The sequence below is a fragment of the Helianthus annuus genome, chromosome 9 (assembly GCF_002127325.2).
Source record: "Helianthus annuus cultivar XRQ/B chromosome 9, HanXRQr2.0-SUNRISE, whole genome shotgun sequence".
Classification (NCBI taxonomy): Eukaryota; Viridiplantae; Streptophyta; class Magnoliopsida; order Asterales; family Asteraceae; genus Helianthus; species Helianthus annuus.
The window spans coordinates 9,600,696-9,667,298 of record NC_035441.2 but is presented as its reverse complement, the minus strand read 5'-3'; the positions used below and the strand labels follow the sequence as shown (position 1 = coordinate 9,667,298).

General features: G+C 40.6%; 3 protein-coding genes, 1 long non-coding RNA gene and 2 other non-coding genes across 6 annotated transcripts in view; all 6 read right to left on the bottom strand.

Moving 5' to 3' along the window:
* Positions 1-21,048: 21,048 nt before the first annotated feature.
* LOC118481653 lies at positions 21,049-22,982 on the bottom strand. The gene is made up of 3 exons (XM_035976822.1): positions 22,586-22,982; positions 22,063-22,503; positions 21,049-21,980 (listed from the first exon to the last, which is right to left on the bottom strand). Exons 1-3 carry the CDS (start codon positions 22,980-22,982, stop codon positions 21,049-21,051), a joined length of 1,770 nt encoding a protein of 589 aa, XP_035832715.1.
* Positions 22,983-24,450: 1,468 nt separating this feature from the next.
* Positions 24,451-25,053, bottom strand: LOC118481652 (RNA-binding protein FUS-like). The gene has a single exon (XM_035976821.1). It carries the CDS (start codon positions 25,051-25,053, stop codon positions 24,451-24,453), a length of 603 nt encoding a protein of 200 aa, XP_035832714.1.
* Positions 25,054-25,536: 483 nt separating this feature from the next.
* Positions 25,537-30,356, bottom strand: LOC110934038 (TMV resistance protein N). Its single transcript, XM_035976820.1, has 6 exons — positions 30,291-30,356; positions 28,018-28,244; positions 27,397-27,572; positions 26,469-27,334; positions 26,097-26,381; positions 25,537-26,004 (listed from the first exon to the last, which is right to left on the bottom strand). The coding sequence occupies exons 1-6, from the start codon at positions 30,354-30,356 to the stop codon at positions 25,537-25,539; spliced, it is 2,088 nt and encodes a 695-aa protein (XP_035832713.1).
* A 533-nt stretch (positions 30,357-30,889) lies between these two features.
* LOC110939333 lies at positions 30,890-32,392 on the bottom strand. Its single transcript, XR_002592175.2, has 3 exons — positions 32,255-32,392; positions 31,543-31,630; positions 30,890-31,072 (listed from the first exon to the last, which is right to left on the bottom strand). It is a non-coding gene; the product is annotated as an uncharacterized LOC110939333 (long non-coding RNA).
* A 28,203-nt stretch (positions 32,393-60,595) lies between these two features.
* LOC118482516 lies at positions 60,596-60,702 on the bottom strand. Its single transcript, XR_004868550.1, has one exon. It is a non-coding gene; the product is annotated as a small nucleolar RNA R71 (small nucleolar RNA).
* Positions 60,703-66,552: 5,850 nt separating this feature from the next.
* LOC118482416 overlaps positions 66,553-66,603 on the bottom strand; it is a 107-nt gene continuing 56 nt past the window's right edge. The window contains exon 1 of the small nucleolar RNA XR_004868456.1: positions 66,553-66,603. This exon is cut by the window's right edge and continues 56 nt beyond it. This is a non-coding gene — a small nucleolar RNA (small nucleolar RNA R71).

The window sequence follows — 66,603 nt, the reverse complement described above, 5'->3', positions numbered from 1 at the left end:
ACGTCAAAGTAGGTGGAAAAGTGTCACTTAAGGTATCGCCCTGAAAAGGGGCAATGCGATTTGGTAAGAAAGGCAAGCTAAGCCCGAGATACAAAGGACTTTTCGAGATTGTCGAACGTGTCGGGTCAGTCGCTTATAAGTTGAACTTGCCTGAAGAACTTAGCGCTATTCATAATGTGTTCCACATCTGTAATTTGAAGAAGTGTTTCGCGGACGAATCACTGGTTATACCGCATACAGATATACACATAGATGAGAGTTTGAAGTTCGTGGAAAAACCATTGTCGATTGAGGATCGACAGGTGAAGAAGCTTCGAAGGAAGCATGTGCCTATTGTTAAAGTTAAATGGGATGCCCGTAGAGGTCCCGAATATACGTGGGAAGTGGAATCCACGATGAAAGAAAAATATCCCCATTTGTTTCAGTAAATCTCGAGGTCGAGATTTATTTTAAGGGGGTGAGGATGTAACACCTCGAAAATTTACGTCCAATAATGTATTGACACGTGTCATAGACTTTGCATATGCAAAAACAAACTTTAGAGGGACTAAAGTTGACAAACGGTGAAAACTATGGAACGTAAGGGTCCAAAGTGTCAACAATGGATAAATAGACTCCATAATAACCCTACATAATGTTTATAACCTTAAACGGATGGATCATGGATCATACGAAGCGGAAATTGCACAAAAGTGAGGAATTACAAACTATAGGGGCTAAAAGTGTCAACATGTTGAATTTATACCTCTTAGTGAACTTTTGGCAGACCCGAAGCTTTGTAATGCTAAAATATACTCACTAGAATATGTGGTAAAAATTTCATGAAGTTTCGTTATCGTATGAGAAAGTTATGGCCAAAACCGTACTTGAGGGGTTAAAAGCGTCAACGTCTAATTTCATGGCTTTTCGGGTGAGCGCAAAGTTATCCGAGGACATTACCATGTTGGTAAATGTCCCAAGGTTCTTAAAAACCAAGTTTGGGGGTTTACGAGTCAAAATAAATAGCCGAAACCTCGCGTGCAAAGACAGGGACCAAAGCTGCCATTTTTAATCAAAGTTTGGCAGCCCCAGGTGCAGAATTCGCGATCACCTGCTGTTAAGTCCGAATTTTTGAGTGTTTGACAGCTAATACCACCTCCCTTATGCACCAATGGATGGACATGCAAGTATAGACACATGTAGACTCCTTACAACATCTGATTTCCTTTATAATTCAGATCAAATCTCACATTTTGGGCACTTGGGTTAGAGAAACAAGAACACCCACAACTTGCAAGAACTCTCAAGGCTTCCCAGAAGCAATCTGATCGACAAGGCAGCCTCCAAGTGTTTTCTAGGCTTAATTAGGACCTTTGTAAGCATTCATATCATCCTCTAATTCGTTATAGCTTTGATTATTAGCAAAAAGTCAATCCGTTGTTCATATAGTTTGACTTTTCGATTAAACGAGTTTGGCTCTGTCATTTCTCAAATTGAAACCACTTATAAGCTGGTATTTATGTGGGAAACAAACCCTCAAAAGGGCATTCTCTGATTCCCACTCTAAGCATGCTATTTGTCGAGTCAAAGATGTTCTTAAAAAGTCAACATAAATCGTTTTTGCGAAATATGGCATAAATGGTAATGTAGATGACATGCAATCAGTTTGATCATCAAAAATAACTTATAATGAATATAAGAATGTGTTTTATCATAATCAACTCGACAATCTTTAGTATAAACTCGGATCGGAACCGAAAGTCTTATAAAACGACTTTTTCGTTGACTCTCGATTCGGATCCGTGCAGGCATGTTTGAGATCTGTATTAGAGTTTATTTTTAACCATTTTTATTTATGTATAACTCTCTGGAATTTTTACAACTTGAGTCTATGCTTAGCCGATTCATATGCACGTTTCCGATTATGCTTAAAAGTTGACTATTTTGCCCTTTTTGATATAAAACATGATTTTTGGAAAAGTGAAAGAGTAGAAATCTTTATTATTAATTTACAAACTTGCACCGAAAATTTGAGACCAGTTGGAGGTCCAGATTTTGAGTTATGGCCGATAGCGTAAAACTATATCTTTATGTTAAATAAACGGCGCATTTAGCGTATAACCTATTTAAGGCCACTTTTCGATATAAAACTTTTTACCCACTGATGTTATATAATATTCTGGGATTTTTGAAGATTTTTATTTAATTTTTGGCTGATCGGATCATACGTCGCTAAGTCGATTCGGTTAATGCCGGTTTTGACCGTTTAAGCCATAAAATGAGTTTTATAAATCCTTTTGACCCCAAACCTTTTTCTACTGATTTTATTTGTTAAATAAATTATTTTAAGCATTCTGGAAATATAAAAATCTTAGCTTTCTTATAAAAACCCGGAAACGGCTCTAAATCGCATTTTTAGCGTTTTTAGCGCATAGTAAGCGTTATACTCATATTAAACATATAAAGATGATACCTACTGATGTATTTAGCATATTTTCATATAATAACAGTAAGTATAAGATTTTGAACTCAGATTTCCAGTTTTGACATTTTTAGCCCTTGTGAAATTACTAAAATACCCCTACGGTGCATAGTTTGATTGTAAATGATAAGTTTTGTATACGGGTCATACCCTACTGTTATAACATGACAAATTAAGTATATTTACTGTATAATTCAGACCCGTAACTCAGATTTCCAAATTGACTCTTTTATAATCTTTTAAATGACCAAAATGCCCTTATGAGGCGTAAATTGAGTTTAAATACATTCGGGGCATAATAGAACATAACTTACTGATATTATATCATATTTAAAGCATATTATCTCAGGGAACTTGCATTTGACTCTTTTGGCTACCCGTAACGCCCTTTTTGCGTTCGATTCGGTTTACGTAACTAGTTTGCGTAAATTGACCGAAACGGGTCAAACGTTATCATTTTTATCTCAAAATCCAGAATGTATTTAGTATACCCATATTATACAAGTATTCAAACTTGTCGGGTCTAAATCACATTCTATCCGGTCTTTCGCTTAATCGTGCGCTTGTACCGTATCGTCCTTAAAACTAACCGGTCTAAGCTAAAGCTTAAATAAAGACCCGTTAGGAATCTAATAGGTTATTATAAACCTTTGTTCCAGAATAGGAGGCCCAGTAAAAGCTATCTACACTTACCAATTGTGATTCATACTTACTCAGGTAAATACATTTTGACTTATTTTCCCTATACGGGCTTGGGGTACGGTATATAGAATACCGCTTGATCGAGCGTTCAAATCTTGCACCCTTGGGTATGCAATTGGAATAGTTTGTCTGACTCGTTTAAACAGTCTTGTTTTACTTTAAGCATTTGGGGGGTTATTGACCGTGTCCCGGATATCCTTGGCATTATCTTACGAGATGGCCACGACCAGAGCACGGGGTGTAGGCGTACACCCGTCGTGTATAACTCTTTAATGTGGTGTGTCTACTAATCTTTAACCCGGACAGAAGATCCCGGGCTACCAAACGTACGAGTAGCATGTAATTCGTTCACAAGTTTATACTGCATAATTATCCCAAGTTATAAAAATGTTTTATGCCATGTGCATTTAAATCAATTTTCAATCATTTTCAAAATGAGTCAGTTAACTTGTATTTACCAGTGTAAACTGACGTATTTTCCCAAAAGGTTAAGTGCAGGTACTACACGTACTAGGCTGGCTGTCTCCTAGAGCGTCCACAATAGTCTCGCAAGCTCGGACGACAATAACTGTTGAACAATTATCTTATTTTATTTGATCCGCCTGTGGATCCGTTTCAACTACATATGATATTTATTATTACATTTTATTTAAAGTTGAAATGAATCTATTCTGCTTCCGCTGTGCATTATTATATTGTGTTGTTTGTCTATGATGACGCCAACCACGTCACCTTACCCCACACCGGGCCCACCGGTGACACGTGGAGATCGGGGTGTGACAAGTGGAGGTAACCCGTCATGCTGTCGCTGCTGCTGCAGCGCCGCAGCCACCCACTCCAACAGATAATTGTTTCTTTCAGATAACCGAAGCTGCCGCTGATATGATGGGTCAGCACCGGGCCAAACATGGCGTGGGAACTGAGGCGCCCCTGCTGGTCCACGCGGCGGTGGTGGCTGCGGAATGATGACGGCCGGCTCATACGGCTCCGGCTGCTCCGGATCGCGTGGGGGATTATACAAAGGGAACTCCGCCGGCAGCTGTTGAAGCTGATATTGCGTGCCGTCCTTGTTCTTAAACCGCATCCCGTCTGGGAAGTCTTTGGTAACGTGCATTCCGGATATAACGTTCTTCCCCATCCGCTTCGGCTGTGCCGGCGGGCCTACATTGTCGCGGTCAGTATCGGGATGATAGCCCAACGAAAGGGCTATCCTAGTCACGTAGGCTCCGCCGAATAACTGTCCGCGCTCCTGTCGATGAAGCGCGGAGGCGAAGTATTGCGCTAACCCGTAAGCGAGAGCGCACGGCCTCTTGTATAATAGGCAATATAAGAAAAATAAATCGCCACTGGTGCACCACTCCCGGCTTTTGTTTCGAGCAGTGATCGAAGTGGAAATCATTTTGTGTAAATACCTGCACAAAAGGAAACCAGTCAGTAAATAATAATCAGACGACATCGACTAAGATCGACGTTAAATAATATTTTTTTATTATTTAGTCGACGTCGTCCGTAAGGCGCGTACGGGCCTAACGAGCGTCGAAACTAAGTCCGTCGTTAAAATATATTTTTTTTATTATTTAGTCGAAGTCGAACCGTAAGGCGCGTAGGTTCCTAATGAGCTCGAAACTAAGATCGAAGTTTTTATACTTTAACGACGATCTCAGTTTCGACGCTCGTTAGCGACCTACGCGCCTTACGGTTCGACTTCGACTAAATAATAAAAAATATATATTTTAACGACGGGCTTAGTTTCGACGCTCGTTAGGCCCGTACGCGCCTTACGGACGACGTCGACTAAATAATAACGTAAGGCGCCTACGGGCCTAACGAGCGTCGAAACTAAGCCCGTCGTTAAAATATTTAACGACGGGCTTAGTTTCGACGCTCGTTAGGCCTGTACGCGCCTTTCGTACGACGTCGACTAAATAATAAAAAAAATATTATTTAGTCGACGTTGTCCGTAAGGCGCGTACGGGCCTAACGAGCGTCGAAACTAAGTCCGTCGTTAAAATAAACGACGGACTTAGTTTCGACGCTCGTTAGGCCCGTACGCGCCTTACGGACGACGTCGACTAAATAATAAAAAAAATATTATGTAGTCGACGCTCGTTAGGCCCGTACGCGCCTTACGGACGACGTCGACTAAATAATATTTTTTTATTATTTAGTCGACGTCGTCCGTAAGGCACGTAGCCCGTCGTTTAACGACGGGCTTAGTTTCGACGCTCGTTAGGCCCGTACGCGCCTTACGGACGACGTCGACTAAATAATAAAAAAATATTATTTAGTCGACGTCGTCCGTAAGGCGCGTACGGGCCTAACGAGCGTCGAAAGTAAGTCCGTCGTTAAAATAAACGACGGACTTAGTTTCGATGCTCGTTAGGCCCGTACGCGCCTTACGGACGGCGTCGACTAAATAATAAAAAAATATTATTTAGTCGACGCTCGTTAGGCCCGTACGCGCCTTACGGACGACGTCGACTAAATAATATTTTTTTATTATTTTATATTATTTAGTCGACGTCGTCCGTAAGGCGCGTACGGGCCGAACGAGCGTCGAAACTAAGCCCGTCGTTAAAATATTTATAGTTTAACGACGGACTTAGTTTCGATGCTCGCTAGGCACGTACGCGCCTTACAGACGACGTCGACTAAATAATTAAAAAAATTATGTTTAAAAAAATAAATCTGTTTAAAAAAAATCTGTTAAAAAAATTCTGTTAAAAAAAAGCAGTTTTCTGTTAAAAACAATTTAAGTTTTAAAAAAAATATATTAAAAAAAAACAGTTTTCTGTCGACGCTCGTTAGGGACCTGCGCGCCTTACGGTTCGACTTCGACTAAATAATAAAAAATATGTATATTTTAACGACGGGCTTAGTTTCGACGCTCGTTAGGCCCGTACGCGCCTTACGGACGACGTCGACTAAATAATAAAAAAATATTATTTAGTTAACGTCGTCCGTATGGCGCGTACGGGCCTAACGAGCATCGAAACTAAGCCCGTCGTTATTTTAACGACGGACTTAGTTTCGACGCTCGTTAGGCCCGTACGCGCCTTACGGACGACGTCGACTAAATAATAAGAAAAATATTATTTAGTCGACGTCGTCCGTAAGGCGCGTACGGGCCTAACGAGCGTCGAAACTAAGTCCGTCGTTAAAAAACCACGGACTTAGTTTCGCCGCTCGTTAGGCCCGTACGCGCCTTACGGACGACGTCGACTAAATAATATTTTTTTATTATTTAGTCGACGTCGTCCGTAAGGCGCGTACGGGCCTAACGAGCGTCGAAACTAAGCCCGTCGTTAAAATATATATTTTAACGACGGGCTTAGTTTCGACGCTCGTTAGGCCCGTACGCGCCTTACGGACGACGTCGACTAAATATTTAAAAAAATTATGTTTAAAAAAATAAATCTGTTTAAAAAAATCTGTTAAAAAAATTCTGTTAAAAAAGCAGTTTTCTGTTAAAAACAATTTAAGTTTAAAAAAAATCTATTAAAAAAAACAGTTTTCTGTCGACGCTCGTTAGGGACCTACGCGCCTTACGAGCGTCAAAACTAAGATCGTCAAAAAAAATCTGTTTAAAAAAATATTCTGTTTAAAACTAAGTCCGTCGTTAAAATATTTTAACGACTTTTAACGACGGGCTTAGTTTCGACGCTCGTTAGGCCCGTACGCGCCATACGGACGACGTCGACTAAATAATAAATTATTTATTATTTAGTCGACGTCGTCCGTATGGCGCATACGGACCTAACGAGCGTCGAAACTAAGTCCGTCGTTAAACTAAAAATATTTTAATGACGGACTTAGTTTCGACGCTCGTTAGGCCCGTACGCACCGTACGGACGACGTCGACTAAATAATAAAAAAAATATTATTTAGTCGACGTCGTCCGTAAGGCGCGTACGGGCCTAACGAGCGTCGAAACTAAGTCCGTCGTTGCTCGTTAGGCCCGTACGCGTCTTACGGACGACGTTGACTAAATAATAAAAAAATATTATTTAGTCGACGTCGTCCGTAAGGCGCGTACGGGCCTAACGAGCGTCGAAACTAAGTCCGTCGTTTTTTTAACGATGGACTTAGTTTCGATGCTCGTTAGGCCCGTACGCGCCTTACGGACGACGTCGACTAAATAATGTTTTTTTTATTATTTAGTCGACGTCGTCCGTAAGGCGCGTAGGGGCCTAACGAGCATCGAAACTAAGCCCGTCGTTAAAATATAAAATAGTTTAACGACGGGAATAGTTTAACGACGGGCTTAGTTTCGACGCTCGTTAGGCCCGTACGCGCCTTACGGACGACGTCGACTAAATAATAAATATTATTATTTAGTCGACGTCGTCCGTAAGGCGCGTACGGGCCTAACGAGCGTCGAAACTAAGCCCGTCGTTAAACTATAAATATTTTAACGACGGACTTAGTTTCGACGCTCGTTAGGCCCGTACGCGCCTTACGGACAATGACACACCCCAACCGATGGCGGAATCATCGGGTCGCGACACTGAGCGAAACAGATTGTCCAGAAGTTTCCACAACAACTATCATACTAATTCAGTTTAAATGATACGTCCCATACCGTATCCAAAATTAAATAACAAGTTATTACAGAAAAACATCCAAACAAACATCACTGTTTCGACAACTCAGCTTCAAATATTATTACAGAAGTTGTTTATCTGCTTCTAGACCCCTATTCTGTTGACTCCCCTGGCTATAGTGCCAGTGGACAAGATCTACAGCAACTATGGCCCAGGAGCTTGTTCAGGGCCGAGAACTATTTGTTGGGGACTCCTAGAATCTTATTTATGCCTCGCTTTCCTAGCAAGCTAACACTTTAAACACCTGTCACATACGTTAAAATAAAGTCAATACATATAATGTAAAGGTGAGCACACAAGTTTGATAATAACATATAGAGTTTGAATAGTTTACGCATAACCAGGCACGTACACAGGGGAAAACGATGCATGTTAATTATCGACATGGGACCATCGGTACAAACGACTGCGGGTTGACTGTCCGAGACAGTTCGCAATACATGATTACCACCGTAATCCATGCAAGTAATTGTCCTTAGCAACCCCCGTGTGAACGGGTGCTGAGTCCAAACTATAGTACTATGTTGCTAAAGCAGGTAGATAGCACTCCACGTGTAAACATAATAAACAGCAATCATTTAGTCAAGTAGCACATGCGATTAGGTTAGCGTTCAAATAGTTTGTGTTTGATTGTGATTTTGATAGATAACGTATGTAACACCCAAAAGTGCTAAAAGCAAAAAGGGATCGAGTATACTCACAGTGATTTGGTATGGATTGAAGGGAGCGCTGAGTGTAAGTTAGCCTGAATAGTTCGATAGTATAACGATGAGTAACGCGGAAATGCAAACAGGTGATAATGGATCGATTGGGCCGGTCGATCGGACAGCTGGTTCGATCGGACGGGCTGTTCGTTCGGTCTTGAAAGTCCGTTTGAACATTCCCATTCGATCGGCCGGCAGGCGTGATCGGCTGGTCCTTTCGAGTGGATTGTTTCTTCCTTTAGGAAAGGATGTGTTTGTGTATGATGGTTTGAACTTTTGAAGTTTTAGTTGCAGTATTTGAAAACATCGAAGTGTTCTTACCTTTCAAGTCGGTCGATCGAACGGACCGTTCGATCGGTTAGCCCAACCGATCGGTTAGTCACCTAAGTGTAATCAATTTTGGCAATGTGTCACTCGATCGGGTGGCATGCTCGATCGGGTGACATTCCAATGTTTCCGAAAAGGCTAAGTATAGTATCTCATTATTCGATGAGTAACGTTACAATCGAATGGCGTAGTCGATCGAACATCACTTCGTCAATACTACACTTAATGAAATTGTGGGTCCATGTGTTAGCCGATCGGCTGGCCCGGTCGATCGGCTGGGTAATCCGTTCGGTTGGGTTGTCCGTTCGGACAGCCTAACCGTTCGGCCAGCATTTCTGACCTGGTTAGCCTATCTTCTAACACTTGGCTGTTTGATTAACTTTGGTATGATTTTGAGGTAGTTTGATAACGAGTTGAACCACAAAACATAAGTCCTTACTTGGTTCTTTGGTTCGGGCTGGAATCACCCAAGTCCGGCCAGTGAACTGTTCGGAACTTCAGTTTAACGTTTAACCCGAAATCGGTGAACCTCGTGGTAGAATCCGAATCTTGAACCATGTGTTTGTTTAGGACGATTTGTGAGTTGGTTCAAGCTCCGTTTTCACCGGTTGAGTGTAAAAGAGTTGAAAGATAGCTGAAAATCCGTCTTTCAATCCTTTTCCACTGTGAAATGTTAAGATCTTTGGTAGATTTTAGGTTATTTATGTGGAAATCAGTTAGATCTAAGCTAATCATAGTGGAATGATGCCAAAACTTGATGTTCTTTGAAGAACACCATGATGACATCACCCAAGAACACCTAGATCTTGGTGATTTCACGGTTGAAATCCAAGTTTTGAAAGATAGGAAGGTGTAGAATCATTAAATGAACAAGATCGTACAAGAGTTTGAGGTAAAACTTACCGAATCGGAGAGAAATCTGAGAAATAGTGGAGAACAAGGGCTGGTCGGTCAGAGCTTTCCAAAAGTGGTAAAGATGATAATGACAGTCCTATTTATAGGCTTCCAAAAGAGGAAAGGCTCAACCGATCGACCAGGATTCCTGGTCGAATGGGCTGCTCGATCGAACAGCATGTTCGATCGGCTAGCCTGTTCGATCGGTGGTCCTGTTCGATTAGGAAGTTCCTTTTGAGAGTTTCGCGACGATTTTTGATATTTGGATTTCGATGAACGATGAGTTGAGTATGATAGAGTTCCTAATCACATTACTTTCAGTCCTAATCACTATATCTAACATATAAGCATCCTTACTTCACAATTCGGGTTCGATTTCCATTGGGTTCGGTTATCCTTCGAGTTTCGATTTGATTTGATTGATTCACCACACATAACAACGTAAAATAAACATGCACAAGTAACACGTAAGGCACACACACACGTATAAAGTACCAAAATTTCCGTGTTCGAGCTCGATGATTGATCTGATTAGCTTGATTATTAATTGATTAGCTTTATTGCATTGTTACTTCCTATTATTCAAAGTCGGTTATCGGTTCACGTTCGATTAACGATCGATTAGTTTTGATTATATAACACTTACTCCACATAATACAAAAATAAAATTTAAAATAACTTTAATTCCAATAACAGTCAACATTTGACTTTGACTTTGACATTTGGAAAAATACGGGGTGTTACAGCCTCCCCTTGTTTAGGGAATTTCGTCCCGAAATTAGGCCGAGAGCCGTACATCGCCGTGATTTTACCAATTTGATGCTTCAGATCTATCTGAACAACTGCGGGTACTTGGCCTTCATGTCGCTTTCGAGTTCCCAAGTGAACTCCGCGCCTCGTTTGCCTTCCCATCGGACTTTCACGATTGGAATGCGAGAGCGTCTGAGTTGCTTGGTCTGGCGATCCATGATTTCGACAGGCTTTTCCACGAAGTGTAATGTTTCGTTGACCTGAAGATCGTCAAGTGGTATGACTGTATCGGGATCAGCTATGCACTTCCGAAGGTTTGACACATGGAAAGTCGGGTGGACGTTACTGAGTTCCTCCGGTAAATAAAGTCTGTAGGCGACTTTTCCAATCCTTTCCAGAATCCTAAAAGGTCCAACATATCGAGGCGCGAGTTTCCCTTTCTTGCCGAATCGGACTACACCCTTCCAAGGTGATACCTTTAGGAGTATGTAGTCACCAACTTCAAATTCAAGGGGCTTGCGTCTGTTATCGGCGTAACTTTTCTGTCTTTCCCGAGCTTTCACCAAGTTGTCTCTTATCTGGTGGATTTTGTCAGTCGTTTCTTGCAGAATCTCGGGACCGGTTAACTGGGAATGACCGATCTCGTGCCATACGATAGGCGAACGACATCTCCTACCATATAAGGCTTCGAATGGTGCCATCTGGATGCTGGAATGGTATCTATTGTTATACGAGAATTCGACCAATGGCAGGTGTTTGCTCCAACTGCCGCCAAAATCAATAACACACGCACGGAGCATGTCTTCAAGAGTACGGATCGTTCTTTCAGTCTGTCCGTCAGTTTGTGGATGGAATGCAGTACTCAAGTTCAGCGACGTACCAAGGGCCACTTGAAATGTTTCCCACAATCTCGAAGTAAACCGAGCATCTCGGTCAGAGATGATGTCTCGAGGCGTACCATGATTCCGAATGATCTTGTCGGTGTAGATTTGGGCTAGTTTGGCCACCTTATAGTCTTCTCGTATTGGCAGGAAGTGGGCTGATTTGGTTAGACGGTCGACTATAACCCAAATACTGTCGTGACCTGATGGAGTGGTCGGAAGCTTAGTTATGAAATCCATAGGTATGCTCTCCCACTTCCATATAGGTATCGGCGGTTGTTCGAGTAAGCCGGAAGGTCTTTGGTATTCAGCCTTAACTCTTGCACAGGTTAAGCAGCTACCAACATAAAGAGCGATATCACGTTTCATCCCCGGCCACCAGTACTTGTAGCGAAGATCCTGGTACATCTTGTCCGCACCGGGATGAATGGAGTATCGGGATTTTGTGGGTTTCATTCATGATAATCTTTCGCAAATCGGTCCTCTTCGGGATCCAGATTCAGTCTAGATAGTAGAATATCCCATCGGATTTGCTTACAAGATGAGCTCCATCATGATGAATCCTCTCTTTCTTCAATGTACGCTCATTAAAACAAGCATGTTGGGCTTCACGGATGAGAGTTTCGAGGTTGTACTGCGCTTGGATGTTTCGGACACCGAGCACATAATTCTTTCTGCTGAGCGCGTCGGCAACGACATTCGCCTGCCTGGGTGATAACGAATCTCGCAGTCGTAATCGTTGAGGAGTTCTACCCATCGGTGTTGACGCATATTGAGTTCCCTCTGATCAAAGATATGTTGTAAACTCCTGTGATCGGTGAAGATCGTACACTTGGTGCCATACAGGTAGTGTCGCCAAATCTTTAATGCAAAGACAACTGCGCCTAGCTCGAGGTCATGGTTTGTATAGTTCTTCTCGTGGATCTTGAGCTGTCGAGATGCGTAGGCTATAACCTTGTCTCGTTGCATGAGGACACAACCAAGACCAAGGTTTGAAGCATCACAATAGACAACGAAGTCATTGCTTCCGTCGGGCAGCGTAAGAATTGGTGCATTGCACAGCATATGTTTGAGGGTTTGAAAGGCAGTCTCCTGTGCGGTTCCCCACACAAAAGGCTTGTCCTTAAGAGTAAGAGCGGTAAGCGGCACAGCGATTTTGGAGAATCCTTCGATAAATCGTCGGTAATAACCCGCTAGTCCGAGAAAAGAGCGAACTTCGGACGGGTTCTTAGGCGTAATCCAACCTTTAACTGCTTCAATCTTCACGGGATCGACGTGTATACCCTTACTATTCACGATGTGACGCAGAAATTGAACCTCTTCTAACCAAAATTCACACTTGGAGAACTTGGCGTAGAGTTGATTCCCCTGAAGTAACTCGAGAACCAAACGTAGATGTTGCGCGTGTTCGGTCTTCGACTTGGAGTAGATCAAGACATCGTCGATGAACACAATGACGAAACGGTCTAGGAAGGGCTTACACACGCGATTCATCAGATCCATGAACACCGCGGGTGCGTTCGTCAAACCAAAAGGCATAACAACGAATTCGTAATGGCCATAACGGGTTCGAAAAGCGGTTTTAGGGATGTCTTCCTCTTGAATCCGCAACTGATGATATCCTGAGCGTAGATCGATCTTTGAAAAACATTGAGCACCTTGTAACTGGTCGAATAAATCTTCGATTCGGGGCAAGGGGTATCGGTTCTTGATGGTTAGCTTATTCAGCTCCCGATAGTCGATGCACATCCGGAACGACCCATCCTTCTTTTTAACGAAAAGGACTGGCGCACCCCAAGGAGAAGTGCTCGGGCGAATAAAGCCTTTTTCAAGTAGTTCCTGGAGTTGGTTTGAAAGCTCACGCATTTCGGATGGAGGGTTGCTCCAGGAATAAGGTCGATTCGAAAATCGATATCACGACTAGGAGGTAATCCAGGGAGATCATCAGGGAACACCTGAGGAAACTCACGGACCACTGGGACATCTTTGACTTCAGCTTTCTTTTTCTTTCCCTCCTCCGCTACCACAAAATTGGCCAAGAAGGCTCGATATTCCTTGCGGAGATACTTGCTGGCTTGAATACACGACATGAGCTTGAGACCTTTTGTAGCAGTTTCACCATAAACACATAAAATATCACCATTGGCGAGAACGAATCGAATCATCTTATCGAAGCACACAACTTCAGCATGGTTTTCGCGAAGAAAGTCCATGCCTACTATGACGTCGAAACTTCCGAGTTGCATCGGAATGAGGTTGATGGGGAAGATGTGATTATTGAGTTCAAAAGTACAATCACGGAGTACGGAATTAACAGCGATGGTTCTTCCAGTAGCGACTTCGACTTCGAACGACGACGAAAGATAAGAGCGCTTACGACCAAGAAGCTTCTCGAATTCAAACGATACAAAGCAGTTATCGGCTCCAGTATCAAACAAACATGATGCATATATACCATTCACAAGGAACGTACCATTGACCACATTGTTGTCAGCTTGAGCCTGACGGGCGTTGATGTTGAAGGTTCTGGCATGGGCTGCTTGCTGTTGTTGATGAGGTTGCGGTTGTTGTTGCTGCTGGGGCTGTTGGGGCTCTTGCTTGACTACCCTGTTCGGGCACCGGTTTGCAAAGTGGTTAGGGTCACCACATGGAAAGCAGGCTCGAGCATTGACCGTTGGTGCTTGAGCTGCTGGTTGGCCTTGTGGGGCAGGGAGTAGAGCCTGATTGACAACGGCTTGGGCTTGAGCTTGGCGGGGACCATAGCGACAGTTCGTAGTGAAATGCCCGTAGAGATTGCAGTGAGCGCAGAATCGGCAAGCCACACCCACTGGATGGTGGTAAGAACACGTTGGGTAGAGTGGATGGGGGCCGGTATATGCACGCTTCGCTGGCGGTGCATTGATCACTGGAGCTGAGCGCTGTGGTTGCTGCTGCTGAACTGGTACAGACTGGAGAGGAGCAGCAGTGGTTGCGGCAGCGCAACTCTTGTTCTTCTTCCTCCTTCTTGAAGACTTGGAGGTTTGAGCAGTGGTGTTGTCGGTTGATGCTGTTGTGACTTGATGCAGAGACTTGGCTTGCTTATCCCAAAACCCAGACTTCACCCGCTTGTCGTTAATCTCAGCGGCAAGAAGGTAAGTCTCCTCGATTGATGCTGGCTTAGAGGCTTGAACAAAATCCGCTACACAGTCGGGAAGAGCGCGGATGTACTTCTTGATGGTCATTTCTGGAGTCTTGACCTGACCGGGACAGATGATGCTCAACTGCTTGAAGCGAGCGGTGAGACCAGCATTGTCTCCTTCCTTCTGCTTGATAACCCAAAATTCATCCTCCAGCTTTTGGCGTTCGTGGGGAGGACAGAACTCATCGATCATGATTGCCTTCAGTTCCTCCCAGGTCAGCTCGTAGGCTGCGTCGTTCCCACGCTTGTTTCGCTCTGCGGTCCACTAGTCCAAAGCACGAGACTGGAAGACGCCAGTAGCATTGAGAGTACGGAGATTTTCAGGGCATCCGCTTTGTCGGAGGGTGACTTCCACCGAGTCGAACCAATGAAACATGGCTGTAGGGCCATCCTCACCGGTGAACTCCTTTGGCCCACACGCTTTGAATTGCTTAAAGCTAAAAGCAGTCTTGTTGGAATCTTTGGGAACATCAGCTCGAGATTCCTCGGATGATTTGCTCGCGTTCTCATACACCTCGCTTACTGCTTTTGCTACAGTTTTGGAGATGATCGCAGCAAGACGTCGGTCTCTCTTCTCCTGACGGGTAAGGCGTTGGCGAGACATAGATGATGACGACATGGTCTGCAATAGACATCGCCACAGGGCTCAACACAACGAAATCGAATCTCACCTCACACGTCTAGATTACTAAAGCTTAGAATCACGCCGAGGCATATAACACATAACAAATAGGCACAAAACACAGAATGCACATAATCACAGAAGCACGTAAGCAAGTAGAGCATAGAACACCTAAACACATACGCATTTAGCACAGAGGTAGTCAGAAAACAGAAACCTATCTTTCCAAGTCGAGTGTCGTTCGTATAGTATATCGAGTAACATCATATCGTATCGTCTAACTTAGTCGTATAGCGTAACATAACATAATATTGTCGTTTAGATTGCTTTAGCTGGGAATCGATTTCAAGATGAGATAGCAATATGAGTCGTGCGGATTTGATGACAAAATCGAATGACCAACGGAAATATAAGCACGTAAACAGGCAAAACGCATAAAATCAGCGAGGTAACACATAAAAATCAGGAGATAGATTGTCTGTGGCTACTAGACATTGACTAACCACGGAAATTCAACTATTCACAGTGGACTTATCGTCACTTTCGACTCTAGGTGTCGTGTTTCTGCCTCAGTTCTTGGGCATTACGCACGCGTTTCCTAGGTCATACTTGTGAGTTCAGGTCGTTGGAGTCCGTCAAATGTCTTGGCGAGATGAAATAAAGTTCGGAACAATTGCCAAGGTTAAGGTTTCACCCCTAGCTTAGTAATTTCTTCCTTGTTTTAAGAAAATTCTGGGGGAAATTTACGTCGAAATGCGGGTTTCACCCCTAATTTGGTATAATTCTCCCCGTTTGTTGGTGTAAATAATGAGATATACATAAATAATCGGCATAAATCAAACAACTTAGCCAGGAGTTTACGGTTTTCACACCTAATCCTGTCTAAATTGTTGACCTTAATTGGAACTCGAGTGCAGTGATAGCAAAGAATAATGCGAATAAGCACGTAAACTTGGTCTATTGGTTCTTAGCTATAGTCTAGGTCTCTAAGACAACGACCCGGACTAGGTCATGTCTAACCTAAATCCCTATAGTTATGGCTCTAATACCAATCTGTCACACCCCAACCGATGGCGGAATCATCGGGGCGCGACACTGAGCGAAACAGATTGTCCAGAAGTTTCCACAACAACTATCATACTAATTCAGTTTAAATGATACATCCCATACCGTATCCTAAATTAAATAACAAGTTATTACAGAAAAACATCCAAACAAACATCACTGTTTCGACAACTCAGCTTCAAATATTATTACAGAAGTTGTTTATCTGCTTCTAGACCCCTATTCTGTTGACTCCCCTGGCTATAGTGCCAGTGGACAAGATCTACAGACAACTATGGCCCAGGAGCTTGTTTAGGGCCGAGAACTATTTGTTGGGGACTCCTAGAAGCTTATTTATGCCTCGCTTTCCTAGCAAGCTAACACTTTAAACACCTGTCACATACGTTAAAATAAAGTCAATACATATAATGTAAAGGTGAGCACACATGTTTGATAATAACATATAGAGTTCGAATAGTTTACGCATAACCAGGCACGTACACAGGGGAAAACAATGCATGTTAATTATCGACATGGGACCATCGGTACCAACGACTGCGGGTTGACTGTCCGAGACAGTTCGCAATACATGATTACCACCGTAATCCATGCAAGTAATTGTCCTTAGCAACCCCCGTGTGAACGGGTGCTGAGTCCAAACTATAGTACTATGTTGCTAAAGCAGGTAGATAGCACTCCACGTGTAAACATAATAAACAGCAATCATTTAGTCAAGTAGCACATGTGATTAGGTTAGCGTTCAAATAGTTTGTGTTTGATTGTGATTTTGATAGATAACGTATGTAACACCCAAAAGTGCTAAAAGCAAAAAGGGATCGAGTATACTCACAGTGATTTGGTATGGATTGAAGGGAGCGCTGAGAGTAAGTTAGCCTGAATAGTTCGATAGTATAACGATGAGTAAAGCGGAAAAATGCAAACAGGTGATAATGGATCGATTGGGCCGGTCGATCGGACAGCTGGTTCGATCGGACGGGCTGTTCGTTCGGTCTTGAAAGTCCGTTTGAACATTCCCATTCGATCGGCCGGCAGGCGCGATCGGCTGGTCCTTTCGAGTGGATTGTTTCTTCCTTTAGGAAAGGATGTGTTTGTGTATGATGGTTTGAACTTTTGAAGTTTTAGTTGCAGTATTTGAAAACATCGAAGTGTTCTTACCTTTCAAGTCGGTCGATCGAACGGACCGTTCGATCGGTTAGCCCAACCGATCGGTTAGTCACCTCAGTGTAATCAATTTTGGCAATGTGTCACTCGATCGGGTGGCATGCTCGATCGGGTGACATTCCAATGTTTCGGAAAAGGTTAAGTATAGTATCTCATGATTCGATGAGTAACGTTACAATCGAATGGCGTAGTCGATCGAACATCACTTCGTCAATACTACACTTAATGAAATTGTGGGTCCATGTGTTAGCCGATCGGCTGGCCCGGTCGATCGGCTGGGTAATCCGTTCGGTTGGGCTGTCCGTTCGGACAGCCTAATCGTTCGGCCAGCATTTCTGACCTGGTTAGCCTATCTTCTAACACTTGGCTGTTTGATTAACTTGGTATGATTTTGAGTAGTTTGATAACGAGTTGAACCACAAAACATAAGTCCTTACTTGGTTCTCTGGTTCGGGCTGGAATCACCCAAGTCCGGCCAGTGAACTGTTCGGAACTTCAGTTTAACGTTTAACCCGAAATCGGTGAACCTCGTGGTAGAATTCGAATCTTGAACCATGTGTTTGTTTAGGACGATTTGTGAGTTGGTTTAAGCTCCGTTTTCACCGGTTGAGTGTAAAAGAGTTGAAAGATAGCTGAAAATCCGTCTTTCAATCCTTTTCCACTGTGAAATGTTAAGATCTTTGGTAGATTTTAGGTTATTTATGTGGAAATCGGTTAGATCTAAGCTAATCATAGTGGAATGATGCCAAAACTTGATGTTCTTTGAAGAACACCATGATGACATCACCCAAGAACACCTAGATCTTGGTGATTTCACAGTTGAAATCCAAGTTTTGAAAGATAGGAAGGTGTAGAATCATTAAATGAACAAGATCGTACAAGAGTTTGAGCGAAAACTTACCGGATCGGAGAGAAATCTGAGAAATAGTGGAGAACAAGGGCTGGTCGGTCAGAGCTTTCCAAAAGTGGTAAAGATGACAATGACAGCCCTATTTATAGGCTTCCAAAAGAGGAAAGGCTCAACCGATCGACCAGGATTCCGGGTCGAATGGGCTGCTCGATCAAACAGCATGTTCGATCGGCTAGCCTGTTCGATCGGTGGTCCTATTCGATCAGGAAGTTCCTTTTTGAGAGTTTCGCGACGATTTTTGATATTTGGATTTCGATGAACGATGAGTTGAGTATGATAGAGTTCCTAATCACATTACTTTCAGTCCTAATCACTATATCTAACATATAAGCATCCTTACTTCACAATTCGGGTTCGATTTCGATTGGGTTCGGTTATCCTTCGAGTTTCGATTTGATTTGATTGATTCACCACACATAACAACGTAAAATAAACATGCACAAGTAACACGTAAGGCACACACACACGTATAAAGTACCAAAATTTCCGTGTTCGAGCTCAATGATTGATCTGATTAGCTTGATTATTGATTGATTAGCTTTATTGCATTGTTACTTCCTATTATTCAAAGTCGGTTATCGGTTCACGATCGATTAACGATCGATTAGTTTTGATTATATAACACTTACTCCACATAATACAAAAATAAAATTTAAAATAACTTTAATTCCAATAACAGTCAACATTTGACTTTGACTTTGATATTTGGAAAAATACGGGGTGTTACAGACGACATCGACTAAATAATAAAAAAAATATTATTTAGTCGACGTCGTCCGTAAGGCGCGTACGGGCCTAACGAGCGTCGAAACTAAGTCCGTCGTTGCTCGTTAGGCCCGTACGCACCTTACGGACGACGACGACTAAATAATAAAAAAATATTATTTAGTAGACGTCGTCCGTAAGGCGCGTACGGGCCTAATGAGTGTCCAAACTAAGTCCGTCGTTTATTTTAACGATGGACTTAGTTTCGACGCTCGTTAGGCCCGTACGCGCCTTACGGACGACGTCGACTAAATAATATTTTTTTATTATTTAGTCGACGTCGTCCGTAAGGCGCGTACGGGCCTAACGAGCGTCGAAACTAAGCCCGTCGTTAAAATATTTATAGTTTAACGACGGGCTTAGTTTCGACGCTCGTTAGGCCCGTACGCGCCTTACGGACGACGTCGACTAAATAATAAATTATAATTCAAGAATAAAACTATAAAAGCAAAACTTATCTATCAGATGGTTCTTAGATATGCAGTTTTCACGGTTTTATACGGTTGGTCCGATTTTAAATTCATACGGTCTGGTCTGATTTTATACGGTTGGTTTTCGGTATAATCCATAAACCAAACCGTTCACTACGGTTTGAAAATAATGAAATCGACCGATCTCAGTGGAGTAAAAAAACCGACCATGAAACAAATCGATGACTGGTTTGAGCAGTTTTCACGGTTTGAAACCGAACCGTGAACACCCCTACCATATACAAACCCTCCAATTGGCATCAACACCCAGCAGATTCATAATACAAACCCCTACCATATACAAACCCTCTATTTAACTCTATACCATTACAAATCATACATACAGAATCTTAACCAAACCCTAATCACTAACCAAACCCTAACTTACCTAAAAAAACTTCTAATTTACGGATAAAATACAAAAAAAAATCATAATTACTTGAATAGGTTGACCAAATACCTGTTTTATACTTCGAATTCGGGTCGTATACGGTCGAATAAGCCTGGTCGCCTCTTTTCTTTGTGCGTTTTTGTGTGTATTAAGATTTGGGGAAGAACAAAGCTGCTTAGGTATTTCCCTGATTTAAATCAGTACCTCTACGCAGCGTAGAGATCCCTACGAAGCATATAAGAATAACCAGTTGACCATTTTACCCTTCTGTTTTGGGGCAATACGAGGCTGACAATAAGGGTAAAAAAGTCATTTACGAAGGCCAAGAAGCTAAGTATGGATCTCTACGCTGCCATGTGCTATTATTATTATTATTATTATTATTATTATTATTATTATTATTATTATTATTGTTATTATTATTATTATTATTATTATTATTATTATTATTATTATTATTATTATTATTATTATTATTATTATTATTATCCTGAAACTTACAGAGGCTGCGTAGAGATCCATACGCAGCATAGACAATGTTGTAAAATGACATTTTTACCCTTACAGCTAGCCTCGTATTGCCCCAAACACAAGGGCAAAATAGTAGTTTAACATGTAAAGGTTTTGAAATTTTGGTCTGGGGGGAAATTGTCCGCCTTTTACATACGCTGCTTCTGACAATTCTCATTTTACTGTTTTGCCCTTATGTTGAGGCAATACGGAGCCAAAAACAGGGGCTTTATTGTCCTTTGCACTACATACGCTGCGTAGGGATCCCTACGCAGCGTATATAAAGTTCCATTTTTTTTGTGTTTTCCTTTGATAAATAATACAAAAATTATTAATAAATTATAAAAAATTAAAAATGATACAAACTTTATAAATTAAAAAATTTCTACAATTTACAAAAATGATACAAAAGTTTCCGGTTAATCTTCGATTTCATTTATACTCGGTTCTCTGTCTTTGTCTCGGTCTGATTTAGGATGCATTAACTCGTAGTAGTGCTCTAACCGCGGTCTATACATTTCTTCCCACCGTTTCGCAGCTATTGATCGATGTGCCGACCACAACGGGTTCACTAAAGGCATGGGGTAGTCTCCTTCCAACTTAGCATGTATGAAGTGTCCCCCGTGAACATGTACAAGCGTTATCGCTTGAGGTCATGGATCTAGTGGGGCATCCGTTAATGGGAAGATGGTAGAGCTCCATTCAATGTTTAGCACGTGGAGGACAATATTATACCTTTGCGCTACTAGAAACCCTACCTGGGCCATTTCCATCCAGTGACTTTCATCGCACCCTTTCACTGAATGCCATTCGATGCTGTTACGTATTCGTTTAAAGTCTCCTTCGTTATATGTTTCGAATACATGCTTCCAACGCGGTTTGTTATGGTCAATCTCCAGTAGTAAATCTCTTCGAATATTGGGCCATGCGTGTTCCGTAAAACCTAACCCGACAGCCACAGACCTATACCCACAATGACCGTCTGGGGTCACATCTTGTATACGCGATATGTAAGAGTGAAACTCTGATGGAATTTGATTCTTAAACCTCTTAATGCATAACAAGTGCTCGTCCCCCTTTATTAATGGAAAAACCTTATCATCCCGCGTCTCCTTCTTTTTAGAACTTATTGAACTGTTTGGTTGCATTTTAGGTTTTTCAGACTTCACAAACGAACCAGTTCCACGAGAGCCCTCTGATGGTACGTATGAGCTGTGTCGGGGTAAATCGTACCTATGTTTGGGGGAAGCGGTATATACGTTGCTGTCCTTGCCATAGGAGCTGTATCTCGCAGCTTCGTCTAACCTCGCAGCTTCATCTAGCCTTTCTTGTACTTTCTTTGATGTAGGCCGACCGCGAGTATTTTGCTGGACGATCGGTGGTTTCTTGGTTGACGATTTCGGGGTGAAGACCGCTTTTATCTTTGAAAGCATACTCTTTTGCTGAACGGGGGACTGCGCCTCTAAATGTTGCCGCACATTATTTAGCTCTGCTACAATATCGACCTCCTCGTCTACCAGTTTACATGGGAGCAAGTCAAGCTTACGCCAGAATACATCTATGTCGTCGAGTTGTATTATACGCCCTGCACAGTTAAGTTAATACGGTGTGAGAAACAGCTAAATCGTACAAAATAACAAAAGGTTTGTTGTTTTAATATTTTTTACCTGTACGTTTGTAGTTTTCTAGCCTACAAGCACACGGCAATCCTTTGCTAAGCCACATATGGCAACCACATGATGCGTTAAGTTTCCGCAACACATCCATCTTCCTCAGTAGCTCTTTTTCCAGCAAATCAAGTGCTTCATGGGAAACCTTTCCACGTAGGTTGTCCAACATTCGGTGTCTGTGGTGGTTCATCGTTTTTTCGATGCTCTTAGTGAAACTTTTTTGTATTTCATCGTACTGAGTTTCAACTATATCAATGATGCATCTTGCTATTCGCTCCAATGAACTCCCGCGCGTAATGTATCTTTTTAAATTTGCGTGCTGGCTCTCAACTCTGTTGGTGGTGCGCTGACCAAAGTTGCGACACTTATCGGTCCACGCATAAACGAACATTTCTTTATAGTCTTTGAGCCAGTTTTCGTAGACGTAATCATAGACACCTGCAAAAATAAAATAATGAAATGTAAAAGCGTGTGTAAAATATAATAGATTGGGTGAGTCGTTTGTTGAAGGAACACTTACTTTCTCGGTTGGCAACCACGAGTCGGTTATACATTTTCTCCAAGTTGTACTTGTACATGGGCTCTGATGAAGATTCGCACAATGTCCGCCAGTACGACATAAATTTCCCCCAATCTTCTTTATCGAACCCTTTCTTGCACTTTCTAGCTATATTTTGTTGGATGTGAAAGTGGCATAGAAGCCTGGTTGCGTTCGGGAATACTTTAGAACACGCGTTAATTAGGGCAAGCTCCCTATCCGTGACTATCACACGCGGCATCATACATTCATGCAATATTGACTTGATCCGCTCAAGCACCCACACGTAGTTACCCCTTCGTTCTTTACAAATAACGGCATGTGCGATACAAAAAGACTTCCCAGTCGACATCATACCCACAACCTGGACAAATGGCATGTTGTAGAGGTTTGTTTTGTAGGTCGCGTCGATCAACATCACGTGCGGGAATGCACGCCACATAGTGATTGAATAAGGATGAACAAAGAAAATCTCTGTTACGACATCTGTTTTGGGATCCTGTCGGGTGTCGTAAATGAATCAGCGGTCATGCAGCAGGCTTTCCAGTGCCTGAATAGGATTCTTTCCGTCCATTATTGTCGCTCTAATTTTTTGTACCGCATTTTGCACGTCTTTCTGAACGTGCAGGCTGTCGGAGAACTGCTTTCTTAGGGTTTGAAATATGATACGTGGCTCCATGTTTTGAGCAGTTAGTTGCTCCACTAGCTTGTATTCGGCTTTAGTAAATCTTCGCACAAAAGCGTGGCCCAACAGACTCGTCGTAGGTTCGTGGTTATGGTTCGCACAGTCCACTTTTAACTCCCACGTGTCATTCTTCACGTCCCGGATGGCGAGTAATGAAAATGGGCAGCCGATTTTTTTGCTACCAGGTTTCCTAACTGTTGCTTTACTACGGTGTTCACCACTACGGTCGCACACAAGCCATACCATCCCAGTAGTACCGCCAATATTTTTTGATCGGCGGGTAACAATTACGTAACTAACTCAGTTAGCATAATTAACTGAACAGTACAATGACCATTTGTGTCAATTTTTGAAACTTCAGGGACCATTTGTGTCAATTTTCGAAACTTCAGGGACCATTTTTGTCAATTTTCGAAACTTCAGGGACCATTTTTGTCAATTTTTGAAACTTCAGGGACCATTTTTGTCATTTTTCGAAAATTCAGGGACTATTTTTGTCAATTTTCAAAACTTCAGGGACTGTTTTTGTCAATTTTCGAAACTTCAGGGACTGTTTTTGTAAAATTTGAAACTTCAGGGACCAAAGTGTAATAATAATTATAGAGCATAAATGGAAGGATGCGAAATCGAGCATAAATTGTAATTGTTTCCATGAATAAACGAATGTGGCATTCCCGCCTAGTGGTTAGTGCGTTGCTTTGTGTACGAGAGGTCGTGAGTTCAAAACCGGTTAGGTGCCGGTTCCTTAAAGAGGAACCCCCCTTTTTTCTGTTTTTGGCACTTAACTGGACTAACTGAGTTCTCTAACTCAGTTAGTGGTCCCTTGTATTAAATGCTAACCTAGTTAGGATATAACTATGATTTAACTAACTAAGTTAGGTTTAAACTAACTATTTTAACTAAAAATCAATTTCATGATTCTTTTATTTATTTACAATACTAATTTATTTAAATTTTTTTTATTAATTTAATTATTTAGAAAAGAAAAATAAATAGTTTATTAACTTAACTTTCTTAACAATTATTTGTTTTAACTAGACTAACTAGTATTTTAACAATAATAACAATAATAATAATTATTATAATTATATTATTTTTAACAATAATAATAATAATTATAATTATAATTACAATATTTTTAACAATAATAATAATTATTATTTTAATGTGATACCTCATTTACTTGAAATGGATTGCCCGGTGTAGATGGTTCATAAAGTGATGTGTTACGGGGCTCATAACCATATCCACCATATTCTTCGTATCCACCGTAGCCTCCGTATCCACCGTATCCACCTTCACCCCCAGATCTATCGTATCCACTGCATCCACCTTCACCCCCATATCCACTGTAACCACCTTCACCCCCATATCTATCGTATCCAATGTATCCACCTTCACCCCCGTATCCACTGCAACCATCTTCACCCCCGTATCCACCTTCACCGCCGTATCCACTGTAACCCGGATACGATTGATGCGTCAGGTAATATGGTACATCAACAGGTGCATTCTCAGCACCGTATCCACTTTGCTGCACGTACAGAGATTCATACCCGTATCCGTAATCTTGATACACTTGATGTGTCGGGTAATTTGGTTCATCAATAGGTGGAGTGGGAGTCTTGTTCAAGTCTGGCAACTGTGGTTTTTGATCAACAGGGACTTCAGACACAACCTCCTCCTCCTCATTAGCAGCATTTGATCCCCATGTGTCGTTAGAATAGCGATTACCAAAATAATTATCGTTCCAAAATGATGACATTTTAACAAGATTGAACAAAAAACAGAACAAATGATTTTGGTTTGGGGTGTAAATTCTCTATTGAAGAATACTATGAAACACAGAAGAAGAAGAAACAACTGTGGCTTGTTCAAATGATGAAAAGAAAGCAGAGCTAAATAGACTTTGAAATTTACTCAAATAGGCAGCGTATTGATCTCTACTCCCCGTATCGCTTTATTCACGTGCCTGGACAACATCGTATCATTGTCAAATCAGTCTGACATACGCTGCGTAGAGACCTCTACGCAGCGTATAGGGTTAGCAGGATACATTGCGTATAGGTCAATACGCACCCTATGTAAGACTGATTTGACATGGTACTAGGTTTGACTGTCTGGTCATGTACCTACCCCTTACATACGCTGCGTAGAGGTCAATACGCAGCGTATTGTGGTAACCCTATATGCTGCGTATTGGTCAATACGCAGCGTATGCAAACCCTAAGTGTGCAGATAGGCAAACTCAGTGTGCAAATAGTGAGAGCCTATAGGGGAGATGTAAGTATTTCAAACTTTTCATCATACAGATGTTGTTCGGGAGATCTTGTAAGACTGAACAATCCGTTAGGTGTAACTCCTCTAAACACTCTAATCTACATAGATCCTCTGGTAACTGCTCAAGAAGCCAACAAGATTTAAGTTTCAGATATTTAAGATGTTTCAACATACAAATGCCATTCGGAAGATGCCTTATATCTTTTATCGACAAAGTTAGCTTCTCAAGATGTGGAGTCAGCGCGAGATTAAGGGTACTCACGTTAGAACCACTTAGGTTGAGGAATTTGAGCTTTTGAAGAGTGACGGGCATGTGGAGTTCAAGAAAGTCATTACATTCTCTAAGATCTAACATCTCGAGCTGTAGAGTCATCCCAAGGTCAAAGGTTCTCAAGTTTGAATATTTGAGGTCAAGGAATCTCAGCTTATTAAGTACCTATTATAGGCAGGAAAGATAAATATCAGTGTAATGACAAAATGTAGCATACTAACGAAACATGCACAAAAACTAACTAGCCATTATTCTACCTTATATTCTCCCCATTTCCAGAGTTGACAGATTTTGCTTCGAACCATTGCAAGGTCAATGAGTCTATATGCGTGAAATGTGTTAGGTAAACACTCAAGCGGGTATCCAGGCCAATGTAGTGATCGTAGAGTATTTGGTAAATATCGGTCAACTTCATCAACTTCACCAAAATGGGTATTGACGTGAATAAATCTAAGATCATTCATCTTTCTAAGGCCTTTCATAATTACAGCTGGATGCAAATTCGAATCAACCAGCTTTATACATCTTGTTGCTTCGGTACCCTGCGAATAAAAGGCTGACATGAATTTTTTTTCATAACAAATATCATTGTGTTAGTGTTCCATCATAAAAATAAACTTGAAAATTACCAAGTCATTAACCAATACATCTTCAATCTCTTGTTTAATCCATAACCGATTATGTCTCTCAGGCTCATAAGGGTGCAAACGACGAACAATATATCTACCCATTTCTTGTATATGGTCATGCATGAGCAAATGACCATCACTAGATATAGTTATCAAAGATCTCTGCTCAAGAATTCTTAAACCTATTTCGGCACAAAATCCACAACTTTCAAGACTCTGATTGTCTTTCCTTTCACCTTTCAGTATGCATGCAACATCTAGGAATATTTGTTGTTGATCATGCTCTAGACCGTCGTAGCTTAGCTCCAATTTTTCCAAAGTTTCCTTCAACGGAATTGTGTCCAGTCTTTCTATTGTATTTTCCCATTCACGTTTTGTTCTACCAGAAAGAAATGAACCCAAGACTTTGATTGTTAAGGGAAGGCCAGCAGCATAACGTACAACTTCTCCTGATAGCTCTTCATACATTTGAATTGGTATCTCTCTCTTAAATGCATGCATATTAAAGAGGCAAAGTGCTTCCTCGTCTAATAACAAATTGACATTATGAATATTGTCAACATGAACTCCGTGTGCAACCAACACTTGTTCATCTCTTGTTGTGATGATAATTATACTTCCCGGCTTAAACCAATTAGGATTACCAGCTAACGCCTCAAGTTGTTCAATATGATCCACATCATCTAGAACAACAAGAACCTTTCTACTACACATCATCTTTTTCATCATATTTTTCCCATCAGAGACATTTCTTATATCAATGTATGGATCATTTAACACGTCTGAAAGGACATGTTTTTGCAATTCCTTCAAACCGGAGAGAGAGCCTTTTGAAACTTCTCTAACATTTTCCACAAAGCTTTTACCTTCAAAGAAAATGGATATATGATAAAAAAAATAGCCCGGGCCAAAGTGGTCTTCCCACCACCTCCCATCCCCTTGATCCCTATCATCTGAACACCCTCATAGCCAGTTTCTAAAGATGAAACTATATCATTTACCCGAGTCTCCATGCCTACTAAGTTCTCGTCAACACTAAAATTGATGGAATGTAGCTTTAGCGAAATGTCTTCAACAATTTTTTTAATGAACTTAGCTTCATGCCTGTATGTTATAGAAGATTCAATTAGATTACTCAATGATATATAGCATATTCATGTTCCATGACCAGTTACTTCCGAATCAATATGATACAATAACAAATGAAGTAAGAGCATGAGATGACAAGAATTGTTGAAAGTTAAAAATAAATATGATCTGTATTATTAGGTATAGGGCTCTTAGAGTCTTTGTTGTAAATTAGATTGACAGGTTAAAGTGTCATTGTAAATACTTATGGGTCTAGATTGTAAACGTTATTAGTTTGTAACCGGTTATTCACCAATTGACGTATCGATTGGATGTGCCGGTTCAAAACGTATAAACGCGTCGATGGATGTAAACAAGAGTCTGGTTGAACGATTTGTATGTCCTGATTATGAACAAAAATTTCCTTACCAAACACTAATTAGAAAGAGAAGAACTAAAGAATATAAGATAAATGGATTACCCATCAAAAGTGGTCTTCAACTCCCACCCAGCCAGACCGGCTGCTTCTGACAAAGCATTTCTCCATCTCTCAGCAGCCTCTTCCTTTTCATGTTTGGCAAACGCTTTTCCAACTGCCCCACTTTGTTTGCGGACCTCGGTGGGTTCCACATCATAGAAGAGGGGGTAAGAACAAAATGAATGGATGCTTGAACGATTGAACAAAATGAAATCTTGATCGGAGGAGATCTATATGAACTAATAAGAGATTATAATAATCCAGAATTGTTGGGAGGACCATTATGAATGAGATGGGGACAAAAGATTTTTGTTTTACATAGAGATAAATATATGTAACCCCCAACTCCTCTTCGATATTATCGATTAATAATAACGCGTAATTTGACCTTTTCACACTTGTTCTTAATGGAAAACGACATTTTATTCATCACCAAATAAATGCAATGTTTGGGAAGCAAGATACTAAACTGAAACATTATACAAGGACACCCATACATCGATCGATAACGCGTAATTTGACCTTTTCACAGTTGTTTTTAACGAGAAAACGACATTTTATTCATCACCAAATAAATACAATGTTTGGGAAGCAAGACACTAAACTGCAACGGCGTAGCTTAAGAGGGGCCGGGCGGGGCGCCCGACCCTCCGAACTTTTCGCTCAGTAGTGTTATATATGTAGTTTTCGTATAGAAATTTTTGGGTATATACGTTTTTGACCCCCGGTTCTATAGAAATTTTTGGGTATATATGTTTTCGACCCCCCCCGTTTTCATGGTCAAGCGTCACCACTGCTAAACTGAAACATTATACAAGGACACCCATAAGATCGATCCTAACGGCTAGATCTCATGCGACTAAATTAAAAGACTTCCAATTTTGTCTCTCCAAATTACTTAGATTCGCCCCATGCTTCGCTTAAAGAATACTACAAATGGGGTATTGGCGAAATTCATCACATCGGGATACACTCGTCTCCGAATCGAGGAAAACCCTCACCTAAGGCAGAAACCCATGAACACTCGCCTAAAGGCACGACAGTGTGGTGAGGTAAAACACATTCAGTACTAGCGAGCTCGCCTAAAGGCACGACAGTGTGGTGAGGTAAAACACATTCAATTCAAGGGTCGAACTAGCGATCGCCGCCTACTTGTCTAGTCTCACATCATCACCAGGTGCAACTGAAAACTAATGGGGAGAAGCAGGAATTGAACTTGAGTCTCTAGAAAACCCAAGTCTCACCCTTATCACTCCACCACAAGTTCATCGGCTTCGATACGAGTACTGTAAGAGAATTTAAAATACAGATAACAATATGTTGAATCCAAGTCTGTGATGCGTGTATACACGTATTTAGTTGTATATCGGTCAGCGCTGACCCGATCCAACATCTAGCAACCAATCAGATTTATCAATTATAAACCTTGTTTTTAATATTATAAAGTTGCTTCATTTATTTGTTTTGTTGTGTATTAACTATTAACCTACTTATTATTATAATATAAGTTTCTTTATGAGTCTATTTATTCATGGTTGAATTATTTATTTATAAATACAACGTACATCGGTCACAACATTTATATTAGGCTTTTACAACGTACGTTTTCGTCTTCCATCGGTCCCGACAAATCTAACGAACGAATATTCGTTTAAACCTAACTGACACGATTGAAGCAGGGTCTGCACTGTGTTCGTCCTCACCGTACAGTAACATAAGCCCGCAACGGATTGTGGATCGCTTACCACGTGATAATGTTCGATGAGAAATAGCATTTCATGATTCATGTACTGGCAGTGTTACGACCATGGATCGAGAAAGGAGTGACCATACACGACTTCCTGAGGAAGAGAGATTTGATGGATCATCTTCGTGAGGAGATGTGGTCTTGCCGGCGGGATGAAGGTGGGAAAGGAACGTGATGCTTGGTTTAATTTAAGTTGTTTATTTTTTTTAGAGTAAACTTCCGTTTTGCTCCCTGTGGTTTGATCACTTTAACGGTTTTGCCCCAAACCTTTAAAAACGGCCATTTTACTCCCTGATCTATGAAACTTATATCTATTTCACTCCCTGCCCCTAACGCCATCCAAATCAGCTATTAAATCCTTATCACATGCCCCTCACATGATGGGCATATTAGTCTTTTCCCATCCTCCCTTATGTTATTATTAATTATATGTATATAAAAAAAGAAATCATTCCCTTCCATTCCATCCTCTATCTCTCCCTATACTGTACCAACCTACACCCACACCATCAGACATCACCCAACCCACCGAACAAAAACCACCACCCCCTTCCACCATCTCCACCCGACAACTACCACCACCACCCTCCACCATTTCCACCGACCACCATTACCATGACGTTGTATCAGCCCCATCCGAGAGCCACCTTGCAACAGCCCCACACGACCAACACCTCCACTTGACCGCCACTATCTTGCACCACCCTCATACGCTCCGGCGGCCTCCTTAACTGCTCGAAAATCCTTTAAATGCAGATCTAAAACCAGATTTTAACGCACTTCACCGTCACCATCATCAACAGACTCCACTGTCACCACCGTTCCATGTTCCTCTCTCTATCTCTTATATTTCTCTCTCATTCGGTCCCTTTATCTCTTTCTGTATACACATTTTGTTGGTATTTTCTGAATTAAACAAAGAATGAGAGAGAAATAAGAGTGTGAAATATGGGGATTTTGAAATTTGGGGGTTTTGATGATACAAGTTAGGGTTTGATTCTAGGGTTTGTTTTAAAAGGTGAAACCTTTTGATAAAAAGGTGGTTGACTTAGAGAGAGAGAGGGAGAGAGAGCAGGTGTAGTGGTGTAACGCCCTAACACGTTTTAACCTAAGATTTGCAGCGGAAAATACATACCTAAAATCTCCTTCATGATTTCATTAAAATACATTAATCTCTTTTTATAAATTAATCCAAAAACTAACATACATGTCTCAATTTAAGTGACTACGTACACACCCACATACAATCCATGTCTTGACTCGATCTTCAACCGCGTACACTTCATGATGAAACATCCAAACATGTATAACCTGCAGTCACCACATTCAATCACATTATTAGCAACCGATGACATAATGCAAAATCTTAACATGTGCATAATAGCGCGTCAACATATCATGCTTTCTCTTATACTAGCCCCTTCATCCATCCATTCGATTACTCGCATCGGATTATGGAGTCAACCTTCGCTTCCTTTGTTAACATGCCTATACTTCACATTAATTCTCAATAGAAAACGATTAGTACATTAGCTTCCATTTATATGAACATGTCCTCAAATACAAATAACTCATCCTATTCATTCAATCATAATTTCATTATGTAAGTTCCATTTCTTACCCAAACTTAACCGAATCTCTTTCTTAACCACTTCCAACCCATTCCATTAAAACTTAAATTAGTAATAGAATTGACCCATATCTTCTTACATTACATTCAACAATTAACATATATCATAAATACATTACCAAACAAAAGGGTAAGTTCGGAGTTCACTTACCTTGCGCGCCCTTATTTGCGTTCGCTTATTTGATTGAGTATTCGTAGCCCGTTAGCCTTCAACGCTCCCATCCATCTTGACATGATTCCTATACACTCATGTCATTACATTCACATTCTTATTAGCATATATGCTTATATTTATGAACAACCATACCAAATTCACATCTAACATATGACCTACATAAAGCATACTCAACATCATTAATCCATTTAAACAAGCATAAAGCATACTCGACATCATCCCTACATAATCTTCACATGAACTATATATGTTTACCCATTACTTGCATACAATTTCACTTATTATTGTCTTTTAGACATTTTATCAAACACTTGGCGTGCGTACTACTTCCTAAGCATAATGTACAAGTTCTTTAAGCATGTTCTTCCTTATTTCATCTTATGAACTATCACATTCAAACAAAATCTCATAATCATAAATTTCACTTCAAGTTTAACTATCTTAGTCTATCATGCAACACCTTATACAACACAAGATTACACTATAGCATCTTCAAGTTCATCATGATCATCATCTTCACACTCATGCAATGGGTTTCATTCTAAATCACCCAATTACTTGAAATTATTCATAACACAAGTTCTATTTGGTGTTTCTAACACCTCTACATGCTTAATTTCATACAATTTCATGGATTGATTATAACCCACTTCAAACAAGGTCACCAAATCTAAGTTTTAAGACATACCTTATGATCCCCTTGTGAAGGTGATCGTTAATTCACGTTCGGTTGTGAATTTGGGCTTCGTTTAGCCTTTCAATTTGGAGATTTTTATGAAGTTTAGGGTTTTGGCTCCATGGGAGCTTTCCCTGCTCGTTCATGAACACACACGATGTGTGTGTATGTGTGTGTGTTGTTTTCTTTTAACACAACAACTTTCAAGTTATCCCACTTTGGTCCCTCATGTTTCATTTTAATTAATTAAGGCTTCAACTCTTCGCTTACTACTAACGAGACCAATAATCAACAAGGTTAATTATTCCTAGTAAATCCTCATTTCTCAGGTTAACTTTTCTCATTAACGGTACCTTACCCGTTTCTTAATAGTAACTGGGTCTAAATTACCAAACCCGTTTTTGGGGTGTTACAAGTGGGTGGGGTGGTGATGGTGATGGCGGTAGATGTAGGTGGTGTGGTGATGATGATTCCAGTGTTTTGGGGCTAGGGAAGTGATTCTTGGCGATGGTGATGATTGGCGGCGGCAGAAGAAGAGTTGGCGGCGGTGATGATTGCCGACGAGGCACTTGTAGGAGAAGAAGATGATGAATACAGTATACAGGATGAAGTGGGTGAAGAAGATGGTGAATAGATGATAATTATTTCTCTTTTAGTTTTATTTTTCTTATAAATATAAAAGATGTTAAAATTACCTGGGAATGGAAAAGACTAAAATGCCCCTCACGTGAGTGGCACGTGACCAGGATTTAACAGTTGATTTGGATGGCGTTAGAGACGGAGTGAAATAGAGAAAAGCTTCATAGATCAGGGAGTAAAATGGCTATTTTTAAAGGTTTGGGGCAAAACCGTTAAAGTGACCAAACCACAGGGAGCAAAACGGAACTTTACTCTTTTTTTTATTTTGTTATTTAAACAGGAGGGTGTTTTGGTAATTTAACATTACTTAAAATAATGGCCATTGCTATGTGTCACGCGACATTAACATAAACAAAAGAAAGTAATTATCTGTTTGAGTGGGATTGTTTTGGTTAACAAAGTTGAAAGTTAGAAGTAATTAGCTTGTTGGTATAGATTAATATCCGCAAAAGAAAGTAATTATCTGTTTGAGTAAGATTGTTTTTAATTGTTAACATAGTTGAAATTTAGAAGTGTACGTGATTAGCTTGTTGGTATAGATTAATATCGGCAAGAAATTATCTTATTTCTGATTATAAAAATCCAGTTTTCCTATTTTATTGTATCTTATTTTAGTTACAAAATTTTAGATATATATTTCGGTTCATGACTGTTGAGACAACAAAATATAGACCGAGGATAGTAGTAAGGGTGGTTAGGCAGAAGGGTTAAAGGGTTTAACCTTACCTAAGGTAGGTCGTGGGGTCCCCCCACGTTTGCAAGACGTGGAAGGAGGTTCACTAGTTTATGTTTCTTGTTTGAATATCCAATTCTTAAATATCATTCAGAAAAGGATTGAGGAACAGAAAGAATAAGAGTATTGTCAATGTGAATGAGGGACACTTTGAGTGAAGTGAATGTACGATGTGTAGGACCAGAGTTTGAGAGAACAAATCTGATCCGATATGTCTTTGTTAATGAATGAAGTGTCATTATATAGGCAAAGACATGTCCCAAAGGAGTATTCATTTGACTAGTGAACCAGCTTGCAGTGAGGGGCTTACCCTTTCGGGGGTTGAAGCCTTTTGACCCCCGGATAATAGCGTGTATTCTGTGGACCTGCATTGCTTTTACGGCTGTGGTTGGTGAGACTGTTTGGGGATGTGACTTGTTCACTGTTTCCGTGTTACTTTACTCCATCTCCTCAGCTTTTTCAAGCGTTGAACCTTTTAACCTTTTAGGTGTTTACATACTTGGTCATTTTATTTGGTCTCGGGCTACCCCCATCATCAGCCCCCCAAGTCAGAGGTTTTTGGGAGTAGATCAAAGACTTCTGACTTTCTTAAGCATCTGTTTTATTCCCTGAAGGTTTCAAGGGTTCAAAGTTTGAAGGATTGGAAGGTTGTCGGCAGTTAATGTTTGAATTTTGAAAATCTGACAACTGATTTGATTGACGTGTAGCAGCTCCTAGGGTGGCGGTTTTGCAGGGTGTATTGTTTACATTATTGCCCCTATATTAACTTTTTATATTTTTCTTATTTGTCGTTTCATTATTCCATCCAAGTATTCTCTGCAAGTCTTCCCCTTTTCTTTCAAGGTTAGTGTTGGTTTCTTTTGCTTTACTTTTTCATAGTTTCTTTGCAAAAATGGGTGCCCTTAAGGATTTAGCAAAATCCTTTTCCCGGTTAACCCAAGAGGAAGTAGAGTTATTTTGTAAGGAATATAGCATTGGGATTGAGTTTACACCTACTGCTCTTGCGTGTGATGCTTCGATTGATAAATGCCCAACTGGTTTCATCGCCCTTTATTGTCGTCACTTTGAGTTTTCAAACCTTCGCTATCCATTTTCTCTGTTTGTTTTGAATTTGTTGGAGTATTACCGGGTCTCTTTTGGTCAGATTCATCCGAAGGGCATGGCTAGGGTTTTACATTTCGAGGTTTTGTGCCGTGCCCTCGGATATGATCCTTCCTTATTGCTATTTCGTCGTTTTTTCCGCTTGGCCAAAAATGGCGATTGGTTTACTTTTGAAGCATCTAAAGTTGATTCCGGCCTTATTTCATCTATGGTTACCACACTTGGAACTTGGAAGAATCGTTTTTTCTGGGTTTCCGACACTATTGTTCCGTTTAAAACTGTGTGGCGACACCCGGATGCTGTTCTCAATGAACCGGAACCCCTTGCATCTGATTTGAATGATGCTTTTCTGAAATCTATTCGTGAATGCCCTGCGAGGGTTCGTCCCTTTCCTGAGCATTTGCTGGTTTTATTAGGGGTTAGTAAGTTATGGGAAAAAGCTGACCGGGATCCGGTTCTGATAAGAGATGGCACGGGTATGCATTTTTGTTTTCTCCTTTCTTGTATCTTTCTAATTTTTGTCTCATGTTCTGTCTGCTTGTTGCTTGCAGTTATGTCTGCCTTGGATTTCATCAAAAGTGATGACACTTCGGATGTGGTTTTTGGGGATGTTCCTGTTGTTCCTGATGAAAATGTTGTGGTTAAAGGTGTCGAACAAAGGTTTGAAGGTGTTGGGTATGTTAGTGTCTCGAACGTTAAGAGTTTTTCTAAACCTCTTGCCCCCAAGACTTCGACCCGGCGATCTACTCGTCGTCTGAAAGCTGCTCCTCAATCCACTTCTACTGAACCGGTGGAGTTGAGTGATGATGTTGAAGAGTCTAGGGATCAAGGTGTTGAGGCGGGTTCTGAAAGGGAGAAGAAGTTAGTTGTTCATGTCAAAAAGGGTTCAGCCAAGAAGATTGCTGCTACACCTGTTCAAGGTTCTTCGAGTATGGACGTTGAAGGGTTGGATCCTGATGCGGTTTATGTGCCATGTTGGTCGGTAAAGGTTGATGATAGCTTTAAAGATGCTGCTGTTTGTGAAGAGGCCTTGAGTCATATTGCTCCTCTTTCGGTTCACAAGACTATTTCTGAAATGGATGATGATGTGATGTTGTCCCGGATGATTCTTAGTACTTGCAACCTTGCTGCCATGCTTCCTCAGGGCGTTGCTCGTTTTCGCCAAAGGATGCGAGAGTATGAAGAATTTTCCAAGAAGAAAGATAAGATGAAGTCTTCGATGGCATCAATGAGAAAGGAGATAAGCAGCTTTTCTGAGAAGGAGGAAACTTGGTCGAAGAAGGTTGAAGGCTTGTCCAAGCAGCATGAGATTGAGATGGTCGATTTTAAGAAGAGCTTTGAGGCTGATCGGTTGAAGCTAAAGGCAGACAGGGAGGCTTTGTCTGTTGCCCAGAAAGCCTTTGATGAAGAGAAGGAGAGCCTGAAGGCTTCAGTTTCTCGTGCAACTAGTGATAACCAGTGGTTGATTGAGCAGGGCTTTCAATAGGTTGTCACTTACCTGCTTAATTCTACCGAGTTTAATTCTGCTCTTGGTGATGTGTATACAAAGTTGCTAAACTTGGGAAAACACCAAGGTCTCATTGCTGGTTACAAGTTGCATGAAGCTGGGCATGCTCTGGAAAAGTCCCCCTTATTTCGTCCCGATGCTTCTGATGTTTTCAAAAGCTCAGTTGAACAGATGGAGAGGGTAACCTATCCTTATGTTCATTAGGTTTCCTCTTGCTTTGGTAAGCCTTTGTCTGTTTTACAGGATTTGAAACCGGAGGGTCTAAATGAAAAGGTTTGCACTGAGGTCTTGGGCTCCCTTTCAAAGAAAAGATCTTATTCCGGAGATAGTGATGATACCCTCTCGAGTCTGTCGGATGTTTCGAAGGATGTTGGTTTAGAGACCTCAGCGGTTGGTGGTGATGATGGTGCTAAGGCTAAGAAGTCCAAGAAAGCCAAGAAGGTCAAAGGTGAAGGTTCTGGTGTCTCCAAGCCTTCTGCCATCTGATGATTATTCGTAGCTTTCTTAGCAAAACACTTTATGGTTTGTAATGTTATTTTGAACAATATTAGGTTTCCAGGAACCCTTAAGGTTCCTGTTGGTGGTGTGTTGGGCCTGTATGGCCATTTGAACAGTAGTTTAACTTGCAAGTTACTAGAACTTGCTTTAACTTTTATTTGAAAGTCGTTCATGACTTTCTTTGATATGGTATGATGGTTATTACTTGCGTTGTTGTTTGGTAGGTTTTAACCCTTCAAGCCTTTTGGCTAGTTGTAGTTGGGTTAGAGCCTTCAACGTTTCAAGCTTGTCGTGTGGGTGGCTTGAAGCCTTGATAGCTTTTGATTTGGTTTGTATGCTTTGCCGATGAATTTTTACGTGTATTTTTCCTTGGATAATTTTTTTCTTTTTAACATTGTCTTTGTTGAATTTGTGCTATCTTTATGTTTTTTCACCTTAAAGGGATCAGTGCTGCAGACACTTAGCCTTGATATTTTTAACAAAAAGACATAACACCTATCCTCTTTATCATTTCTTTGTGATTTGTTTTACTTCGTAAGCCTGTTTGTTGGTTATGTTTCTAAGGCTTAAGGAACGATTGGCGTAGGCTGTTCAGACCTGTCTATGAGACAATTTTATTTTCGCTCAATGAGTCTCATGGAGTTGTATTGATTTAGGAACTCACCCCGTATATAGGTTCATTCAACCCTTGAACCTATTGAGCGATGTGGCCTGGGAGCTCATCCCCTTACATGGCCCTTGCCATGGAGTTTTTTGCTAGGTTCTCAACCTGATATTAGGATAGAAAGACAAGTTTGATAAAACAACTTCATTCATTCAAGCAATACTTGCTTTTTTACAAAAGGTTTTCATAGTGTTGTTCGAGGTACATTTTGATACAAACCAAACTTTTCTGTCTAAACATGGAATCTTCTCAGGGTTTTGCCGTTCCAATGTCTTGGAAGCCTTTTGCCTTCTGAATCTGCTAGCTTGTAGGATCCACCCTTGTGTGCTTCGAGGATGGTGTATGGACCTTCCCATTTTGGGCCCAACTTTCCTTGATTTTCCTTTTTGCTAGCTTCATTGTTTCTGAGGACTAAGTCCCCTGGCTTAAATCGTTCATTCTTAACCTTCTTGTTGTAGTAGGCTTCCATTTTTTGCTTGTATTTGGCTTCCTGGATTGCAGCTTGATCTCGGGCTTCCTCTAGGAGTTGTAAATTCAACATGGTCTCTTGTTGGTTTGTTTCGTGATCCATGTTGACGATTCGTTGGGTTACAACTCCTATTTCAGTAGGGATTACATCATCGGATCCAAATACCAAGCTATAAGGTGTTTTCTTGTGGCTTGTTTTTTCGGTTGTTCTAATTGCCCATAGGACACTAGGCAATTCTTCGAGCCAATTGCTTTCGTATCTTCCTAATCTTGTCTTGATGCCTTCCACTATGCTTCGGTTAGCCCTTTCAACCTGGCCATTTGATTGTGGATAAGCCACTGAGCTGAAGATCTGGTTGATTTTGTACTCTTTACACCAAAGGCTGAAAGGCTTTTCTACAAATTGCTTCCCATTGTCGGTGACAATCACTCCTGGTGGCCCATAGCGGCAGATGATGTTTTCCCAAACGAAGTCGATAACCTGTTTCCCTGTGATCTTTGCAAGAGGTTTAACCTCGGGCCATTTGGTGAAATAGTCTATTACTACTAGCAAGAATTTTACTCCTCCTTTGCTTGGAGGGAGTGGCCCAACAATGTCCATTCCCCACTTATGGAATGGCCATGCCGAGGTTATTGGAACAAGATCATGTTTGGGACTTCTTGGGATTGGAGCATGGATTTGACAAGCATCACATTTCTTCAATTGTTCAGTGGTGTCACGATGCATCGAGGGCCAGAAATATCCAAGGTTCATGAGTTTTGCAACCACCGACCTAGCTCCAAAATGGGCTCCACATACTCCTTCGTGAATTTCTTTGAGCAAATACTTACTTTGCTCGGGACCAACACATCTTAGCAAGGGGGCAAGGTAACCCTTTTTGTAGAGGGTTTCTCCTTGTAACACATATTGTCTTGCTTTGATTTTAACCCTTTCGGCTTCTACTTGATCATTGGGTAGTTCAGCATTTTGAAGGAATTTTTTGATGGGAGTCATCCAGTTTGGATCTTCCTCGGTGACTACATCTTGACCTCCAATTCATCAATCGATGGAGTCTTCAACACTTCAACCAACACCTTTTTGGTGAGGTGGGCAAAGGTGAGGGATGCTAGTTTACTTAAGGCATCAACCTTTTTGTTTTGGGACCTTGGAATTTGCTTGATGCTGCATGCTTGGAAGGTGTTCATAAATTCCTTGGATTTTTCTTTATATCTTCTCATATTGGGTTCTTTAGCAACGTAGATATCGTTGACTTGGCTTGAGACTAGCAATGAATCTGTGAACACTTCAAGCTTTTGAACTTTCATTTCTTTGGCCAGTCTTAAGCCGGCGATCATTGCCTCGTATTCAGCCTCATTTTTGGTGGTCTGAAAATCAAAACGGAGAGCATATGTGAATTCTAACCCTTCAGGGTTGATTAGAACTAAACCAGCCCCTGACCCTTCAACGCTTGAAGCCCCATCGGTGAATAGCTTCCAGGCCTCAGGGTTGGAGGGTTCCGTGGTTGTGGTGTTTACTTCGTTAATTGTTTGGCTTGGGATTTCCACAAGGAAGTCGGCCAGAACTTGGGCTTTAATGGCAAGTTTTTCAAGGGGAGGATATTTAATTTCAGCTAATTTTAAAGTTTTGCTGAAGAAGTAAACGGGTACCTGAGCCGTGTTTCGTTCGATTGTGAGGACTGCACTTATGCCTTCTTCAGCAACTGATAGATAAACTGATATCAACTCTCCCGTTTCTTGGGCTGCAATGTCTGGCAAGGAGGCCAGGTGTTGTTTCATCTGGTTGAATGCTTCCTCGGCCTCATTGGTCCATTTGAAATCCTTCTTATCAGAACAATTTTTAAGTGTTTTATAGAAGGGTAGGGACCTTTCAGCCAGCTTGGAAGTGAAATGCTTCAAGGCAGCGAGTTTCCCGTTTAAGCTTTCAACCTCTTTTTTGGTTTTTGGTGGCTTGGCTTCAAGGACAGCCTTTACTTTATTTGGGTTGGCTTTGCTGCTTTGTTTTCCGACAATGTGACCAAGGAATTTTCCTTCTTCGAACCCAAACGAGCACTTTTCAGGGTTAAGTTTCATGTTAACCTTTCTGAGATTTTTGAAAGTTTCTTGGATGTCGTCAAGCATTTGATTCTCCGTCTTGCTTTTGATTACCAAGTCATCAACATAGGCTTCCATGTTTTTGCCAATTTGGCTTGCAAAAGCTTTGTCCACCAGACGTTGGTAGGTTGCACCGGCATTCTTTAGCCCAAAAGGCATCTTCTTGTAACAGAAGATTCCTTTATCAGTGTGGAATGCCGTCTTTTCTTCATCTTCTTCTTTCATGAGTATTTGGTGATACCCTTTGTAAGCATCAAGAAAGCATTTGAAAGGGTAACCGGTGAGCGAGTCAACCTTGAGGTCAATTTCTGGTAGTGGGTAGCAGTCCTTAGGACAAGCTTTGTTGAGATCCTTGAAGTCTATGCACATTCTCCAGGAGTTATCAGGTTTTTTGACCATGACCGGGTTTGCAACCCATGATTGGTACTTGACTTCTCGGAGAATGCCAGCTGAGACGAGCTTCTCAACCTCCTGACAAGCAGCCAGGCTTCTTTCTGGTGCTAAGCTTCTTTTCTTTTGTACAACGGGTTTGACATCAGGAGGTATCCTCAACTCATGTTCAGCAATGCTTCGAGGGATTCCTGTCATATCTTCCGGACACCAAGCGAAGACATCGCTGTAATGTGTCAACAACTTTTCCAAATAGGAGAGAGTTTCTTGTGAAAGGATTGGGTTGACCCTTATTCTTTGTTTAGGGTACTCAGGGTTTATGATAAGCCTTTGCTTGTCTTCTTCACTTCTGGGACTTTCACCTTCGATCATGTAGGCCTCTTGGGAGGGTTGAAGGGTTGCTACCCCCCTTTCGGTTGGGAATTTTGCCGTGCCATGCCCAACGGACACTGCCATAAAGAAGGCACATTGCCCTGGCCTTCCTATGATTACATCATCGTTCGAAGGTATGTTGAGGACTACGAAGGTAAGTGGGTGGATTCTTTTCTTCTGACCTTCACTGAAGCAAACATCTAGTGTCAGTTGCCCTAAAGGCTTGAGGGGTATATCGGCGATACCTTTTATGGAGGTTCCAGAGGGTTGAAGCCTTGAACGTTCTTCATTGCTTAAGCGGTTGAAAAAATTCTCGAACATGATCTCAGTGGCTACCCTAGTGTCTGTGTATGCCCTATGTGTTTCCAACGTTCCAATGGTAGATTCTACGACGAGAGGGCTTGAAAGGGGCCCTTTTTCAGTTGGGGGAAAGAAAACACATTGAAGCTCCCAAGCTTCCAACCGCTGCCTCTTATGAGGAACCTTTTCATCAGAGTTTACCATATTGACTTCCTTTCCCTTGCCTTCAGCCATCTTGTCTCGAACCCCTTTTACCAAATGGGCGAGTTCACCTGACTTAACAGCCTCTTCAATTCTTTTCTTCAGTTGGAAACAATTGTTGGTGTGATGACCCTTTTCTTCATGAAATTCACCGAACTGCGTGGAGTTCTCTTTTTTTCTACTTTTGGGGAGAGGCCTGGGAGGTCTAAAGTTCTGTTTGACTTCTTCGGTTGCCAGGATTTCTTGAGGGGTCTTTGTGAGGGGTGTGAAACTCATGCCTTTTTCCCTGGTTGGAGGGTTCAGACCTTCGATGGTCTGAACCCTTTTGCCATCTGTCATAGGAGTTGTAATTCCCTCTTTTTCTGACTGGGCTATTACTTCGCCAGCTAGACCCTCTCTTCCTCTGTTCCTTGATGTCAACTGCTTCCTCTCCCCGAATGTGGGCTTCTGCTCTTTCAAGGGCCTCCTCCAAGGTCTTAGGCAGGGACTTGTTGAAATCTCTTGTGAGGTATTTTGAGGTGATAGCGTTCATGAAACCGGCTACCCTCTTTTTTTCATCTGCCCCTACGTAGGTTAGACCTTCCTTCTTGTATCGTTCAATAAACTGACGAAGACTTTCATTGTCTCGCTGTTTTATTTGAAAAATAACGGTTGCATCTTTGACATATCATCTTTGCTGGGAGAAGTTGGTCAAAAAACCCTTGCTAAGGTCATCAAAGCTTCGAATGCTTCGAGCAGGTAAATCGTTGAACCAGATCCTGGCAGATCCGATAAGGGTTTGCATGAACATTAAACAACATTCAGCGTTTGACCATTTTTCTATCCTTGCTGCACTGGTAAAGATCTGAAGATGATCCTCTGGGTCTTCAGACCCATCGTACGTTCTGATGAGGGACGGCATCTTGATCTTTGTTTGAAAATCATAATCGGCTATTTGCTGTGAGAAGCATGAAAGGTTACTCGGCTTGTAGGGTTTAGCCAAGTCTTCTTCGACCCTTGTACCCATATTATTATTGCCATTGTTGTTCCCTTGAGTGGCTAGCACTTGATTGATGAAGTGTTGCCATGGGAAACTGGCCATTATCTGGGTCATCATCTGGGACATAGGTTTGAAGCCTTGGAGGCTTCCGGACGTGATCGGACAGCTAACTCCAAGGGGGGTGCTCATTATCGCACTTCGTGCCAATGGAAGCACTGATAGGGCTTGTTCCCAAGAAGTGGAGGTTGAAGCTGGAAAGCTTGATACTGGGGAATGTAGGAGCTGATCCAAAGTCAGCTCATGGCCCAGAGGAGCACCACTTGTAACTGGTTGGGATGAAAAGAGGGGATATGCTGTAGGATTTGTCATGGTGGATAAATATGGAATGGGGTTTGAAGGGTTATTGGGGCCAGCCTCGTTCCTGGTTGCAAAAGGTGGAATGGGAGGTCCGGGAGACAGTGTTGGTTCAGGTTCGTCGTAGTCTAGACGAATCCTCACTCCCTTGTCTTTTTCCTTGTTCACATACTGGTTTAGGAGGGTCCTCAACTCAAGAAAATTATTAGCAACTCCCTCGGGGATGAGTTCAATATGTGTGGGGGTATCTGTGATACCGACGTTAGGGGAAGGAACTCCAGATCTAGAAGGAGTTGGAGTGTTAAAGGTAAGAAGCTCGGGTGTGCTCCCCGGAGTTGAAAAAGAAGTTGGGATAGCCACATGGGCTTGACTACTGCCCGGAGTTGAAGTGTTTGGTATCTGGTTCACTTCACCTGGGGATCCACTTTCAGACATGACAACTTTGAGAGAGAAGAGCTACACTACTAGGTCTTTTTGAGGAGAAATAGCGGCGTAGCCCCACGGTGGGCGCCAACTTGTTGAGACAACAAAATATAGACCGAGGATAGTAGCAAGGGTGGTTAGGCAGAAGGGTTAAAGGGTTTAACCTTACCTAACGCAGGTCGTGGGGTCCCCCGACGTTTGCAAGACGTGGAAGGAGGTTCACTAGTTTATGTTTCTTGTTTGAAGATCCAATTCTTAAATATCATTCAGAAAAGGATTGAGGAACAGAAAGAATAAGAGTAATGTCAATGTGAATGAGGGACACTTTGAGTGAAGTGAATGTACGATGTGTAGGACCAGAGTTTGAGAGAACAAATCTGATCCGAGATGTCTTTGTTAATGAATGAAGTGTCATTATATAGGCAAAGACATGTCCCAAAGGAGTATTCATTTGACTAGTGAACCAGCTTGCAGTGAGGGGCTTACCCTTTGACCCACGAATAATAGCGTGTATTCTGTGGACCTGCATTGCTTTTACGGCTGTGGTTGGTGAGACTGTTTGGGGATGTGACTTGTTCACTGTTCCCGTGTTACTTTACTCCATCTCCTCAACTTTTTCAAGCGTTGAACCTTTTAACCTTTTAGGTGTTTACATACTTGGTCATTTTATTTGGTCTCGGGCTACCCCCGTCATCAATGACCAAGTGCAACAAAAGGTTTTCAAATAAAGGATGTTAATAAGGTGATAAAGAGTATAAGGAAAGATACCTCAACAATAGGTCACCCGGTGTGGGGTGGGGTGTGGAGAGAGGGAGATGAAGCCTTTACACATTATCAGCACCGCCCCGTGTGTGGCATGGTCCGGCATTTACCCTATGAGGCTTGGAGATTCTCACAGGCGTGAGGGGATTTTGCTATGGATGTGGTTTATGATGATTGGTTGTTATGTACATAGGTATGGATGATTGGTAAAAAAAATAATAACAAACCAAAAACGCACCCTCATTTTCACAACCACTCCATGGTTGTTGGTAGGGTTGTAGGCGATCCGAACAAACACGAATAAGGTCTTGTTCGTGTTCGCTCGTTAAGGAAATAAAATGTGTTTACCAACACTTATCAAACGAGATTTTATGTTCGTGTTCGTTTATTAAGAAAATATGCATGTTCACAAACATAAACGAATACAAATCAATTTTCCGAACGCGACAACACTAAAGGTGGATGAGCCTTAATCGAGAGGAGGCTGATTGTAATGTGAATAATGAGAAAGGGTAGGGGAACAGTGCATAAGCAAGGTGAAAATGAGGTTTCCTAGTTTAATATTTAGGGTAATAAAATAAATAAAAATTAAAGAATTTAAAAAATTTAGATATACATTTTGTTTTAAATTAAACACAAATAAACGAACATGAACAGACATAAACGAACCTAAATGAACGAATGTTCATGAACATGTTCACGAACACGTTACCGAACGTTCACGAACGCAATTGAACGAACGAAACCTCTGTTCATATTAACTAATTGAACGGAATTTCTTGTTCATGTTTGTTCGTTTATTAAACTAAAACGAATTTTCCGCTGTACGGTTCATGAACTGTTCGCTCAACCTTCGGTTCGTTTGCAGCCCTATTTTTTGAGTTTGGGAGGGCAAAGCCCCCTCTGCTTACGTAACAGAAAATGTCCTCTCCACCTTCACAACCACACCGACTTGCATAAACACTAAGCATAAACACTAAGATGTTTCACATGTCATGTTGGAAGAAAAAGGAAGGTATAAGCTTGCCACGAAGGCCATTTGTTGTTATTAGCAGCGAACTGCAACTTTTTAGTTGGGTGGTCACCGATAACTAAAAGATCTTTTATTTCATCGGTTGCATTAAATGGTGTAAATTATCTTTTTAATTAAAAAAAAAGAAACACCCTTTGATGACGCGTTTTAAAGCCGTGAGGGGCGGACGTTGAGAGCGTGCTGACTGCCAAAGCGGACAATATCATGGTGCGGTTACGCTGGGCTGTTACAGTAAGGCGTCTAAGAGTGTGCTGGTTAAAAAACGAATTACGCTGGAGAGTGCCATATAGTAAGGCATTTCGAGTTTCAACCAATGCTTGAGAGGGCAATGGCAAAGAAAGTCATTGCCGGAGTTGGCGTAACCGTGAAAACTCATGCTCATTCCTTCTTCCTGTGACAGAACCGATGATTAAGGATTAAATATAAGGCATGAACGAATAAAACCCTCCAATTTAACTTTTGATTTACACCGGTCTTCCCTTAAGTATCGAAGACGTCGATATTATTGCTTTTTTAATAATACGACACTAGGTTCCCAAAGTGTATCTGTTACTGTTAGGGGGATTAAAAGTGTCCTTATAAAATATATGAAGGGTTGAACTGAACTCATAAACGTTTCAACTGTTTTGCCAAGATGCATTGGCGAACTTCACAAAAGTGTAAAAGTGGGTGCCAAATCTGAATAAAACATCTTGAAGCGCCACTTTACTAGCATGATTCCTTAATTTATACAAAGGAATAATAAAGAAACCAAAATTGTGTGAATCCATTATTGGAAACTTCTAATTACAAAAGTCAAAACTGATTGTAGAAATCAAGGTTGTTTGAATCATGATGTTGTGATTGCAAAAGCAAGAACTCAGTGCAACGATACAACTTATTTGCTATAGTTGACTTATTCAAAACCGTTTGAAAAGGCCATTCAATTTTAATGCGTTAAGTTGTAAAACCCAAAAGCCAATTGTGCATCAGACATTATTTAGGGATTCGTGTCAATCACAGGATCAAAATTGTTAAGGACACAATTCTTTTTATCTTTTGAGCGGTTGAAAACTACAATTATTATAAGGAAATTTGTAGATATATTACTTAACCTTAGAATCGCGAATCGCATAGAATTATAGACATGGCGTGAAACGGGTTGTCCTCCATTGTTGGCTGGAGTTTGAAGCTAGCCCGCCGAAAATGGTGGAGTTAGTCAGCCAAAAGTGGGTGAAGTGCGATAGCTGTCCGCCGAAGATAGTATATTGAGATGGTAGCCCGCCGGTACCGGTGCATCTTGCCAAAAGGCATGTCGAAGCATGCTGGCTATAACAAAACAAGGAACAAAGCTTATCCGTCGTGCACGGGTGGGAGCTTGTTCACCGTACGCAGGCCGGAGCTTGTCCGCTTGGAGAATATGTGCAGGCTACGCCGGGTAGGCACTACGCTCCAGCAATGATGCGGGAGATGTGTGGCCTTTCCCCAATCCTGCAAAATTCTAAAGACTTCCAAAACAAATCATGTGTGCGTTGTGGATTGTAATCTGCCCACCAAGGGTTGTACCCTTACTATTTCTTTGTTTTTTACTCTTGTTACTAAAAGCAAACTTGTTAGTGCTTTGTGTATGGTACTTGATGCTTTGAAACATGGTACCTAAAGTTACCTCATATAAGATTTAATAATGATACTTCAAGTATAATTTTTAGGTATAAAAATCCCACAGGTACTTGTCGTTCAATTATATCACAGACTTAAAATCGAGGTGATGAATAATTTATCGTGTGACATTAAATTATATTACCGATTAAAATATTAAATAAAGAAAATTGTGTGCCAGTTTAGGAGAACACCTATTTGAATGTGGCTGCTTTGATTATCGATTTTGACGGAGCGTATGCCCCAGTCCAGAATATGAGTACCAAACTCAAATCTGTAAGTTTGATGAAGGAAGAACGAGTTGTGAGTGTTGCCGGTCCCACGGATGGTGCCAATGAAGAAGCAATGAACCCGAGCGGGTCGGTACTTCTACGGTGATGGATACGAATATGGCCACACCTCGTCTTCTCCGCTACATCCTAGACCTGCAAATAATAAGAAAAGAGAAACGTGGGCAATGTAGAGACGACCGGTAGAGAAAGAATCCCCTGTTTCCGGCTACAAAAGTGTGTCGCCGTATATCTCATGCCCTAATAAGGAAGGAGGTGGAGGCCTCCTTATATATAGGAGATATGGGAAAAACCCTAACCTCAATGGGTCAGGCCCAGTTAGGGGTTGTCTCTACGAGCCCACAGCCTAGTGTAGCATAAACTACAACACGCTGGGCTTTGCGGGTTAGTACATAATAATAATGTATAATTACTAAAAAAATGATAAATAGCAAGAAAGTCCGACCGCTCGGATCGGGTCCAATACCATACCTCTTCAAAAGATTTGATGGATCATCTTCGTGAGGAGATGTGGTCTTGCCGGCGGGATGAAGGTGGGAAAGGAAGGTGATGTTTGGTTTAATTTAATTTGTTTATTTATTTATTGTTTTTTTCTTATTTAAACAGATGGGTATTTTGGTAATTTAACATCACTTAAAATGATTGCCATTGCCATGTGTCACTGCCATGTGTCAAACGACATTAGCATAAACAAAAGAAAGTACTTAACTGTTGTGGGATTGTTTTGGTTAACAAAGTTGAAAGTTAGAAGTATACATGATGAGCTTGTTGGTATAGATTAATATCGGCAAAAGAAAGTCTCGTTAACAAAGTTGAAAGATAGAAGTGTACGTGATCAGCTTGTTGGTATAAATTAATTTCGTCAAGAAATTATCTTATTTCTGATTATAAAAATCCAGTTTTCCTATTTTATAATTGTATCTTATTTTAGTTATAAAATTTTAGAGATATTTGACCAAGTGCAACAAAAAATTTTCAAATAAAGGATGTTAATAAGGTGATAAGATTATAAGGACAGATACCTCTACTGTAGGTCACCCGGTGTGGGACGTGGAGAGGGGGAGGCGAAGCCCTTATACGTCACCAACATCGTCCCATGTGTGGCGTGGTCCGGCATTTACCCTATGGGGCTTGGAGATTCTTACAGGCGTGAGGAGATTTGGCTATGGATGTGGTTGATGATGATTGGTTGTTGTGTAGATAGGTATGGATGATTGGTACAACAAAAAAAAAAATAATAACAAACCAAAAATACACCCTTCACTTTCACAACCACTCCATGGTTTTGGTAGGGCTGTAAGCGATCCGAACGAACACGAGCAAGGCCTTGTTTGTGGTCGTTCGTTAAGGAAATAAACGTGTTGATCAACACTTACCAAACAAGATTTTATGTTCATGCTCGTTTATTAAGAAAAAATAAGCATGTTCACGATCATAAACGAACACAAATAAATTTTCCGAACACGACAAAGACTAAAGGTGGATTAGTGTTAATCGTGGAGCGGATGCTGATTGTAATGTGAATAATGAAAAAGGGAAGGGAAAGAGTGCATAAGCAAGGTGGAAATGGGGTTTCTAGTTTAATATTTAGAGTAATAAAATAAATAAAAATTAAAGAATATAAAAAGTTTACATAAATATATCAAAGTACAATTTTTTTAATTAAACACAAATAAACGAACATGAACAAACATAAACGAACGCAAATGAACGAATGTTCATGAACATGTTCACGAACACGTTACCGAACGTTCACGAACGCAATTAAACGAACGAAACCTCTGTTCATATTAACTAATTGAACGGAATTTCTTGTTCATGTTTGTTCGTTTATTAAACTAAAACGAATTTTCCGTTGTACGGTTCATGAACTGTTCGCTCAACGTTCGGTTCGTTTACAACCCTAGTTTTTGAGTTTGGGAGGGCAAAGCCCCCTCTGCTTACGTAACAGAAAATGTCCTCTCCACCTTCACAACCACACCGACTAGCATAAACACTAAGCATAAACACTAAGATGTTTCACATGTCATGTTGGAAGAAAAAGGAAGGTATAGGCTTGCCACGAAGGCCATCTGTTGTTATTAGCAGCGAACTGCAACTTTTTAGTTGGGTGGTCACCCGTAACTAAAAGATCTTTTATTTCATCGGTTGCATTAAATGGTGTAAATTTTCTTTTTAATTAAAAAAAAGGACACCCCTTTGATGGAGGTAACTTTGTAGAATAGTAACCAAGTTTTAAAAGTGTTTCAATTAGGTCACTCAAGTTTCAAAAGTGTTCCAATCAGATCACTCAACATTCATTTTTCATTAAAATTAAGGGTTTTTTTCATCCATTTCATAAGTAACCATGGTGATGTGGATTTTTGTTTCAATTTTCCCTTTTATTTGATCCTAACTTTGAGTGATGACGTGAATTGTAACTTGTTTTTTTAATTTTTAATGTGATTAAAGTGTTTTTATTTTTAATAAATATAATTTACTATATTAGAATAATCCGATCCCAGCATCTTATTCTTCATTTTTTTCTTGACACGTAGAAAAAAAGACATGACTCGATTTGAATGTTAAGTTATTTAATTGGGGCAAAAACGATACGAGTGATCTAATTAGAACACTTTTGAAACTTGATTAGTATTCTGTAACATATTCCCTTAATGTTATATTAAAAATTAAAAAATTCAGGTGATGGGGTCAATAGACTTAAGGTAAATCTCAACTATACCATATCTGGTTACTTGCCAAACGGTAGTGGGTTAAGATTTTAATTATTATTTTTATGTTTACCTTATTAAAATTAATTTTAAAGTTATATAGTTCCACAACTTGCCAAGTGGATGTTTGGATGTTGGTATCATCAAGCCGGCTTTAAACGATTACACAAAAACGTGGACAACCAAAGATTCCCCACTTGTCAGCATGGGAGGTTTCGAGTCCGGAAATTATATAAGCTCAACAGCTGATTATATGAGAAACATTCCCGACATTCACGAGCTTAACGAGGACACCACACTGACTAGACCACAACAAAAAGGGAAGAAAGTTGGTGAGTCGTCTAGCAAAGAGAAGGAAAGTTGGTAGATATGATCGTCGATTATAGGCAGCAGCAGACTCAAGATTTTTTTTTCAATGGGGTCATCTTTTTTCAGTGTTCAAATTTTTCAACACCGCCCCCTCCCCCCCCCCCCCTTGTGTCGTCCTCTCCGTCTCCTTAGAGACGTTTGTGCCGGGCCAGAAAAAAGACAAAAAAGGGGACTTTTAGGCTTTATGACCGTTTGAAAAGAAAAAAAATTAAATACAACCCCCAAAACATTCAAACGGCTATTTTTTTTAAAAAAAAAACCCTAAAATTCATTAACTTTTTTTATAAATAAAACACTAACACCCCATTTTTTACCCACTTTAACTCCATCTCTCTCTCAACTTTCATACTTTATAAAAATTAGCCATGTCTTCATCTTCTTCTTCAACGTGATATTCGTCATCTTCAAGTGAGAACGAAGCATTTTTTGCAAACGTCATTATGTACGCGGCTCAGATGTTCATGGAAGAGGATGAAGACTCTGAAACGTTGTCACAACGGCAAACTAGGAGAGCCGCCTTAAACCGAGACAAAGAAGGTAATTTAATTTTTTAGAGTATGTTTATTTAAATTTAATAATAGATTTAATTTATTTTTCGTGTTCAATATAGAGCCGACCATAATAAATCACTGGCCGATTATTTTGCGACGAACCTATGTACACGGACGAGATGTTTCGACGTCGGTTCCGAATGAGTCGTCGACTTTTTTTACGTATCGCAGACGACTTGCCTAGTCTGATCCGTTTTTCACACTGTGATACGACGCTAGGGGCCAAAGGGGATTCACTACTTTACAAAAATGTACGTCGGCCATTCGGCAACTGGCATATGGGTACGTACCCGATTCGTTGGACGAGTATTTAAGGATGTCAAAAAGAACGCACGTGAATGTTTGCACAAGTTTTGCGAATGGGTCGTGAAATTATATAACAAGAAATACCTGCGGAAACCAAATGCAAACGACGTTCAAAAATTATATCAAGCACATGAACAAAGACATGGTTTTCCAGGAATGCTCGGAAGCATTGATTGCATACACTAGCCGTGGCAGAACTGTCCTCCTGCTTGGCAAGGTCAGTATACTCGGGGAGATCATAGTCATCCAACTATAGTTCTATAGGTTGTTGCGTCAAAGGATATCTGGATCTAGCATATTTTTTTGGTGTACCTGGTTCACTTAATAACCTTAACATCATCTACCAGACACAGATATTTGACGATGTAGTGGCAGGAACAGGTCAAGACACGAGTTTTACGGTTTCGGGGGTGGAATACAGGCTGGGTTACTACCTTGCGGATGGAATATACCTAACGTACTCAGCAATCGTTAAAACTATTCTGCACTCAACAGACGATAAAAGAAAGAAATTTGCAAAGTTTCAAGAGGGTGTGAGAAAAGATATTGAACGGTGTTTTGGGGTTCTACAAAAAAATGGCATATCATTGAACATACAGCACGTTCTGCTACACCAAAGAGGTTGCGACACATTATGTACCCTTGTATCTTGCTGCATAACATGATCGTAGAAGACGAGGGTAGAGCGATTTGTGAGTACGAAAAAAACGCATCTAACGGGAATTCTGTTCCAGTTAGTTTGGAACAACAAGATTTAAATGGATTCTCTCTACGTAACGAGTACACACATCAAAACCTACAAGCGGACTTGGTGGAGTACATTTGAAACAACGCACAAAAGGAACCTAACAACGACATGCCGGATGAAGACTAGTAGTTTTTAATATTTTTTTAAGTTCTTAGGGTTTTTTTATTTTTTTAGTTTATTTTTTTAACTTATGTAATGTTTGGTTTTTTAAAAAAGGTAGATAAATTAAAAAAAAATAATATGGTGGGGTAGGATCATCCTCCATTTCCAGTGATTCTACCTTGGAGGGGCATCCTCCAAGGGATTATGATGTGGCGCTTACGTGGCGGATCATCCTTCAAGGGAGGACCATCACCATACCGCATAGCCTTAATTATTCAAATATGTTGGAGTTTCAAAATTAATTTTTCATGACTTTGTTGTTGATGGTGCTTATTTTTGTTAATGAATTCAAAAGATTTGAAGTAACGTCAACACTATTGTTATAGACATTGGATTCATCAAGAAAAAACAACATTAGCATTAGCTATAATTAATATGAAAGAATACATTATTTTCACATTTACAGCTTAAGAATTTATAAACCCGTTGACTTTTATTTAAATATGGATTGTTACCAAAACTACCAATGCTCAACATAAACTATTGACTTTTACTTAGGCTATAGGGTGTGGTCATAAGTCTCATGACCACCATGTGTAACACCCCGTGTTTCCGAAAGTCAAAGTCAAGATTGAAGTCAAAGGAAGAAAAGATCGCTAATTGCAATCGGTCTCCCCTTGCTCAATCTCTGCATGACTTCTTTGACTGAAGTTAGTCTATTTTATGTTTTTACGATTAGTTGTATTATGTGGAGTAATTAATTACAATCGAAGTAATCGAAGTATATTTCTCGACGCGAACCGCTTTACGACTGTGAATAATATAAAGTAACAATGCGATAAAGTCAATTAATTAGTGATCGAACTAATCTAATCATCATCGAACTCGAAACTCGAATTACGCGAATTTTGGTTGTTATTATATGTGTGTGTGTGCCTTATATGTTACTTGTGCATGTTTACTTTATGTTATGTGTGGTAATCAATCGAAACTCGAATCAAAATCGAACCCAATCGAACTCAATCGAAATCGAAATCGAATTATGATAATTGGTGGAGAAGAGACAGTGCGAGATATAGATGCTTGTATGTTGATATAGTAGTTGGGATTAAAAGTAATTTGAATCGGAAACTCTATCGTATTCTCATCAAACGCAATTGAGATCGAAATATCAAAAATCGTCGCACCGAACACTCGAATCGTGCAGCTGATTGATCAGGCTACCAGCCGATCGAACAGCCAGCCGATCGAACAGCCAGCCGATCAGACTACTGTCCGATCGAGCTGCCTGGCCGGCCAGCACTTTCCTCATTTGGCATCCTATAAATACCCCTTGTCACTCTCAAACTTTCTACTTTTGGACACCTCTGTCCGACCAGCTCGTGCTCCCCTCTTTTTCTCAGATTTCTCTCGATTCCGGTAAGATCTCACCCTAAATCTTGTACTTTCTTGATCTACACGCACTCCTACACCTTTCTATCTTTCAAATCTTAACTTTTAACCGTGAAATCATCAAGATTCGAGTGTTCTAGGATGATGTCATCATGGGTTCTTGAAGAACTTCATGTTTTGGCCTCAATCCACCTAGAATAACTTGGATCTAGCCGATTTCCACAAAACATTTACACGGTGAAAAGGATTGAAAGATGGTTTTTCCAACTTTCTTTCAACTCTTTTACACTCAATGCCTTCAAAACCGATAGAAACGGAGCTTGTGCCGACTTGCTAATCATTCCGGTGGTTGCATGACTCAAGATAACTTGCTAATCATTCCGATAGAAACGGAGCTTGTGCCGACTTGCTAATCATTTGGCGCTTAACAAGCTAAGTGGAAGCTTGTGGATGAAGCAGGTCAAACTGAGCGAGTATGGAAAGAAAAGTGTGGCATGGATGCAAGGTAAGTAAAGCTTACACCCTTTTTGTAGGATATACATTTATTTATAAGTTATAAACACAACAAAGGTTATATTCAAAATACGGTTCCGACACAAATTGATATGGGTCGGAACATATCAAAAGATGAAAACCATGTTTAATGGTATAAAGGGTTGAAACGGTATTTTGGTCATGTGATGAAATATATAAAATGAGTTTTCGAATGGATACTTTATAAGTAAGCCTAAACGAAGTAAAAAGTGAAAACGACGATTTAGTCACGTATAAATGGATAAAAGTTGAAGTATAAAACGACACCAAGTGGCATAAGCCATGTTGAGTTAAACGTGTAAGAAACGGATTTAAGAGACACAACTAAATGGTGAGAAATCCGAAATGAATTAATTAACGAATTGGTAAATAAATATCATTTATATATAAGCGCAAAATGTTTGGTCGTTTAGACCAAACGGGTCAAATGGTAATGTTGATACCATTTGACATATAACGACTAATAAGTGTTTGTCAAGTCTTATACTCGCAGGATAAAATGGCTTGCGAATTAGCGATGCTATGAATTAGAAAGTTATTGAGACAAGGTATTAAAACGGGTCAAAATGTCGACCCGAGCCAGGTACACATAAATAAGATTATAGTTAGACGAGCGATTTTGGTCAAATATTTATTGAAAGTCCTTTGTCGTTAAATGAGGGACTAAAATTGACCAAAACGCCTTTGATGGGTAAATCGGGAAAACGAACCATATGGTTGATTAGGAAATTTCATTTTGATTGGGGAATCATTAAACATGAATACAAGTTATAGGCATAAACATTTGTGGATCAAATGCCTAAAATGGGCCAGTTGCGTAAAATGACTAACCGAAGGGTAAATTTGGGTTAATAAGTAGATATTCTAAATATACCACAAAAGTAGTCGTGGTGGAACCTAAGCATATATTTTAGATGTGGAATAACGACGTGTGAAAAGAAAAGAGTTAGTTTAGACTAAATAGCTTAAATTCCCCAAACGGGTCAAAAGTGTTAAAAAGGGATTTCAAGCCGATAGCTTGAAATCTGACTTTTTGAAGTAGTTTAATATCAGGTATTGAATCCATGAGACGGAGAATTAAATTTCGAACGTGTAGGAAAAAGAATCGGGTAAAACGGACTTGTAGATAAAAAGTTATGACACTTTAAAGTTCGATTTACGACTAAAACTACAGCTGGACAGACATGCAGGTTCCAGAGACGGACCTGCTGGAAAATGGTTTCCCCCGCGCCACAAGACAGAGGACATAGCCTGGGGCGCGACACGCGACAGATTTTGTGAATGTCGTCGCGACACGCGACGGCTTATAATTTTGGAAATTGTTGTTGCTCTTGTTGTTGGCTTATTTTGACCCACAAACTAGTTTGAAAATGTTGTTAAACTCCGAATGACTAACTCATTTCATGTTTTATGAAATGTAGGTATATTATCCAGCAACGGAGGGCGGTCAAGCTCGAAGAAGAGCCGAACACATGAAAAAGAAGCTTCCGCACATTGTTTCGTCGTTAATTTTTAAACGGCAAATTCATTTACATTATGTTGTATTACCTTAATGTAAAAGTTTTAAATAAACCCGTATTTTTATAAGTATGTTCTATTGTATTTACACATTTAATTACCGATAATTATACGAAAATCTTAAATAAATAGACAGGGTGTTACAAGCCAGGGGTGAAACCCTAACCTTGACGGCTTATCCATAAACTTTACCAAAACTCTCACCAAAGCCTCGACGGACTCCAACGACCTGAACTCACGATATCACTAGAGGAATGCGTTTCGAGTGCCCAGGAATCGAGGCCGAGGCCGATCCCGAACGTCGGAATGTGATGACAAGTCCTTGAGAATAGTCGAATCGCTTTGGATAGTCAATGTCTAATAGCCGCAGACAATCTATTTCTCGATTTTTGCAAGTTTCGATTCTGAGCCCGCAAATGCTAACTCTGATGACGCTTTGATTTTATGTGTGTTTAACTGTTTATGCGTTATTTATTCGATTTTTGCTCTCACATCGATCGGCACACACAACCCGCATTGCTCTTCTATCTCAAAACGCTAACACGTCGCTACAATCTGAACGACGTTATGTTGTACGCTATACTTTACTATTCGATATATTATATGCAATCGACTCGCGAGCTTTAAATGATAGGTTTCTGTATTCTGACCGCCTCTGTGATTGAATGCGTATGTGTCTCTGTGCTCTACGTGCCTACATGCTTATGTGTTTCTGTGACTACGTGAATCTGTGGTTATGTGCCTATGTGTTTATGTAATACGTGCTCCAACGTGTTCCTAAGCTTTAGTAAGTAGTAGACGTGTGAGGTGAGATTTGATTTTGATGTGTCTGAGACCTACGACGATGTCTGTTGCAGACAATGTCGTCATCTGGACACCGAACCCCACTTACTCACCAAGAAAAGAGAGACAAACGTCTTGCTGCTATCATCGCCAAGCAAGTAGCAAAGGCTGTGAGCGAAGTGTATGAGAACGTCAGCAAGTCATCTGAGGAGTCAAGGACTGAAGCTCCCAAAGATGCTGCCAAAACTGTTTTCAGCTTCAAACAGTTCAAGGCATGCGGACCAAAGGAATTCACCGGAGAAGATGGCCCCACAGCTATGTTTCAATGGTTTGATTCCGTTGAAGTCACTCTGCGCCAAAGCGGCTGTCCAGAAAATCTTCGTACCCTAATGTGGGTTGGCAAATTTCCAAAGCTTAACGTGTTTAATTTTACCGATTTATGCGAAATTGAGTTTTAGAATACACTACTTTGAGATGGTTTGTATTTTGATGGACTTGACATGTTTAAGGTGTATTTTGGAAGCTTAATGGAGCTTGGGAATGAATTTATGAAGAACGGGAGCGAAAAACGGAGCTAAACGGCGAAAACCGGACAAAGACTTCTGATACCGGCGTCCCAGACGCCCAGACCAGCGCCCCAGACGCTGGTCCCCAGCGTGAATTTGGGGAAAACTTTAGTTAAAACCCAATTTCGATTACCTAGCTAGGGGAACTCCATTCTGGACTTCCAGAGGTGATTTAGAGACAATTTTGAAGGTTCCATTTGATCCACTATCATATTCCATCAAGTTTTGAAGATTAGTCATCAACCATGAGTACCTAATTTCTTCAAGATCATCCCCGGGTGAAAGGTTGTGAGTTTCTAGGGTTTGTTTTTCATGTTTTGATTTGATACAAACATTTGTTAATCATTGATTGAAATTGTGTGAATCATTTGTTGGTATTGCTTTGAACTCGAAATTGTTAAGTTTTCTTGCAACATTGACGTTGAGAGATGATTGCTACCATTAAGTTGTGATTTATGCTAGGGTTTGGTTTTTGTTCTTGATTAATAAAGCATACTATTGTCTCATATTGTGATGGTTATCTTGCACCGGTTGTGTATGATAGACGATTGTTGATGTCTAAGATTAGGATTCAAATTAACAAACTCAAGAAGTCATTGGTGTTCATAAAATGATCAAACCATTCCTGTTAAATAACTCTAGATACTTATTAATCCGAAACCCGGGCGTGATTCGTTTTCTCATATAGTATTTTCTTTAACTAATCAATTAAGTTTTGTAATTTTAGTTAATAAGTAGTAATATCAATTTGTCGGTTCACTCCGATTTCTTTTTAAAATCAAACACACTTATAAAAATTAGCAAACTTCATAATTACTTTGTACATTTTTGTAAATAGTCTAACTAATCGAACAGGTTGTGCAACACTGACCACATGCTCTTCGTGGATACGATACCCGACTTACCCTAGCTACCTAGGTTAATTGGGTTTTTGACTGATCGGGACGACACGGTCACGTCAAAATGAAAAACATCACATCTTTCTTTCCCTTAGCAGTTCTTAGACACGGTCAATAGCCATACCCTAACTCACAAGACTTACACCTACCAATAGATCTCTATTTCAGTGAGTACAATGATGCAATATTTATTAATAAAAGAAATTGTCCAACCAAGTCTAACTAATCTTCAAGTTTCACATGTATTCACACCCCTCACAATTGTTCTCTCCTCTCGGTTTGAAATCAAAAACTAGCAAGGGTGCACTAGTATAAATACACTCAAAGACCAAAATACAAAACTTGTTTTAATATGCTTGACTGACAATCATGCTTTCACCAACGAATACGAACAATGCACATTTCTAAAGGACTTAGGGGCTTTTGGGTGGTTTTTTTTTTTTTTTGAATAAGGTGAGGAATTATGGTGGTATAAAGGTAGTTAGAGGTAAGAAACACGAATCCGGATACAAATCCTTATTTATTTCTACAAAACGACTACAAGCGGGTAAACATGACCCATAACTTTATTGCTTTTCACAACCTTTCATTTGGTTGCATTTTTCTTTTCTTTCTTTCTTTTTTGTTTTTTTTAACATGGATAACATACAAGGATTGTGGGTTGTGGTGATATGATGACGAGTGGGTTTAGCAAATGAATGGATGGGTGGTTGAAAAGTGGCTACTACGGGTAGATTTTAAGGTAAAATGATAATCATAAGAGAGTGATGGATGGGTTTAGTAATGTGATTTATATGTTTTTAATGTCTAATCTTATGCATATTTGGTTGTTTATATGTGTGGAATTGGATAACTATGAGAAAATGATGTTTTGCAGGTTAAATACGAAGATTGGATGAGTTTTGGGGAATGTTAATGGATTGAAAATGAATATATTAGAAGATGGCATGATAGAGGGTTGAATTACGAAGACGTGGGCGAAAACGGTGCGTAAAACGGAGCTAAAACGAAGAAGTTATGAAGAAAACAATTTTGGAAGAATCTGCCGACCGTAAGCTACGGTTCACCAACCGTAAGCTACGGTTGGGTGCTTATGTTGGTCAGAATTCTGAAACTGTAAGCTACGGTTCCCAAAACATAGCCTACGGTTTGGGTTACGGAAAAACGCAAATTTGAGGGTTTTTATGATATATTAGGGTTGGTTAATGTGGGCAATGATTATCTCATCTTCCAAGTCGAACCCAGGCACCTCTAGGGCATCAAGATCGACGTTGTTTCACTCCAATCCATCATTCATCACACCGAATCATCAACCAAGATCACGAATTCATCATCAATCCAAGCTTTTGAAGATTCTTCGCGTGAGATGAGCGGCTAAACTTTTTGTGGTTTCCTCCGGATGGAGGGTTTTTGTAAGTTGATTGATATTATGTGTTGACACTATCGTTTTAACCTGGTGATCTAAGCATTCGATGCTTGTCACCATTGATTTGATTTCTTGATTGTAAACAATTACGTTTATTTAAACCTTAATTTCTAAGCATTCAGTTCCCGAGAGTTCTAGTAATTGGGATATATTTGACATGAGGTTAGGGTTTGTAAATTGTAATTGATAATCATTCGATAACCTCCCGTTATGTATTGACCGGAGTACTTAGTCGTTGGTTATCACAATTGATGTATTAAAATTAACACCTATGTCTATGTAGGTAACGGTTAAACACATAATTGAAGTTAACTGTAGAACCTGAAATCTGGAGGAACCATCTTTCTTCTCATTGATTTAAAACACAATTATTATTCGTTAATTTAGCTATTTCTCAAAATCAAACAAACCGATTTTCTCATTCAGTAATATTTAATCAATCCTTTTCATTACGACACTTTCCACAGTCCTCCCTTGGTTCGATACCCTGCTTATTCTATACTAATAGTTTAAATAGGTTTTTGCATGTCCATAACGACAGACATCAAAATGGCGCCGTTGCCGGGGAGGCGTGCGCAAAGTGCTTAGTGTTAAGTTCTAGTTTAGTTAAATTATACAGAAATCCAAAAAATAGTGTCTTTTTAGTTTGTTCTGTTTTGTTCGGATTTACGCGAGGTTTTCTTGTTTTTGTTTGTGCAGGTGATCTAGGAAGTGTATGCATCATACTCGGAATTCCGGGAAGTCATCACCATTAGTGTTCGACCCAGAGATCGAGAGAACAGTAAAGCATACAAAGAGAGTACTACATCGTGAGAACAAGATTCTTCAATCACCAACATCAACACTCAAGACAATGGAGAACTTAGCAACACCGGAGAAACAACCCGCAACTTCACAACCACAACAATTCTCGCCAACACCTACCCAACCTTCACCAAACACTACCATACCAGTTCCACCACAACAACCGCAATCTACACAACCTACCTCTACATCTCTAGTACCATCCTTCTCAACCTTTTTCCCAAACTTTGATAACAATCAACCAACTTCCACCCAAACAACATCTCTTCAACACCCAACTACGACCCAGACTGTTAATTTACAGCAGTCGTCTCCTTATGTTAGGATCATTCCTGCTGACACTCCATTACCGAGTCAAACTCAAGCACCTAATGCAACATCAATTCCGCCAGCCGCTCGACCAGTTATTTCACAGCAAAGTCAGCCAATGCCAAATCTTTATAGATCGACCATTTATGATCAAGGACATAACTTAGGAGATTTTGATGATGGCTATGAGGAATATGATAACTACGTGGGTCAAAATGAGAGACAAGTGGTTAACACGGGTATCTATGAGAGGCAAACAGTCGGATTGGGTGCAGCCGAGAGAGTCAATCAAGGGAATGTAGGGTATCAACAATATGTGCAACCAATGCCAATACAACAACAGATACCACAACAATATCATCAACCTGACCCACTCAATCAGCAGTCTGCTCCAAGAAGGCCGGTGGTGGACATTCCATTACCACCGCCGGTACCTCAGATGCAGGGTCAGGCAAGACCGCTGCCACGAAACCTACACCGACCGGTGATTTTACCGGAAGGAATTCCGCGAAGAAATAATCAAGGTCCAGTTCGAGGTATAGAGAGCCACTTCAGGCCTGCTATAGTTAACAACCCATCACCGGTTGTGATCCCGCAATTACAAGGAGGGCGGTCATTCGAAGTACGAACGCAATCAATATCTAGTCTGCCTAAGTTTCATGGTCACGCACATGAAGAACCATATTTACACATTGCTGCATATGATGCACGTTGCAACACAATCAGCAGGTAAGGTTTCTCAGTTGATGATGTGAAATTGGTACTCTTCCAATTCACACTTGAAGACAAAGCGCAGCAATGGTTCCATTCGCTACCGTCAGCTTCGATCTTCACATGGGGCGAAATGCAGCAACAATTTTTAGAAGAGTTCTATACTCATTTGCGTACTAAAAACGCTAGGAAGGATATTCGAGGGTTTCGACAACAACCCGGTGAGTTATTTCATGAAGCGTTCAATCGTTTCAAAATGATGCTCAAGAACTGTCCACATCATGAGATATATTTGTGGGAGCTCATCAATACATTCCACGAAGGCCTAACAGATGAAGATGCAAGGGATGTAAATTCAATATCCAATGGTACGTTTGGAACGAATTACGAAGAGGATGATTGGGAATATTTAGAAAGAACCGCAAGGGCGTCAAAACGCAAAGCTCAATCTTCTAGAAGTGCACGACATTCGACAGTGAAGGCTGCAGACCAGTTACTACCGGAGACTTGGGGACCATACCCGTTGTGTGGTCATTGTGGGGATATAGGGCACATTGTTGATCAGTGCCCTAGCATTATCGGTAATCTGGATGAGGTGAATATGATGCAGGGTAGTGGGAACAGGTATTCGGGTTTCCAAGTAAATAACCAATATTATCAGCCTCGGAACCAAAATAATTATCAAGGGGGTAATAATTCGGGTTTCCAACGAAACTACCAGCAGAACAGTGGTCAGGGGAACAATGATATGATGGAGATGTTGAAAGCAATTCAGCTTGACTTACAAAATCAAAGGCTTGAATTGAAAAATCTTGCTCAAAAGGAGGAGATGCGAGATAAAGCCGTTCAATCATTAACCACACAAATGGCCCAACTTGCAACCGATGTGAAAGAGCTGAAGCAACAACAAGGGGAGCTGCCAAGTGATACTCAACCAAATCCCAAGAATCCACGGAGTACATTGATCAGTGGGGTAAATCCAGTTCCTAATAATACTTGTTATGATAATGGTTTGTCTTCTTCGAATGTGATTGCAGGTCTAAATGAAGCGGTTGTGGAAGAAAGTGGAATTGATTTGGGGGAGCCGGTTGTCTCCATCAGAGTTGGGAAGCTCAAAATCCACAAGGCATTGCTGGACTATGGAGCAGGAGTGAGCGTGTTACCTGGTAGCTTGTATGACCAGTATGACTTTGGTCCGCTACAAGCGTGTGATAGCATGGCTATGTTCGCAGATGCGAGTTTGAAACAACCACGAGGGGTTGTGAAGAATGTGGTCATCCAACTTGGCGATTTTTACTACCCGGTTGATTTTATGGTTGTCGATTATGCACCATCGCTTACATACGAGCAGCCGCAGGTAGTTTTGGGTCGCCCATTCCTATATACCGCGAACGCCCAGATTGATTGTTGAAGCGGAATGGTCACCATGAGCTATAAGAATCGTAAGTTGTACTTTAATGTGTTTTTAAAAACTATATCTTACGATCCTGTTAATGATGCTTGTCACATAGTTGCTACTAATGAACATGATTCAAGTGTGACAAAGGACAGGTTAGAGGCGAGTGGATATCGGGTGAAGAAGTCAAGTGTGAGAAAGCCATTTGGCGGAGGAAAACCACCTGATGGTAGGTTTGGATGGGGTAATGAAACTGTAGTTAACCCCAACCGAAGTGAAACGGTGACCCTCCCTAAAAACTGGATGGATATGTACGGAGAGACATGGGAGGGAAAACGTGCAGCTGAACCACCTTGAACATCATGTACGGTCTGGCTGAAGACCTAAAACTTAGCGCTCTCGGGAGGCAGCCCGAGGATGTAGAGCAGTGTACCTTGTTTTGTGTTGTTTTGTTTTGGTGTTGTGTTTGTGTTTTGACAGGTTCTTGATTCTATCTTCACGGATGCAATAATTCAAGTGTGGGGATGTTTCGCAACATCCCTGGTAAGATATCAAAGAATCGATGGAATGCGTCTATTCTGGTTAAAGCACAACAACAACATCACTACAGACACATGATCAGGTGCATTTGTTTATCTTTCTTACCTTATTTTTGGTGTGTTTTGTTGTTTTTGGTGGTGTAAAACTTTGTTTTGTTTATGGGATGTGTGTCGTTTGGTTTGTTTGTGATGAGTTAGCCGCTTATTTAGGATTGTTGGTTTGTTTTCCCGGGCTTATATATTAAAAGCACCATACATTGAGGACAATGTATCCCAAGTGTGGGGATGGGGGAGCCCGGGAAGGGATTTGTGGATAAAGCTTTGAAGAGATTGAAAGTGGTTGAAATCAATGAAAATTGGTAAAAATTGAAAATTTTTAAAATTTTAAAAATTTTTCATCGCCTTAAACAAGCTAATTGGATACGAAAACCTGAAGTTTCAATCACTAATAGGCTTCTTACCGGTAGTAAGCTAGATTAGTCCCTTGTCATGGATGTCCCTTTAAGTTTCATGAGAGTAGGTTTGACAAGTGTTTTTATAGAAAATGAGTGAAAAGAGATGTCTATCTAGGGGTAACATGTTTTAATTGCATATGCTACATGTCGTCAACCTTTTTACCTTTTCTTGGTGAGATCTTGAGCCTGTAGATGGATATGATACATTATATGATGAATTCATTTGTTGAGTGTAGGCTACGTGTCATTCTGTGTTAGAACTTGTATGATTCGATGCATGCTGAGACTGTGGGTTTGACATGTGCACATGTGTGATAAAGGCAGTAGGATTTCCTGTCACACCCTTTTGTGTTGTGTTTCTTTTGTGTTATTCACCAAATTTCCTTTAGTAGCCCTGTTGAGCCTAACTACCTTTCGTTTGTTCGCTCATTGTTTATTGTGAAAAACCGACCGTGATGATATTGTTATGAAAAAAAAAGAAGAGAAAAAGAAAAAAAGGAAAATGAAAAAGAAAAAGAAAAGAACAAAAATATAAGTGTTGTGAATATCGTCTATGTTCTTGGGTAGAAACCAACCCAATAGTGTAAGTTGTGTTTGAATAAAGTTATCACGGTTTGGTTATTGTTTGTGAGGCAACTAGAAAAGAAAAAGAACCTAAAAAACAAAATATTTTCCTACCTTTACCCTAAGCCCAAAACCCAAAAGTCCTTTTGATTTGTGCCATGTTAGATGATACGGTGGAGGTTAGATTGTCATACAAGCCTATGATTGCAGGATTTCGTGTTTGCTTTTTGGAGTGTTTATGTACTAGCACATTACACGCTAGTCCAGATATTAACCCGAGAGGAGAGTACATTGTGAGGGGTGTGTAGCGTGTGGTTAATTGTAAACATGTTAGTTTTAGATAGACAAGTCTTAAGTTTTGAAATTGCATCATTTACTTGTCAGACTGTCAATCTCGATTGTGTCAGTCTATGGGATGGGTATGACTTGGGACTGAACAGGTTGAACCGGTTAGGGAGTTTAGAGGTATTGTTACTGTGGTGACTACTTCTAGTTGGTTTGCTTGAGGACAAGCATAGGTAAGTGTGGGGATGTGATGGATGGGTTTAGGAATGTGATTTATATGTGTTTAATGTCTAATCTTATGCATATTTGGTTGTTTATATGTGTGGAATTGGATAACTATGAGAAAATGATGTTTTGCAGGTTAAATACGAAGATTGGATGAGTTTTGGGGAATGTTAGTGGATTGAAAATGAAGATATTAGAAGATGGCATGATAGAGGGTTGAATTACGAAAACGTGGGCGAAAACAGTGCGTAAAAGGGAGCTAAAACGAAGAAGTTATGAAGAAAACAACTTTGGAAGAATCTGCCGACCGTAAGCTACGGTTCACCAACCGTAAGCTACGGTTGGGTGCTGATGTTGGTCAGAATTCTAAAACTGTAAGCTACGGTTCCCAAACCGTAGCCTACGGTTTGGGTTACGGAAAAACGCAAATTTAAGGGTTTTTATGATATATTAGGGTTGGTTAATGTGGGCAATGATTATCTCATCTTCCAAGTCGAACCCAGGCACCTCTAGGGCATCAAGATCGACGTTGTTTCACTCCAATCCATCATTCATCACACCGAATCATCAACCAAGATCATGAATTCATCATCAATCCAAGCTTTTGAAGATTCTTCGTGCGAGATGAGCGGCTAAACTTTTTGTGGTTTCCTCCGGATGGAGGGTTTTTGTAAGTTGATTGATATTATGTGTTGACACTATCGTTTTAACCTGGTTATCTAAGCATTCGATGCTTTTCACCATTGATTTGATTTCTTGATTGTAAACAATTACGTTTATTTAAACCTTAATTTCTAAGCATTCAGTTCCCGAGAGTTCTAGTAATTGGGATATATTTGGCATGAGGTTAGGGTTTGTAAATTGTAATTGATAATCATTCGATAACCTCCCGTTATGTATTGACCGGAGTACTTAGTCGTTGGTTATCACAATTGATGAATTAAAATTAACACCTATGTCTATGTAGGTAACGGTTAAACACATAATTGAAGTTAACTGTAGAACCTGAAATCTGGAGGAACCTGATTTAAAACACAATTATTATTCGTTAATTTAGCTATTTCTCAAAATCAAACAAACTGATTTTCTCATTCAGTAATATTTAATCAATCCTTTTCATTACGACACTTTCCACAGTCCTCCCTTGGTTCGATACCCTGCTTATTCTATACTAATAGTTTAAATAGGTTTTTGCATGTCCATAACGACAGACATCAAAATGGCGCCGTTGCCGGGGAGGCGTGCGCAAAGTGCTTAGTGTTAAGTTCTAGTTGAGTTAAATATACAAAAATCCAAAAAATAATGTCTTTTTAGTTTGTTCTGTTTTGTTCGGATTTACGCGAGGTTTTCTTGTTTTTGTTTGTGCAGGTGATCTAGGAAGTGTATGCATCATACTCGGAATTCCGCGAAGTCATCACCATTAGTGTTCGACCCAGAGATCGAGAGACCAGTAAAGCACACAAAGAGAGTACTACATCGTGAGAACAAGATTCTTCAATCACCAACATCAACACTCAAGACAATGGAGAACTTAGCAACACCGGAGAAACAACCCGCAACTTCACAACCACAACAATTCTCGCCAACACCTACCCAACCTTCACCAAACACTACCATACCAGTTCCACCACAACAACCGCAATCTACACAACCTACCTCTACATCTCCAGTACCATCCTTCTCAACCTTTTTCCCAAACTTTGATAACAATCAACCAACTTCCACCCAAACAACATCTCTTCAACACCCAACTACGACCCAGACTGTTAATTTACAGTAGTCGTCTCCTTATGTTAGGATCATTCCTGCTGACACTCCATTACCGAGTCAAACTCAAGCACCTAATGCAACATCAATTCCGCCAGCCGCTCGACCAGTTATTTCACAGCAAAGTCAGCCAATGCCAAATCTTTATAGATCGACCATTTATGATCAAGGAAATAACTCAGGAGATTTTGATGATGGCTATGAGGAATATGATAACTACGTGGGTCAAAAAGAGAGACAAGTGGTTAACACGGGTATCTATGAGAGGCAAACAGTCGGATTGGGTGCAGCCGAGAGAGTCAATCAAGGGAATGTAGGGTATCAACAATATGTGCAACCAACGCCAATACAACAACAGATACCACAACAATATCATCAACCTGACCCACTCAATCAGCAGCCTGCTCCGAGAAGGCCGGTGGTGGACATTCCATTACCACCGCCGGTACCTCAGATGCAGGGCCAGGCAAGACCGCTGCCACGAAACCTACACCGACCGGTGATTTTACCGGAAGGAATTCCGCGAAGAAATAATTAAGGTCCAGTTCGAGGTATAGAGAGCCACTTCAGGCCTGCTATAGTTAACAACCCATCACCGGTTGTGATCCCGCAATTACAAGGAGGGCGGTCATTCGAAGTACGAACGCAATCAATATCCAGTCTGCCTAAGTTTCATGGTCATGCACATGAAGAACCATATTTACACATTGCTGCATATGATGCACGTTGCAACACAATCAGCAGGCAAGGTTTCTTAGTTGATGATGTGAAATTGGTACTATTCCAATTCACACTTGAAGACAAAGCGCAGCAATGGTTCCATTCGCTACTGTCAGCTTCGATCTTCACATGGGGCGAAATGCAACAACAATTTTTAGATGAGTTCTATACTCATTTGCGTACTAAAAACGCCAGGAAGGATATTCGAGGGTTTCGACAACAACCCGGTGAGTTATTT

Excerpts from the sequence above, each read along its gene's own strand:
- LOC118481652 (XM_035976821.1), bottom strand. The coding sequence starts at position 25,053 with ATGTCATCATTTTGGAACGATAATTATTTTGGTAATCGCTATTCTAAC.
- LOC110934038 (XM_035976820.1), bottom strand. The coding sequence starts at position 30,356 with ATGGTGGAGGGTGGTGGTGGTAGTTGTCGGGTGGAGATGGTGGAAGGG. Across the intron at positions 27,335-27,396 it reads AGGGATCAAGGGGATGGGAG|GTAAAAGCTTTGTGGAAAAT; the intron begins GTGGTGGGAAGA and ends TTTTCTTTGAAG. Across the intron at positions 26,005-26,096 it reads GGAAATGGGGAGAATATAAG|GTACTTAATAAGCTGAGATT; the intron begins GTAGAATAATGG and ends TGCCTATAATAG.
- LOC118481653 (XM_035976822.1), bottom strand. The coding sequence starts at position 22,982 with ATGCCATTTGTCCAGGTTGTGGGTATGATGTCGACTGGGAAGTCTTTT. Across the intron at positions 22,504-22,585 it reads CGTGGTTGCCAACCGAGAAA|GTGTCTATGATTACGTCTAC; the intron begins GTAAGTGTTCCT and ends TTATTTTTGCAG. Across the intron at positions 21,981-22,062 it reads AGAAAACTACAAACGTACAG|GGCGTATAATACAACTCGAC; the intron begins GTAAAAAATATT and ends TTAACTGTGCAG.